The following is a 72089-nucleotide window of genomic DNA, read 5'->3' as shown; positions in this document are numbered from 1 at the left end:
CTGGTGTGAAAGGTGAAAAGGAGTGAAATATCTTTCATGGTCATGACTCTCTGGACTTCTACATCCTTCAGAGATTCACCACATACAGAGTCGTTGCTTCGCATTTTATTATCTCAGCCTTGCACCCATAGAACAGAGATGGCTCAAATTATTTTAGTGGAAAAATAACACTGTCCTCACAAAAAAAGGCAATTTTGCATGAGAAAATTTTCAATTTTGCTCAAAAAATGTTTTGATTTTCTGTCAAGCAAATGGTGCAGACAGCCGCCCAGCTGCTGACTTGGAAAGCTCTATCAGCTGTGTTTCACAGTGGCAAAAAGTCAAATCAACCAAAGCCTGCCAAGGGGGAAGTAAAGGCCACTTCCATCCCCTTTGTTTTCCAGTCTGCTCATCCCCCTCATTTACATATCCAGCAAGGAAGGCTAAGTTCCTCATATGCTTTGTTGGTTTGGGATCTTTAAAATGCAAAGGCTTTCCTTCTGAGGAACCATCAGTCTACAGGCCAGGATGATCACAAGCTGCTTCTGCTGAGTCCTTCAGGCCACATTTACCCTGCTGCAGAAGAAGACCAGGAATGAGTCAGAGGCCAAGCCCACAGGTGGGCTCCAGGCCATCCTGCAGAGAGCTATGCCCTGTGCAGAGCAGGGCTGCAGCAGAAAAGAGCAGGCCACAGCTATGCAGCACATAGTGTGGGAGCCTGTGCTCAAACTATCTTCCTGCTTCTCTTTTACTTAGTAGCACAGCTACACCCTTTGGCACAGACCAAGACCTTGCTTCAGACCATTCCAAGATATGCCTACTGACCAGGGGGATCTTACAGCATCTTCTGAGCCCTCCTTATTCCTTTGGACACTGGAAAAGGTGATGTCTCCCTCTGGGCTCTCATCTTCTGGGAGTTCAGAAGTAGCCTGTTTTTCCCTACTCTTGACAACTAATCCACCTGCTCAGGGAACCATTTAGCTGTCCTGGAAGGCTTCTGTGGGGTGACCCCAGAAATCTGGGATTTGCCAGTGATACCGAAAGCTGTACTCACCAGGAACAAATAGGTCTATCTGGACAGCTATGGTGGGATAAACAACTCTCCTGGAAGTGTCTAAAACTTTGGTCTGTGGAGCCTCCATGAACCAATGAGATGGACACCTTCACAAGGAGCATCTTCCCACCTTTCCACCTCCTCTTTTACAGTAGATTTGGTAATTCAGGCTTTTTCAGGACTTAAGGCCTCATTTAGATGGCTGAAACTGAGGTGGCTCCAATACTAAGCTGCCATCATATCTCTTTACTCTGATTCGTGTTAAAATTCACCCCCTTTTAGATGGACAGCACAAAGCCTATTTATCTCTCCAGGTACGTCAATTCTTACATCTTCTGGTCTTGTTTATGCCTTTACGCGGGATTTAAAAACAGCTCAGAAACTAATCTTCACTGGCACTTGAAAGGCTAAGGATCATTGTGCCCTTCTGATGGCAGTCCATTTTATTTAGTCAGTTAACAGCAGTTGTTACTCTGACATCTATAGTGTTTAAACATTTATTAAGGGATGTGTTTTATCAGCCAGCACAAGAACTTTCTTGGACCCATTCATGCTGCTCAGGTTCCAAGGAAACAAAATTAACAGTTAGTTCAGAAGTGAAAATTTCCATTTGTGAATGCATATCTAGAAAATATTTGAGGACACACATGTATATATACGTATTTCATCATAAACCCACTGCCTACTTTGCATTGACACTTTGTGACTTTCAGCTTCTAACTGAAAGTAACATTTTGGAGAAATAACCCACAGATAACAAAGTAGAGCAGAGTGTGAATGTCTGCACCTTTACTAGGAGAAATTAAATTAATAACAGCTCAATACAACTGAATTTTCAAGGACGGGAAGGCAGGCGATGAATTCCAGCATGTGCTGAGGTTATATCAGATAACAGCATCATTTGAAATTTTACCAGATAACCCATTTCCTGCTTCAGATTTTTATTATGTATTTCAAATGAAGAGGAAATTCTAGGTAGTGCAGCTGCCTTGCTGTGTTATACGACTCCAGTCTGCCAATGGCTGATTTCTCGTGCAGTTTTAGTGCTGTGGATGATGGCTCAGGGTACGATAAGCAGCATAGATCCTGGTTAATGCGTATACTTCCTTTGGTTCTGCAATTGAGGCCAAATCAGATAACACAAATATCTCAATATCTACCCCTTGCTTGCTAAGAAGCAACTGCTAACGCACCGTGCAAAAAAAGATCCCTAAATCTGGTCCCTTTATGGTACATCTCATTTGGGGAACTTGGGTGTTTTGGCATGAGGAGGAGATTGATAGGAAATAAAATTCTGCTTGGATCTTAGAGTATTTAGATTTTAGAGACAAAACAACAGAAGGAGAAAAGGTCTTCCCAGGAAGATTCACTGGAGGAAATAGGGTTAACAACTCCTAAACCTTAGAGATAGAAGGACCCTGAGAGGACACATGTTCTTAGTCCTTTAAGCCAGTGCACTAATTCCGAAGAAGAGAAGGAGAAGATGAATGACCCCCACCTCCCTTGGAGGGATGTGTGCTGTCCTGTCTGTGCTGCAAAGAGGAGAAGCTTTTTAGTGCATAGATACAGAAGTCAAAAAACCCTCATTTGTCTTATCGACTGACCCACTGGGACAAGTTATTTCAGCTCCATGTAAAACACAGATTAGTTTTAATCACAATTATTACAGTGAAGCTGAAGGATTCAGCGGCTATACAGACACAAGGAAGCAGTCCTTAAACCCTGTACCCAAAATGGGCGTTGGTGGAGGCATGTAGAACTCACAGCAGACGCAAACCAAAAAACAAGTTAAGAAAGAGGAAGAGGGACAGGGTATACAGAAAAGGAGGACCTTGAGCTGAGCAGAGGTGAAACAATAGGGTGGCAGAGATGCTGCAAGGAGTAGGATGTGAGCAAGTAGACAGTCAACATAGGGAGAGAAAATGAACAACATAGGGAGAGCAAAAGCCCTGGGCATGCCTTCTCAAGTCTGCTGGCCACAGGGTTTCCCCAGGATACTGAAAGACATGTGTTGTCATGCAAGTCAGAGAGGATTTAGACTCAAGAGGGGTCTCACCCCACCAGGCTGGGGCTGGAGGGAAGGTACTATTTGGGGAAAATGTGGCCCTGTTTTATCTCTCCCTAACAGCCATCCCAGGATTGTTCATCCTTCTTTGCAGACAATAGTCTGGACACTTCTCTTTCCACACACCAGACAGGACGATTCAGAGAAGAAATGCATAACCTGGGTTTTTCTGGGACAGTGGAAGAATGTCAGTGCTCAGCTGTCAGCAAAATTAGTTGCTAAACCCTTGAGTTCAGCTTCAAAAATCTCAGCTAGATCATTCATTGCAGTAGTTATTCTGTATTCAGACACTTTTTGCCAACCGCATTATTTATGATGCTAAATAATGTCCCAGTTACCGTTTGCTATGACACTGAGTTAGGACTCATTGGGAATGTAAAGAATCTGCAGATAGCAACACTTTGTTACACAGAAATCAATGCTTGCAAGAATCAGCACAGATATTTCAAATTGTTGGACGAGTTAGTTTTGGTCAATCGATTCCACAGATGTGGTGAGTCTCTGAGGCTGATTCTCCCACTACTGAGTCTAAAGAACCCACCAGGTATCCTAGTTTTTGATGTATAATTTCCAAGAGCTACCTACTTTGCATGGTATTGTGAGGATGAATAATGTTAAAATGTTTTGTTGATGAATTTAGAAAGCGAAGTTCTAAATTTCTTCTCTGACTTTTGCAAACCCAGATGACTTTCAAGCTTGGAAAAGCAAACCTTCCCCTTACTTATGCAATTTATAGGAATGGACCCAGAAAAGTCTGCTTTGAATGTTCCTGCTCACAAAACTTTAAATTGCTCACAAAACTTTAAATTACTCACAAGCAGCTCAAACCACAAGCAGCATCAGTGTTTGCACCACCAATTATTTTGAGAAGGAAATACATTTCCATCTTCATGAAGCGGAGAAAGATAAAGTGATGTTTTATGAACTTACTCTTATGTGTCAGGCTGGCTTGGTTGATTTTTTGGATAGCACTTAATCACATTGGGTCTTTTCCAGGAAATGATAATTTACAAGCTTTTGAAACTCATACTCCCCCTCTTCACTAGTCAGAAAGTATGACCTAGTTAAAGTTACAGCTTGAAGATGTGACCTAGTTTTACAGGTAGCCTGCACCCATTGAACTCGTTGTAAAATCTGGAAATCTTTACTTCATAAAAAGTCAGCTGAACTGTCTCTTTGAATCATTGTTCCTTTTAATCTGGCCCCTGAAAATTAATGGTATAGCCTAATTTAGAAAGCTCAGGACAAAAAACAATTTAGAGGTATTTGATGTCCAAGATTCAGGTCTTCAAAAACATTTTGCTACCCAGCCCCAATGATAAAAAAAGGCCTGAGGGTTCTTCTGTAGATCCCTGCAAAGGATGGTCATCTGAAGGTCACAGTTTAAGACCACTTCACTACTGAAGACACAGCTGGGTAGCCCAGTGGTTGAGAAGTTTGGGCAGAATGAATGACTGGCACTGCTGACATGGGAACAACCTGGGAGAAACATGGTGGGGAGAGCACAGCTGCCAGTTTCTTCCTTCTCACACAAACTATGCAATTAGGGAGGAAAACATTCCTTGCTTTTCTGGTCTCCCTACTTCACGGCTGGATGTTTGAGCACCTCTAAACACTGGGCAAATACACTGTTTTATAGAAAGCCTGGACTTATTTGTGGCTTTGATGTTAGCACAGCAGTTGGCTTATTTCCTCCAGGGCAGAGCGCATTGGTGTGCTTTCTCTTTACATCTCTACCTGGATTAGGAGGCATTGCTCAAATGGGGGCGGTTCTGAACACGTGCAAAATAGAAAAATTTGCACCCTTAAAAGCAAAGATAGATGGTGAGGGTAGGTCTTTCTACATAGAAATAAATGGTCTGGCAGCTTTTCTGTAAACAGTTTTTCTCTTAAATGCTCTGATTCTAGCAGAGCATGTCACAGTTCTAGCAAAGCCATCAAAACATTAAGGAGTTTGTCCTCACTTGCAGAGATCTCCATGTGGTCTTCCACTACTTTTCCAAACTTTTCACTGCATTAAATAAGATTCTGCCTTAAACACTGTAAATAACTGACAGCACTGCTCATTGTCACATACAAATTGATGAACAAGAAGAGGAATAATATTAGAGAGAAAAGGTTGTGTTGTATAACTAAGGTAGCACTGCTGTAATTAAAATGGAGGTTCCCCTATGTTGAAACTGCACATGATCGATCACATCCATCACATCAATGGCTTGGGAGCAATGAGCCAGACTTTTAACAAACAGCTCACTTCCACAGCAGAAGAAAATACCAAAACATGCAGCACTGAAATTTAGGAATGATGCAGAACTTGAGCCTTCAGAGGCACATACTGAGTTAATTTTTCCCTTAACAAAAAATAATTTCCCTACAAACACAAGTATGGGGGAGTCATGGTAATATGTCATATACTTTGCACAAATATAGAAATGGGTTAGGTGAGAACGGTATTGCAAGGGTTATTTGCACCACCTAAATCTAGGTCACATCATGAAATTCAAAGAAAACTTCCGAGTTTACCAATATATTTTTAGCAAATACCACATTTCCGAGTACACCGGAGTTGATAGTATGAGAAATACCAGTATTTCGTTTAGCCTGGACTTTTCTCACTTTAAAATTAGTGCTGTCGTGAACTTTTGGGTAAAGGTTATATAATGTGAAACAAATACTTAGGAAGGGTTTTGGTCTAGCCCAAACTCAGTTGCCTGTTTCATGGCTGAAGCAGCATGACACTCCCTGTCACCTTCAGTCCTATTTTACTCTCCGTGAGAAGCCGACCGGCGTGTGCTGGTCTTGATGTTCAACCCAAACTACTGACTCCAAACAAAAGACCACGATGAAAGACAGTTGATCAGTAACCGTTGGGCAACATCAACTATAATTACTTCGAGAGGAGGAGCTGGTATTAAACCCATGGTACATTCTTGGTGTTGGTCCTTATTTTAGTGGCTCTTATAGTCTGTTATTTTTTCCTCCCTCTAATGGCCAAGAGGGAGAGGAGATCCTGGCCTGGCAGCGGGAACTTGCTCCAGCAGACTCTTTGGTAACCAGCCCATTCCCATTGTTGATTCAGACTGTCTCGTGTTGGGAACAAACCCACATTCATATACTTTTTCTGTAAGAACTTAAATTACTTTTCATTGAATGTGTCTCCAGCCCATAATGATCATAAAGGCCATCTGTGCTCCTGGGCATTTGGCTTGCAAAAGGAGGACAGCAGATGCTGACTGGACCCTCCTCTGCTGGCCACCTTTCAGTTTTATAAGCATTATCAATACCTGGAAAAAACAACAAAAGTAAAACAAAAGCCTCCATACTCTTAAGGCAGAATTTCTGCTTGCATCTCAGTTTACAGACATTCCACAAGCACCTTGGAAGTTAGGTGTGCCGTATCTCTTCTCCTTCACCAGATTATGGCCTCAAAACTTAGGATGGGGCAACTATAAGCCCTTGTTCCTGTTCCTGGCCTGTTCCTGGCTGGGATGCTCACAAAAGATGGGTCATCCTGGATATTTGGTGAGCAAAGACAGCATTTCCATCACCTATTCATTTGTTGTTGATGCTGTCAAAGTCACTTGGTATCATCCTTTTACATAGGCACAAAAATGCCCAAACATGTTATAATATTTATTCATGACAGATCTCACAGGAAATACAAAAATATGTCACCAATGAGCAAGTATTACTCCCAGGACTATGTTATTCTCAGTTACATGTAGACTGCATATGCTATATTTGAAATAGATAAAACTTGTGGATATATGTAGAAGAAACGCTATTTGCATTGTTGCTTTGTTTTAAATCCCTCTATACTGCACAGAGTGACAAATACCATCATATAAACTCACCTTGAATATTGTGTACAGTTTTGGTCACCAAAATATAAGAAAGATATTAGGCTGCTAGAGAGTATCCAAATGAGGGCAATGAAGATGGTGAAGGGCCTTGAGGGGAAGTCATATGAGGAGCATCTGAGGGCACTTGGTCTGTTCAGCTTGGAGAAGAGGAGACTGAGCAGAGACCTCATTGCAGTTACAACTTTCTCATGAGGGGAAGAGGAGGGGCAGGCACTGATCTCTTCTCTGTGGTGACCAGTGACAGGATCCGAGGGAATGGCCTGAAGTTGAGCCAGGGAAGGTTTAGGCTGGATATTAGAAAAAGGTTCTTCATCCAGAGAGTGGCTGAGCACTGGAACAGGCTCCCCAGGGAAGTGATCACAGCACCAAGCCTGACAGAGTTCAAGAAGCATTCGGACAATAATCTCAGGCACATGGTGTGATTCTTGGGGATGTTCCTGTGAAGGGCTAAGAGTTGGATTTGATGATTCTTGTGGAACCTTTCCAACTCAACATATTCTGTGATTCTGTGATGTATTAAAATAGCTACCTCCTGAAAAGGGCTTAGAAAGAAACTGTATCATATAAAACTATTTATAATAATCTTATTGGTGTCAGCATGAAAACATCCATTCATTTCAAAGTGGGAAGCTAAGCCCTTTCTTACCAGTACAATATTAACAAAGATTAATAAAACTGAATGAATTGTAACAATAAATTTACATATTTGGGAGGAATTTTTCACATTCAGCAAGTCTCACAGAGCAGCTGGGCCAATAGATTTCTCAATTAGCTTTTTTATGTGAGCTTCTTTGTTTCACAATCTCACACATCAGCAAAATTCTGCAAGTGTGCAGATGGCATATATCAGAGGACAAGAGCAAAATTGAGGAAATTTGTTTGGATATTTTCGAATAAATCATGAGACATTTATATCTGGCTCATATTTTTGGGGAAAATGTTTTTTTAATGTGATTTTCAGACAAATTGAAAAAAAATAGCCAGATAACAAAGCAAGAATAGAATAAATAGCTACTAACCCACAGGCAGCAGAATACTGGACTGAAGTCCAACACACTTTGATACTAATCATAATACTACTTTTTATATATAAGACTAATGAGTTTTAAATTAAATTATCTCTTTTTATTCATAATGGTGTAATAGGACTGTTAGATTTGAGAGAAAATGCAGACTCACATAAGTAGTAATCCAATTATACATTTATAGGTGACAATAGGTCGTAAATTCAACAGCTGCTTTCAGGGAATAGTAAACAAAATAAAAATGTTTTCTGCTACCAGATTATTCCCTAATTTATTACTCTCTATTGACAGTAATGGATCAAAAAGAAAAAGGCAGAAGCTTAGTCCTGGACCTTTGCTGCCCACATGGGTTTATTTTAGCTCTCTTTCTGGTCCTGTTTGACCTGCTTGGAGGAGGCCTCTCTGTCAAGCTCTGGGGCATGCAGCACATATGCTCAGTTTCATGTGATAAAAACACAACTTAGTGGGTTGCAAGTCGGTAGGATCTTCTGCTTAAGAGGGAAGCTGGCTTAAGCTTCAAGGCTGTATGCCACTCAGTGCCTTGTAACTCCAGCCCTCTTCCAGTTAGCGGGACAGAAATAACCTAACTATCCATTTCCAGAACTGCAGATGTTTTCCCAGAGCAAAGATCTGAAGCCATGATGAGTGATAAAGCATTACACCAGATGGACCTTGTTTTGTTTAAGATGTGTTACTTCGTGTGTTACTGCACTACAGAAAAAACATTTGGTGATGCTAACATTGCAAAAAGCTACAGGTAAGCAGGGAGCTGATGGAACTTATGTGTAACACAGAAAGGATTATATCTGGGAGATGTTTATGTAAAAAAGAGTAGTCAGTCTGCAAAAGGTTGCTAACTAAAGCAGTGTCATTAGTTATTAGTTCCCAGAGGGCAGAATAAGTACGTACAGGTTATGCCACTTGCCGTACATCAGTTCCCTGGGATCTCAGCAGGGTGGAGAGCTCATGCTGGGGTCAGAGCAGGCACAGCAGTAAACAAGTAACGAGCAACGAAGGTTTGCTCCACTCTGCATTCATAGCCAACATCTGTGGTGAACTGATTTTATCTTTGTTCACGGAAGGTTGTGATTGTGGCATCTGGTGTTCTTTTGTGACACAGTAAAGAAAAAAAATCATTCCAAACATTTCACTCAACCCAATTAACAGGGAAGAGTAGGTTAAAATCCTTCGAATTGGTGGGACATGAGGTAAATATATTGTGTACAAGAGAGTATCTGAACTTCACAAAAAGTTATCATCCATGTGGTCATTTCAGTGCTCTAAAATCCAGCACCTGTGGGGAAGGGGACAGGGGGAGGAGATCCTGTTTGTGAATCCTCCCCTTAAGGAGCTGGGGTCCCCAAAACTGCCCACCTAGCATCATTACGGATGTCTGATAATACAGACTTAGGGAATGAGTGAGTTTGGAACCTACAGGATGAGGAAGGAGCTACGTTATGAAGACATAATAGTACCTGAAATGTGAGCTCAGTAGTCAAGGGAGGATTCTGGCATACTCAAAAGAACAACCAAGAATCTCTAATGTAGTGAATGAATCAAGATCCAGAAGGCTGGAAAAATGAATCTATCATTTTGTGACTTGCAGCATGTAAGGAGCTGAAAGCAATTGTAGTTCCTGCTTGTCTTCTGTCACAGCCAAACATAAATTGATTGGTGTTTGGTGATGTGCAGTCTGGGGAAAAGCAATGTGACTCAAGAGGGCAGGCAGTAAACAGTACATGGCTCAAATGCTGAACAAATGGAAGGAAAATATGCCCTCTCCAAAACTTCATAAAATGGGCTGTGAACAGACAGCAGTAAATCAAAGATACCCAGCCCCTCACCTCCACCCCAGCAAAAATATTTCCTAGGAAACCCAGCTAGAAACCCCAGCACATTCAGGCCTAAGGCTAAAAAAAATGTAGAAAAAAAGAAACATCGAAAGTTGCCAAGAAGTTCTTGAAATCTAATTTAAACAACCTCAAGCTGACACAGGTTTCTCAGCTTTCCATGACTGAGCTTTGCTTTGGAGCTAGTCACAAATGGAAACATTAGGCAAAGGTATGGATCTACAGGGTCGAAACCCAGTGAGCAAAAAAAATAAACAGTTGGCAAAGTCCACAGGTCGTGATCCCAAATACAGCAACCAGGAAATAGTGGACAAGACACCAATACAGAGAGGGAGAAAGAACAAGAAATTGCCTGTGTACATGTGCAAGAGCACTTTCTGGTTTAGGTGTGAGTTTTCTCCAATCACTGCAGCAAAATGCTGCATACAGCCATGTTTGTGAAGTTCTGCTGGAGACTAACTTTGTAACACCAAAATACAAGCATATGATAATTGTTTGGAGCCCTCCAAAGCTGGTACATCAGAGCAAAGGGCAGTATGGACTGCTTCATGTGTCCAAACTGCTGGTTCCTTATTCCTCAACTACTTTTCTTTGTTTCTATCCAGCTCAGTCCTTGCATCAATAGTCAAAAAATATTTCTGACAAACAAAATTCTTGTTCCTTTCCACCTAAAGGCATAGCAAAGACACATAAAAGTGGGCCAAATAAGGGGGAATATATGTAGATCTGATCTAAGGCTGTTGCTACCACCAGGAAAAGGAGATGTAAGTCACTAAGAGTGGGGTGAGCAGGACACGATGGCAGCTGGAAGGAGCCAGAGAAAGGAAGTGGGATAGACAGAAAAAGAAAGTCACTGGCTGGAGTAAGCTTGGAAAGGCGGGGGGAGGAGTACTCAGGTGCCAAAATATGCAGTCATAACCCCATGTATAAAAATTAATTTAGCAAGAACACAGTAAGAATATACAGATGCTTACATGCACACAAATACCTTGAATTGCAAATAAACTATTTCCATGTAAGATTTTTTTAACTTCAATTTTCAGCAAATAATCATCCTGTATCCACAGACCAAAATTATCTTTTGAAGGTTATAAAATAAGAGTCACATGTACTTTTCCTAGCCAAGAACACATGACCTTCTTCTCAAGGTAACTCTCTCCATTAATTGATTCATCCACTCTTTTCCTTAATTGAGTCCTGATGAAGCAATCAAATAAATGAAGCAGATGCAAAAGAACAGACATTTCTGGGGGAAAACTTGGTTTTAGGAAGGTCAGTGGTAGAGCAGGTGGGTTTACTTCATCATCTTAGAATACCTGCCTCAAATGATACAATCGAAGCTTTTCAATCTGTGGCTGTTCTGATATAAAAAGCAAAATCAAACTGTACCTACAGCTCGACGTGTAGCTTCCTGCTTCCTTTTAAATGCATGTAAGAGTAAGAAGAGACTAGGGCAAGACAGGCAGAATAGGACCTCCTATTTGATTTTATCTAGTAGAGAGAGGAGTCAGGGCTTGGCTTCTAATTATTATCCTCACAGTAGCCTATATAGCCCCATCAGGACATTATCACATCCCTCCCACCTGTTCATCAAGCAACTGAACAATCTGCAGCCAGAAGATGGTAAGGGGGGGGGGGGAAACAAACCACAAAAAACACCACCCAAAAACCACCACAACCCCCAAACAATTTAGGCTTCAAAGTTGTCACACAAGGGAAATTTAAAGCCCCATATTGTATTGGGAAATTCAGATGCCTACGCCCCTCCTAATGAGCACAGCTATGCTAAGCTGAGCCTCAAAAGCCCTCTTCTAAGCTCTGGTGGCTTGGGATGCACAGGCAATCAACCAAGCTCAGGGGCTCAACAGACACTACAGGTTCTGAGACCTTCTCCAGCACACACACAGCCCACAGCCAGAGTCATTCAGATGACATTTAGTGCTGGTGGCTTCTCTCTTTCATATAACACTATATGTAGGCAGAGCATTTGCTAAGGTCAGCAACTAAGTCTAACTTTACTTTCAAATCACTTGAATTCCCATCTCTGCCTCCCCAGAGGGTGATGTAACCCCCAGGACAGACACAGAGCAGACATTTTCTCCCAGCCTGTCACTGGACATCTCTATAGTGGAAAAAATGATTGAGTGTGACCCGTAGCTCTTGAAATTAAAAAAAAAAAAAAAGAAAAAGAAGTCCCAGATTCCTCAGTCATTACCGGTTTTGAACTGACAACTCTTTGGCATATAACATAAATGGGAAGTCCTAATTTTCAGCTAAATTCCCAACCCCTAAAGATGTAACCCAACTTGAAAGTGGTGGATGCATGTCTGGAGCCAAATCAAAACTCCATAAAATTAATTGTTAATTGTCTCAAAATAGTTGATTTGTGACTAAGTTTTCTTGAGTGAGTTATACCATACTCAGCCTGCATGTTCTGAAATCTGAATAAAATTACCCAAGCTGCACAAGAAATACAGGTACACAGGAAAATAAAGAAATCACAAAGTTGATTTTTTTCTTAGAAATATATTTTGTAAGAAAACAATATTAACATTAAAAAGAAATGTTTATTATACAGTATAAAATAATTGCTTGGATTCAACTCAGTTACTTACAACAAAAAAAAAAGCCTGAGGATTTGTACAAAGCCCCAGTTCCTACAGACTTGAGTCTTTTGCCTTCTTTGATTCTGACTTAATTAAATATTGGGTTTTCCCCACATCATTCTTAAAGCACACAGACAAGCACTTAAAAAACCTCTCTCATCCCTTCCCCAACAAGTTGCTGTCCCCTGTCAAAATGTGCTCTAAACATCGCCTTAGTATTTGCAGCTCTCCCCTATGGCCCCCATACCCTCCCTCAGATTCCATCCACTGACCTATTTTGCCCAAGCAACTATACAAGCGACAACACACGTTGCAGCTAGCAAGGAGTCTCCTCATATAATCTGTTGGCTAATATGAACAGTGGCCAGCCACTGTTAAAGAATGTATAAATGGCTGAGTTGTTCTCAGCTGTCTATCCTTGTAAAACCTGCAAGAATACCTCTTAACTCTGCCATTCATTTGGCAAATCTGGCAGAAGTGTGCAGAATTTTAAAAGCTACAAGGGGAGACAAGAACAGGCAATGCAATTACATAAGCTTCACTTTTTCAGGAAACTAAGCTAAAAAAAGTCATTATTCAACTGCAGAATTTACCGCTTGCAGATTTTGTTGTAGGAAAATATGCCTGTTCAGTAACTATAAATACTCCTAATACATTTCTGGGGCTTATGTATTAATTTTTTACTTTATTTTACACAATGCCAGCTTTGTAATGTCAATTACCCCCCAGGTTTGAAAGGCACCCAGTGACCAGCATTCTGGTATAATTACTCATGGCATTGGTGTGATTTCACCCCCCCTTTCCAATAATACTGAAAAGTTTAAAAGAAATCTATTAAGTTAAGAAGACCAAAGATATATATTACATTTGCTAATTGCAAACAACCTCTTATAGCTGCATTTTTTCCCATTGGGATCAAAAAGTGCACCAGTTTAACATGTCTGTACATAAAAACAGTTTAAAACATTAAATATACAAACAGCAAGAGATTTTAAATATTTTGTATCAAATACTATAGGACAATATAATTTACATTTTTTTTTAACACAAAACATTACACCTGAAATATAACTTTAGATTTTACAGAATATAAAAATACATAATTTTTGTTTAAAAAATGTCTTTGCAGGTTCTGGCACAATGTAATACTTTAAAGGCACACCGTATTTTGGCAATCTATATTTGCAATTAACTGTGCAACAATAATAAAATGACCTGTAATTAACCCTGTAGAACTGCAAGGCCAGATGATCTCCCTTCTTCCTGGAATGGCCCTTTTTATCAGGCAAAACTTAAGTTGAATTGTTTAGGTGTTCTGCAACTCATTTCTGCCATGGTCTGAGCTCTCCAACCCTGATCCAGCAATGCAAAACCAGGCGTAACTCAGCATGTGAAAAGTCACATCAAATGCAATGGGATTAGTTATACTTTCATAATCTTTGCCATCTCAGGTTCAGAACACTCAACCCCAAGCAAAATGGAGTCCTAAATGCAAGCTGGGAGCCAAGGTCTGCCCTGCCCTATGTTTGCACCAGAACTAATAAGGACAGCACAGGTTAAAAAGTCAGAGCAGAACTTGGAAACAGAAGTTCAATAATATTCATTTTTTTGATTTCAACTACACCAATGTAAAATACATAATGACTACCAAAGCCAGTGGAAACAAATGAAGTAAAACTGCTATAAGACTAAATCAGGGGAACTGTAATTTTGCCCTTCCATGCGTTTGTGGGACTCCCACTGGAGTCAGCACAGGACAAAAACATGTGTTTAGAGATATATGGCTTATACAGATGTAATTGGGTTCCAGAAGATTTTCAGTTCTGTCTTCAAGTTGTTTCTGGACAACTCCAAACTCAAACAATTTTCAGCACACTAAAGAAAGATTCAATCTAAATCCCTAACTTTAAACGCTCCAAAATAAGTTGCTTCTTGTGATGAATCCAGTAGCAATGGGTTTGATACCTGGATACCTATCATTTCACCAGATTTTAATTTAAAAAATCCTCCTACATTTACAGAATAAAAATGAAATTCTGAATTTCCTGACCAGTATTTGGTGCTCCCTCCCTTCATCAACACGTCAGAGCGCCTTATTTTAAGATTTGTCTTAATCATATATACCATCAGCTGAAGCCCTCTTTTAGTCAAGTTTCCTGAAGTTTCATGATGTCTAAAACAGATATTGGCATAAAGGTAGTAAAAGCCATCTTGATTAACAATTAGTTTTCCATCACTGAATGTCATATTCGATAGGTTTGCCTGGCCTTTGTCATGATGCCAGGATGTGAGGTTCACTTTGCGGGTTCCTGAAGAGGAGAGAAAAAAAGAGAGATTTATAAACATTTAACAAACCCCAACATTTAGTAAGCAACCTCTAGGTTTTTACAATCTAAACTAGAGTTCTATAGGGTACAGTGAGTATTAGACAATTAGGATAAAAATTCCTATGAAATTTTCTTTTTTTAATGCACTCCGATATTTGGCTTGTTATTTATAACTGTCTGCCCTCCCACCAGAAATGCCTGCTGGACTGTGGTAAAAAACACTTGCTTGGCCTATAATTTGATTATGCTAAGCAGTCATGCAATAAGCTCTGCTAAGACAGTGCATTCTATGTAAAATTTTATTCAACTAATAGATTGTTGAGATGAATTTGAAATGAAAACCTTGTTATCAGTCTTTAACTTGTAAGTGTTTGCAAGGAATAACTAAAATTCTGAACACAAGTTAAACTGATGATTCCCCAAGGAGAAAGTTTATGAAACCTTCCCATATTTTATGTTCTTGTGACTGTAGTAGTACAAAGGTAAACATTTTCATGTGACAACACCAAAAATGCAGATAAATCAGTACAATTGTGCATTTTTAGTATTACACGCTAAGTTGCCTAGGCTTTACATAGCCCTTCAAATATTTATGACATAACAAACCTTTTCATGAAAAAACAATGTTTAGACTTAACCCAGTGGTTGCATATACCAGAATAAGGCTCTAAAACTTTGTTTAACTCATATCCTAGATATCTAGGATAGTGGTCTCCATCACCATCCTAATTCTTTCATAATTTTACAAATACTTATAGCTGGACAACTATAACTATTCAGGAGGTAAACTTGGATTCTTTAATATCTAGCAGAAGGTCTCAGAAGACAAGCTTGTGGAAGACAGATGTGACTCTGGACACATTGCTCTTTTTTTCTTTTCTTATTTTTATTCATTACAGTATCTGAAGTTTCAAACTAGAAACAATGAGCTGATAATCCATGCTTGGAGGAAAACATTCCCCTTCAAGTTGTCTTAGGATGGAGATCCACAAATTAAGAAGGAAAATGATGATAATATTCTCAGTCTCTCCACAGAACATCATGCATGAGGGAATCAAAATATACACGTAACAGTTACCAAATCTGACTACCAAAAAGGGTGGTTTAAATGAATTATCATATGCAAAGAACCATTACTGAATTCCTTCTAACAGGTACACATAAGCCTTTTCAGTTCTGCCCACATGATGGTGGCCAGGTAAACAGGAGGCTGACCCTTATCTGTTAGGCTGAATCAATACTTTGCAAAGAGAATGAAAAAGAGGTGAGAGATTGGAGATGTTTGGTTAGTCTGCCAGATTAGCACCATCACTGAAAGCTAACTTTGTACATACATACAGGCTGTCTAGACCAAAATACAGCTCCCAGGCACTATCATCAGGGAGCCACATTGCATCATCTCTTGGATGTTTCAAGCTGATGTCATCAGCTTGATGTCAAATAACATCTCAGATGTCATTTCATCTATATCCTACTATGGAGGCTGTGCTGAGAGATGGCCTGGCAGGAGGTCAGAGAGACACTGAGAGAGAAAATTTGAGTCTTCCTTCCAAACCTGGTCACATTTGACACTTCAGATTGTTTTTGGCAGCACAGTGGTAAGACCAGCCTGCAACACCAGCTCAGACAGCATTGCTACTACAGCAAATGTATCATGTAGAGGTTTATCACAGTATTTTCTGCTGAGGAGCGTGCCCTGAAGCACACATCCCACAGTCCCTCCATGTCCCTAGCTTCACCACTATCCCATTATAGCATCCACCTCATTTCACAGCCCATGCCTGCAAAAACAGTAGAATAGGCAACAGTGGGAGAAGAAGATCCTGGCAAAACCCACAGGCACACCCACGCAGAGGAAATAACACTGCCCTGAGAGCTCCATGAGCCTTCCTTATAGGCAAAAGCCACTAACACTCTATTATTCAGTGTAATACATAAGGCATAACACAACAGATGGGAATTGGCCAACTTGCCCTCCTAACCACTAGCAATTTTCAGCACAACAGAATAACTTCATTTGCTCCCTCCCAGAGCAGTGGGTTCACATATGTACCACAGGACTTTACACCTTAGCCTCCCTGTGCATCTAAATGCCTGCTTGGAATGTGCAGCTCCTTATTCTCTCAACATCAAATCAAAACAGTCTAACCCTACCAAACTTTCCATGGCACACAGCAGGGCCCAGTGCCCTCCCCTCCAACCAGTGCTCACAAGCATGCTGGGGTAAAGCCTCAGGTATATTCGATTGGTTCAAAAGATGCCTCTTGTATTTGTCTGTGCAGAAAGCAAGGGTAAGTGGGGACAGGGGAATTTGAGAGAGATGAGCCTTGCCTAACTGCCAAGGGTGAGCAACTTTTGCATGCGAGAGAAATACTTTAACAGCAGTCCAGAACAAAAACCTTCTGGCGTTCTTCCACAAAGACTTAAGCAAAGCACAGGTTCTCAAAGGCAGATCATAAATAGTTGCTCCCCTATGGCTCCAGTGCAGCCAGGTAGAAATTATGCTAGCAAAATTATACAGAGAAGCCATCTTCTGTGCAGTGACTCAAAAAAACCTCTGAAAACTATCAATTAACTGGAAAAGACACCAAGATCTTAAGTCTCTTAGCCTGGAGTTATTCACCTGCAAGAAGTGCTAAGATAGAGGTACCAGACTGCACCTCTGAAGCACTGGGGGTAGCTGAGGCAGTTGTAGAACTTCTTGTGCACAGCATTAAGTCTGAAGAAATACACCCCAAGGAGGTTGGCTACCTTCAAGATGAGGAGGACAGGCTAGAAATCACTGCTTAGATCAGAGGAGAGGCACTTAGATATGGGACAGGAATGTATATCTATGATGGAACAGAAATGCGTGCTGTGACTGCCTGGTGGCACACTGGGTAGTTGCTAAGCAGCTTTTATTTACCTGACAAGTAAATTTTTTAGTTGTCAGTGTTAAGCTGCAATTTTGAAGAAATCTTTAGCAGGAAGGCACAACTTCCTGCTGAAAAGAGGGAAGGGAAAAGAGGGCAAATAGGTGCTACAGTGGCTCATAATTGAGAGATGGGCTCTGGGTGAAGTTTGTTCACACTATTTTGATATTCAAGTAAATGCACGTCATTCACCCATGGTCAGGCAGAGGGACAGGCCAAGAGATGATGGGAGATGACATTATCTGTTTTGAGCAGAGGATTTGCAGAGGTAACTCCTAGAAATCCCTTATTAAAAGGGGATTAAATTATAAAGCATTAAATTATAATGCTATGATTGTATTAGCTGAGGCAGATGGGCATTTTGCCACAATTCAGAGCTCCAGAAGAGGCATGCCACAGCCAGCAACACAGCACAAAGATGCTCTTGTACGAGTTCTGTCATGAAAACTTTAATGGAAGGAGCAAGCAGGTTCTCAGCACTTCTGCTGGTAATACACCCAAATCTGGAGACATCAAAACAATCAGTACCCCAAAACACAGGAAGTGGAGAAAACTGGAGCACATTAGTGCCAAATCAGCAGTCCCCATATCAAACTCTGACACATAACCCAAGCCATGGGCTAATCAGAAATGCTGCAGTACAGTATCTTCTTACTGTGAAACAATTTCCTTTGGAATCATGAAAAAAATAGCACAAGGTAAGTCAAGTCGACACAGAAGGAAACGGTAGGGGAGATAATGAGTAAGATAGTCTTCCAGACATAGAAAAAAGCATTATTTAAAAATTCAAAATAATACACAGCCTTTCTGAAAAATAAAGACAAATAAAAACAGTGTCTTGTGTATTTGTGAGCATGAACTAAGACTACTACAAATGAGTTCAATAAAATTAGTTAGCCCTGTTTTGATAATTTGTTTGCATTGTAGTAATGTTCAGGTATAAATAAAGCCTGAAGAGAGGACCAAAGCACTGTTTGCTCTGAAAAACTCTTTTGGAGGCAAAGGGCAGCTAAGTTGAACTTGTAGCTGCAAATAGCTCAGAATACTACAGTTTCCTTAGACAGCTAAAGGTATTATTTCACACCTCAAATGATATATTTAACATTTATATTTATTTCTGTTTGTGATTTTCTCCTTTAAACGGTGACTATTTCTGTAATCAATTTATAAACCAAAATTCACTGTTTTCATTTAAAACCTAGGTAGCATTTATAGTGAGCTCTGGTAAAAACCAACCAGCAAGCATCCAGCTCTAACCTAAGGCAGCAAACCTAAAAAATACACAGAGCAAGCCAAACCACTACAGCTTCTGCCACCAAATGATGGGTGGGGACACCAAGATTTGGGAAGGGTTATTTTCCCCCCTCCCTCACACTATCCCCCAGCTGCAAAAGTCCATTTGAGGTTTGATATTATTGTGAACCAGCTCAAAGGAAAATGTTCTCTCATAGACACTGTTCAGTGCCCCTTCATGAAGGCTGTTCAGTAGCAAACTACTTAAAATCTTGTTTGACAGTGAAGACTTTTTTTTTCTGACTCTGGTTATTCTGGGTCAGAGTGATGACAGTAGAGAACCTTAAAATACTAAGAGAAGATCTGTCCAGGCTCATGGATGGCAGAAAACAATTTAGAAGAGTTTCAGACATGGAGGGTAAAGAATCAGGGGAAGAAAATAAATATTGCCATTTGCAGTCAGAGAAAACAAGATGGGAGAGGAAAATCTCCTGCTGACCTTTATGCAAATTTTTCTTTCTTTATGCCTGTCACTAACCTCTATGCTACCCAGCCAAGTGGGTACTGCCTCATACCAGTAAGCATAATACTAAAGTGCCTCACCACCAGTAGGTTCAGGGTTCCAGCTATCTGTAAGGATGCAGCCCCTCACTGTTACAATGCCCAAGAGGACCGCAGAAGCTGCGCTCATGATTAACATCCTGGCAATGCTCTTCCAAAAGAGGCAAAGCCATATGTGCCAGATTAGAAGAGAGTATGTCCAGCTCATAATATTGGTAAGGAGTAGATCCGCTCCAAGGAGAAACAAAGCTTGCTGTCACAGGCAATGTGTTTCTGAGAATTCCTGCAGCCCGTGCTTTTGAAAAAAAAAAAAAAAAAAGTGAAGAGAACAAGAAAGAGCAACATCTCCCTTTCCATTACCCATAGATGTGCTGTATCACTCCCTTGAAGGTTAAAGCAGTAATGCACAACAGTAAAAATTATCAGCAGCTAGTCTGGATAAAAACACAGTTTACAGCAATATCCAGGTAAAGAGAAAATAAACTCCCCACAGGAAAAGGTGGATTTCACAGACTGTGACACTGACACACTCCACTTCTGCAGACGTAAGTCATCTGTCTCTACAGTCAGCAAATTAATTGAAACCTTCCAAAGACAAAATGCTAAGACAAGTTTACTGATACTGAATCTTCTACTATGGACCTATGGTAAAAGTAGGTCAAAGCCAAAATCTGACTAAAATAGAAGCTTGTCAGGAGGCATTTGAGCTAACAAGAAAGCTTTTGGAAGTTCTAACTGCCATCTGACAAGCTGTTGAAGCTCTCTGCTTATAAAGCTCTGGATCTTGGCAATGCCAATGCACTTGAAAGAATCCTATCCCTCCAGGCAAGAAGCTGTACAGAATTGCTTTGTCTTTAAATAGAGCAAGAGCAAGGTATTACTATGCAGGCTGCTAAAATCTCAGATTTCAAGTCTCAACACAGCATTCCCCTTTGGTTTGGTTATATAAAACAGAAGAGCAATGTGCACAGCTTAATTAACAAGGAGTTCAGCTCTGCAGAATGTATAAGTCTTCAGAGAAAGAACACAGTGATCAATGCACCCTCCCAACTTAAGATCCTCCATCTGATAGCTTCAGAAAAAACTGTGGTTTATTTCTACCACACCAATTGTTGTGTTGAGAATACAGAGAGAAAAATCTCAACTGACAGTGCTCCAGGGCAAAAAATAAAACCATTCTAACATATCTTAAAATTGTAGGACTGCATCTTTTCCTCTGGAGAGTGTTCCAAGGCAGACTCGTGTCTTGTTCCCGGATATTGTAGTAGCAAGGATATTCCCAAAGCCATCTGAATAGCTCTGTGTAGAAAATAAGAGCTTTGGCAATATAAAAGAATGCCATCCTCTTACCACAGGGGCAGATAAAAGCCACAAGAACATTTTTTTCCCCCTACTCAATTGCTCAAAAATGTACAATGCTATGACTTTTATCTTGCTACCACTGGACTAGATGGATGCACAACAGACCCTTCCGAAGCTTTGGCACGTTGGAATGTCATGAGGGCCCTGGAGTCTTATGTGAAAAAGTCTACACCAGTCCTGCAACATAAAAGTGAATGGAATATGATAAAACCTTTCCAACGTGCCATCAGCAGAAGGAAACAAACTCAGTCCTGCGTTATCAGAGTGCAACATACCCACAGAGGGCAGTGAACCAGCAGGCAAGTTATAATAATACCATTGGGACTGCAATTCTAGATTTTCCACACCTCCAAATGAAAGGTGTGCTTCCTTTATGGCAAATTCTTTCACTGATGGGCACCTGATAGGTGTGTGCACTGTGGACTCATATAAGAATTTCAGCTTCCAGATCCACCCTGAAGACAAATGCTGTGTCACCCAGTACAAATCCCATTACACTTCAGCACTCAAAAGGAGTGTTGCTGCTAAGGGTTGAATAGGTGGACACAACACATGCTTGAATTTTACAACAGAAAACAATACATTTATTCAGCTGACAACAGGACAAAAAAATCCCTGACTTTGACTCAATAGAAGGGAAACATCTTCCAAACTGTATGATCTGTATTCTGGCCGATCTTTGTGCTGGTTTATACACATATGCAGACAAGGATATATGAACACATCTGTGTTTATGTGTGTATACCTATGGATGAAGTCCAGTGTGAATGAAAAACTCTGGATGGGCCCTACAGGCCAAAGAAAATGAGAAACTTCAGAGGAGAGCATTCAACACAAGATCTTCCTTCCTCACCTGATGACAGCACAAAGGGCCAGGCCAAGCCCTCAAAAGTTAATCATGAAAACTGTAATTTGAAATGACATTCAGCACATGACTAATACAAAGGGGAGCCATCCTCCTTTTAACATTGCCCCTGTTGCTTCTGAAATCCTTTAATGCATCCAATTTATTCTTGCTATCAAAAGCCATTTCTGAAATCCCAGTCTGTTGCTGGTTTTGCTGAACTATTTTCATATCTTTATTCACTGTTTAATGCATTTATAGTAGTATTGCAAGTATTCACTTAAAACTGAACTTACCAGATGGAATATTCTTATCATCAATAATGAGATGGGCAAATGGCTGCTTCTCAGGTTTGTTTCTCTTGTACAGTTCAATTCCTAATGCCTCCATTGCAGCTAGAGATAAAAGAATTGCATTATCCCACAAAGACACGTTTAGTGGAACTAAAATACTTCTTATTCATAAAGCAGCACCTACCTTTTTCTGGTCTTGGTGACGTTCTTCCCATGACACGCTGGACTTCCTAAAATGAGAAAGAGCCATGGCTTTGATGTTTTCTTGGTTTTGTAATATTGTTTAGTTTGCACACTTACAATACTCTGTGCATATATCTCAGGATATTGTTCCACCTACATTATATTCAGATGCCTGGGATATGCATAATGTAAATATGAGAATGAGTAATATGAACACACACAGTTTAGCTGCTGCAATCAAATTACTTCCTCTGGCCAATCTTCTGATACAGGTGGATAGGAACAACGGTGTGTACGATCATTGCATTATTCACTGAAGTAGTGGTGACAGGAAATTTACAACCTTTCCTACTTACAGCACTTGGATTATTTCTCCAAGTATAATGGAACAATGACTAACAAGAAGGCATCACATCAAACTATGGAGTTTATGAACTGATATAATTACTTGGTGTCCAAAAGTAATGAAAGAGACAGTTCTACATAGGAATTAGTGTGCAATCACTCTAACAACTAAGGAAAGTAAGCTCTGAATTTCATTTGTGATGAGGTAAATGAAAATCTCCATTCTTCACACTTGACCGCTAACAGGGAAAGTTGCAGGACTGCAAGGCTCTACAGTCAAGGTTCACTTCTAACAAGGGATTCAGGAACTGAAGGATTAAGCATCTTCCCCATCTGGACTGGGCCAAATGGACTGGGTACCATAATTCAATGCAATTCTTCAAAACTACAGATGAATTTTAACATGAATGAAACCCATGTTACACAAACCCAAGAACAGCACAAATTGCAGACATCAGGCACCACAAAAAACTTTGGTTTAAATAATCCACACCTGTCTTCCTCTCAAGAAAAAGATACGAACAGCAGTTTTCAAAAATCTAAGCAGCCTGTTCTTCTTACAAGCATGGACTGAGTCTTGGTAATATTAAGTTCAATCCTCAGTTCTGTCCCCTTTTTCTCCGTGACTCCCCATATGTTTTCGAAAAAACAGGGGTAATATCTTTGTTATTCAGAATACCTCCTATCATGGAGCCATCAAGAAGATGTTTAGTAAAAAGGAACCTTTGCTGATGATAGCAAGTCATGTCCTCTTTGAAACCTAAGAGTGGTCCTTGTCTCATCTTTATATAATGCATACTGTTGTTTGCCTGATTCAATCCATGATTATGCAATATGTCTCAGATTTGGTCAGATCAGCAATGTTACACTGTGCTCTCAATCACTGCAGTGTTTTAGAATTTGAAATCCTGCTTTAAAAACACCTGAAGTCCTGCTTTTATGTAATTTTGCAACCACAGTGAAGTCTATAATGCCTTAGCCAGTGCATTTATTACTCTCACTTTCCCCTTTCAGTAGGTATTTAAATGTTAAACCAAAACGAAAAGCCACAGCAGTATGGAAGTTGTATTATGACTATCAAAGCATAATACTTCAGCAGAGATATGCTGATTTTGTAGATAAGAATCACGAAGATGCTTTTTGCAGTAGAGACAAGAAGAGATGCAGTAGAATCACAATTTCAGAAGTAAAACTCGTATTCACCTCCCTTACTTACATTCACTTTAATTCTCTGATCTTCCTACTTCAATGGCAGTTCTAGGAGCATGAAAATGAGGTTTAATTCTAGGAGCTGCACACCACCATCAGCCGCTAACCACACTTAAGTAGAAAATAGGAAGGTGACAAGAAATTACAAGTACCAGGTACTGTGAAAGATGGCAAAAGACTCTGAAGAGAACAAGACGTAAGGTAAGAAGAGCCTGGGCGACAGACAACATTCGGAGATTACTGCAACACACCTATCTCCAACCCCTTCCTTTGAAGAGGAAACTTCTTTGTTTTCTTGCTTTCTTAATGGAAACTTCTCAAATGTCAAGTTTGCTTTCATATCCTTTCCTTCTGGGGCATGTGATAATGTTCTTGCCTGGAGAGTCTACTGGGCATATCCAAAAAGAACTATGTACACTTTAATCTCCTATTATCTAAACTGGCACAAAAAAAAAAAATCCCATGGTTGGTAGCTGCTCAGCCTTTGAAATCCTTGAACTGGTCAATTGCTATTCTACTTTTAATTTAAATTTTTCCTAGGAGCATAGAGTTCTGCTTCTGCACATTTCCAAAGATGCTCTAGCTTAAGCAGTGAGAGATCCTGAAGCCTGATTCAGCTCATCTTCCTTGTGGAAAGGCTCTGACTCATGAAATGCGGTCTGAGCTTCTTTCTAACTGTTGGTGGTGCTGTTTCTCTGCAGCATCACCACTTGGTAAGCAGAACAGCTACCCAGGTAGACTTGGGTCCACAACTCTCCTTGTCCTGATGGTCTCAAACCTGCTTTCCTGTTTCCTAGGAGCATGTCTCTCCGACAGGAACACTCTCCTGTACTCCTCTTGAAGCTATGCTAGTATGCAATTAGGAATGAAGGTATCATTATATCAAAAAGGAAATTATAAGCATTAGCTCACCACTAACACATTGAGAAGAGTTGGAGGCTGGCTTATGTTCTCTGACTCTTCTGTGTGCTTGTCACTGGATTAGAAGTGGCAAGACTGTGGCCTGAAAACAGAAATCCTCCATTAGTTCTCTAAGCTCTGGACTAGTGTCAAGTTCTTTACTTGATTCTGGCCAGCCTCATAAAATTTTGATATTCCTTTCTGTTATGTTGCCCAGGCTTCCAAAAGGGAGATGAAATAAATGAACTAGTCCCTAAAAAACAGATATGGAGTTGTGAGTTTCCTCATGAAGAATAAGTAGTTCAACACTTCTTGATTTTTTACTTCATGTTTCTACAGTTCCGAGGTGCTGATACACAAACTACCTTAGAAAAGCATTTTACCGCATACTTCTTTCTGACCCTGAAGGAAATTTTTCACTGAGTATCTGAAGAAATCCAGATGTCTAAAGATAGTCTCTTAATGGGATTATAAAAAGTCCCCTGGTATTCATACTGCATTTTTTAGCACCTGAACGTCTTTGAGCATCTCATATTTAATCACAATGTAGACTCCCATTAAGGAAGCAGAAACAGCTCAACAGAACCTGTGACTAAGAAACTGCTATAATGGCACCAGAACTACTGACAAAATATTACCAGAGACTTCTCCTAAGGCTGCTGCCCACAGAACTGTGATACCAAGCTGCTCAGTTATTTTTAGCAAAACTGTACACAAAAGTCACACCACTCTGTTAGTCTTATGATAAGCTACTCTTGTACACCTTTGTGTAATTTGCCCACCGTCAACCAAATCAACCCTGCTGACCTGCTTCCCACATTCCAGCCTCCTTCATACAGTCACTGTTCAAACAACAGACAAGCAGTTAGTCACAAAAATGAAAAATATGTCTTCCCTTCAACCAAAAATTTTAAGATGCCATTAAAAAGCTCTGAAATGTTCACATTTTAAAGCTAAAAATCATGCTTTAAGTGTCTGGAAAGTTGGGAACTGGTCTTTTCCTAATCCATAGCAGGTTGCAGGTTTTACCCTTAGCATCTCAGCATGTTCAAAGCAAAAATAACTCTTGCTCTACAAGTTATATCCAATGTTGAGGATGCAGAGACAAGGCTACACTTAAAAACCCTTTCACAAATATCACGTGTTCATCTCCTTTGGCTTTTACAATATCTCAGTATCTACTTTGAGCAGCTATAAGGAGCCTTTTGAGACCAACAAGAAGTCCATTGGACATTCATGTACTTTTTTATCTGTGATCTTAAAGCTTCTTTATGCACCTTTTTCTTTTACTACCCAAGTGCTTTAAGTACAGCTAAGTACCAGGAAGAAGCATCTGATTCTCTTGCCGGAAATTCAGCAATATGAAGAATGTTAATCAGGAAGGAAGTGAAATAGAAAGTACATGAACCAATACTCATCAGACTACAGTTTGGAGACCAGCAACACAACCTCTACCCAAATAAGTAGTCTATTGCTTGCAGAAAAAAAAAGGCATGTAAGAATGTAGGATGGAAACAGTGAAATTTTAATAACTTACAGTAATCACTTGTGAAACCTTTACTTGGTCCATAACTTTGTGCACTTTAAATGTCTGCTAAGTATATAGATATCTTCATAAGTGCTGCCCTGGAGGTCTAGCAAAGCACTCTGTTGCCATGTGGGTAGACTAGCTTATGCCTGAACTCCCCAAGCTGCTGGAAGCTGGGAGTATTGCCAAGAAAAGTAACTTATGGATTGACCAAAGATATGTTTGTAGTCCTTTCTACTTCATGCTCACAACAGACTTCATAAGGACTGTGGTTAGTGCATCTGGACTGCCAAAAGGTTTTTAGGGTTGCATGGAAAAAAAATTAAGCAGACAGGCTAAGAAAGTATACTATTTGTCTGTTTGAAAGTTTATATGCAATATTGAAAATGTGCTTTCTACTTAGTAAGCTGCTCCTTAAGCAGGATTTTTATCCTGGAATATGTTAAGGAATTGGTGATTAGATTTTGATTAAAAGAAAAATCTTTAATTATTATTTTTTCAGGAGACTAATATTTCTAGACCTGACCTTGCAGCCCTACTACACTGGCTTTCCTAAGAGCACTTTCATTTTCAACATCAAATCCTGCTTTAGATTTAAGTACTAGGTCTACAGGTGTGCAAAGAAAATAGATGAGAACTGGTGCACTGAGCTAGAAGCTGTAACCAAACCATAAACCTGAGCAAAAGCAAGTTGTCTATTTTCATTTCCTGAACAGCATGATTTGCAAAAGACAATATATTTTAAAAATCACAAAAGATAAATGGTATTTTAAAGTGTTCCGTTTTAGTCACTGAACATGCTGCCAGTTCAAACAAGGATACTGGTTCTTAAAATACACATAGGTTAAATTCTCCTTCAGGAAAGTGAAGAAAGCACAGATAACAAGAATTCTGTTTAAAGTCACATTTGCTGCATTCCCACATACAAAAGACTAGCACAACTGCAAGTAAGCTTTGGCTGCATCTCTGCTCTTCATTGCAGCTGGGCGAATGAAAGGCAGAGTTTACAGATCATGATAAAGTATAATTCTGCCTTGACACTGTTACTTTCACTTCTCTGATATACTGAAAAGATGCAAACATAGCCTCAGGCAATCATTTTCCTATCTATTTTTTTTCTCTGTCATTGATATAAGATGACAAAGCATCTAGAACACTGCTGCAGCTGCTTAATACATTCTGTTACACTCAAAGAAACTCAGAGTCTACTTTGGCAAAGGAAATTTTATTGTTCTCAAACTAATGGTCAACAGTCAGAAAAGTTATCCCTACTCACTATTTATCCTGGCCACGGACATTGCAGCATTTAACTTCCATCCAGACTGGCAGGATATGCAGCCTCAACTAAAGCCAATGCCTTTGTTGAGTAACCAGCAGTAAATGACCAGAATATAGGGCTTCCCATTGACTTACAGTAACAGACTCCTTACTCTGTCATGGGAGTCACATGAAAAAGCAGTCTAGTACCAGCACGCAGCACAGATGTAGGTATAGCACCAGAGTCTCTATAAAATGCAGGAGGAAAGAACTAATTCTACAGACTTAAACCCTTTGTCTGCCTCTTAAGCTTTTAAAGGAGGTGGCTAGCAAAACGGACAAGATATGGGCTCCTATGTTTCTTTGTTTTGTTCTCAAAAAGATCTGTCACTGAGGGTTCTCTGTTAAAAGCAAACATTACATCAGCACAATTAAAATGCTATAAATTTAATTCAAGTACAGTTCACTCTAAAGTGTCTGTGAGTTCGGCTCAAATCTAAAGTAGTACCCTTAATCAAAAACTGCCACTTATATGCAGATGTGAAGCAGTAAAGTTGCAATGGACCTGATAAGCCAGGAAAATCAATCCATAGCAGACATTCATCTGTTAAACAGCCCATAATTAAACTCTAAAGCCGTCATGAAGACAAAAAGAGATCAAAGGCAGTAACTGCAGAAAGAGGGGATTGTGACATATATCCCACTTGCCTAGGCTTCCTCAGTAGGGCTGACTTCTTTAGTTGACCACTTTTGTTATTCGTTTTATTCGTAAGACTGCTCAGTTGTCATGCTATGGCAAAGTAGGTCTTCTGCCAGTGTAAGAACGATCTGTATAGAACAGAGAACTGGAAAAGGGAGGAAAAAAAATAGGGAATATTATCCCTCATTTGGGGCTGCAGAAAGAGTAAGAAATGAGCAAATGCAAGCAAATGCTATCTTTTTTGTCCTTCAGACAATATTTTGCTTGCTGATGTTCTTCACTTAGGAGAATCTTGTCAGAAACACTCAGGAAGACTGCGTTGAAAAAAAGTGTGTAACTGTTGGGTTTTATGCACATCCAAAGTGTTGGCAAACATATACAAATATTAGCATAAATGACTACCATTCAGGCCCATCCAAAAGTCAGAATGGCTAACCAATTAACTGCAATCAGTTTTCTCAGTAAAACTTCAAGTCTTCCTTTCTTAAAAAAGATAAGAGAAATAAAACATGTTTGAATACAGAATTGCTTAGCCACTACCAGATTCATGAGTAAACACAATACGATCTTGGATGAAACATCAGGTGTTATTTGAACACCAGAAAATAATTTATAGAACTTACCTCTGAATACAGACGTTGGAAGAAGTTCAACAGGACCATGAAAGAAAGGAACACAAAGTCTGTACCACTTACCTTCTGCACAGCCCTTTGGAGAGCCTGTTTCATATTTCTACATGATTCTGGCATTAACTTCATTTCTTGACTTTCAAAGGATGCATCATGTAAATCTGCACTTTCTTGATGACCAAAAAGTGTTCTGACACAGTGTGCGTGTTCTTTTGAAATTCTAGTAGGGTCCATCTGAAACAAAAACATAAGCACAACTACAGTTCTAAGTGTCAGGGACATTTTTCAACCATCTAGAAGTTTGGCACCTGGCTAAGTTTATTGTCTAAATTTTCTTCATAAACAATGAAGAGAGAAGAAGTTCCCAACACTGAGGTTTATTTCATTCAACAAACATGTGAGACAGAATACATGACTTTCAAAAGTTAAAGATAAACCCCACTCTTATGGTAAAATCAATTATGCTGAATTTTTCAACCACTCAGTGCAATATCGCAGTTATTTTAACAGGAAACAAAGTCATCCTACCTTTAAGAGCTATTGTTTGTAAAATGGCAAGTAGAGAAACTTGGGGAAAGTACGTACAACACCTAGCACATCATTTTCAAGAGGAGAAACAGAAGTTTTCTCTGAAAATATATCACTGAAGCTATCAGCCAGCCATCACAGAAACTCTTTTGTGGGTGTACTGGTTGTGGCTGGGATAGAGTTAATTTTCTTCACAGTAGCTGGTATAGGGCTGTATTTTGGATTTGTGCTGAAAACAGTGTTGATAACAGATGTTTTTGTTACTGCTGAGCAGTGCTGACACAGAGTCACGGCCTTTTCTGACTCTCACCGTACCAACCAGTCACTGGACTGGGGGTGCACATGGAGCTGGGAGTGGACAGTCTGGAACAGTTGACCCCAACTGACCAAAGGGGTATTCCATACCATATAGCATATAAAGCTGGGGTAAGAAGAAAGAAGAGGATGACACTTGAAATGAGGGCATTTGTCTTCCCAAGTCATCATTTTGTGTGACGGAGCCCTGCTTTTCTGGAGATGGCTGAACACCTGTCTGTCTATGGGAAGTGGTGAATGGATTCCTTGTTCTGCTTTCCTTGTGTATGCAGCTTTTGCTTTACCTATTAAACTTTCTTTATCTCCACCCATGAGTTTTCTCACTTTTACTCTTACAATTCTCGCCCCAGCCCCACCAGGGGAGTGAGTGAGTGGCTGCATGGGGTTTAGCTGCTGACTAGGATAAAGCCATGACAGTCGTAAGAGGTATTGCTACGTGAAACAGTCACTAAGACAGCAAAAGTCAGAAAGATCAAAAGATGATTAAACTGCATTGCAAAACACCTTTCCTTCATTGGAACAAGATTGATTAGCTTAGAGTATCTGCAAGACATTTTTAGCAGCCTTTATGACTGAAACAAGTATGCTTTAAAATCCTGAATTCTTTCAGTTAGATAAATTGGAAGGATATTCCAAGAATGAGGACTGTACCTTGGCAGAGTTTAATTGCATAAATACTATTTAAACCATTTCACCCTCTCTTCGCATACTCCATATCCTTTACAGTGAAGAGATATTAACCACTATCTTTCAGAGATGGCCTAAGACTCTCAACAGTTGTTCTAAAGTTGTACTTATTCCACTTTTACTTCAGGTTTGAAATAGGGTTTATGTCCCCAAACTCTTGTCTAAGTTCTCTAACTGTATCAGCTGGCCTGTTAAAGAACATTTACCTTTCTGATTAGGTGGAAGAAACAATTTTGTCCAAGAATTTCAACAGGTAATACATTATTTGTAATCCCAATGCAGGAATACCAAGACTTTATGGATAGTGCCTGACATTGTTCAGTTTCCTTTAACATTGTGCTGAACAAAACAGAACATCAAAAGGAAGTTTTGCAGAACACAGAGCAGCCACAGTGAATCAAACATGTTATATCACTTGTTCACAGGAACATAAATTTGACTCCCTAACCCCAAAAAATAACCAAGTTAAAAAGCATAAGGTTAGGATTACAGAGCTGAATTTATGTCAGCCAGGCAGCCATCCAACAGGCACATAAAGCAGAGAAACATTTGTTGCACAGACAGCAGCACCAAATGCTGCCATTCTTCTGCTGAAGTCTCCAGATGGAAGTTGTTTGCCTCATTCATTCAGACCAATGCCAGCCCCTGTGACCTCGTTTATCTGTCCTAGCCACCCCTGCAGCTTTGGAATGAAACAGGTCATAAAAGGTTCACCTGAAGATCAGAATATGCCACAGCTTTGAGCAAAGGGGTAGCAATGAGTTACAGAATGGCTTACAGGCAGTAACATCCTCCTGTGATGGCCTGACACAGCTAAGCCCAAAAGAAAATCTGCGTACAGCCATTGCAGCTCTATGAATTAAGCGCTAAAAACTACACTTATACCTTCTGAAGTCAGCTGGTGCAGTGCAGATTCATTAACTGCTTAAGCAGATCTAAACCAGCACCTCTGTGCTCTCACCACCTTCACCACAGAATTTAATTCCTGAATTTCAGTCTCCTCTTCTAAATTAATAAACAGGGATGAAATTTTACTAACCTAATTTCCTGAAATATTAGCACCTCAAAAACAACTCACTCCAGGTATCAGACAAGCATCAGAGCCAGTACAGGAATAGGCATAGGAATGAAATAGCAGGAAGGCAGTACTAGCTTTAAACAACTGTAAAACTGCAACCTAAAAGCATCTCTCACAGTATGTTCCACTAGTATTCAGAATTCAGAAAATCAACTGTAAACTAAAATAAATAAATAAATAAGAAGCACAAAATGTTTACCAATAGCTGCTAGAAGGTAGTTAATGCAGAATGACTTGGGTTGGAAGATACCTTTGGAGTCCAGTCTCCTTCTTGAAGCAGGACCAACTTGTAACTTAAGTCAGGTGGGTTAAGGCCTTGTCTAGATGAACTTTGGGGAATTTCCATCAATGGAGACTTTCAACCTCTCTGGGCAAACTATCCTAAAACTTCACCACTTCTAGTGTGTAAAAACCCCTGGGTTTGATGCCCAGCTACAGTTCTCCTTGCTGCAATTTATGATTGTGCCTCTTGTTTTTGCTGAGCACTTCTGAAGAGCCTGTCTTCAGGCAGCTAAAAACAGTGATTAGCTTCCCTCACTTCAGTCTCTTCTTTGTTAGGTTCAAAGAATACAGTTCTCCATTCTTTTATATATCACGGTCCCTACCTATCACTGTGGTCTTCTGCTGGACTCGTTCCAGTTTGTTGATATGCCTCTGATATGGTACTGAGGGACTCAAAATAGGACCCATTATTTCAGATGTAACCTCTCATGTTGGCATTGTTAGAGACCTGAGGGAATTAGGGTCCCCAGCAGGATCTGGGCACCTGAGCCTTTTCCCCTCCACACAGATCACAGGATAGAAGATAGAAAGCTACAGAAAATAACTGCCAGTAGATACTAATTTTTATCAGTAATTCTACTAGTCAGACTACTGTCCCAGTTTTGGATTTATGAAAACATGCAAAGCACAAAAGCAGACAAGAAAACTAGGTTTTACAGCCCAAAGCTCATGCAATTTGTAAAGGCCTGAGCATCTACCATGACAAATCATGCCAGCATAGACTTATAGCTATCACCCACCAACAATCACTCAAATGTGTCACACAACACTGTGCCAGAATAGTAACACCAGATTGTACAATCACTTGCTCAGATTATAGTTTATCTGCTGAAGGCCTAAGACAGAAAGCCAGCATCTCTGCACCTATAGGTAAAAGACTGAAAGCTCAATGGAAACACTGTAACTGATTTCTTCAGCAATTTAGAGCTGTGCAGCCCATCCTGACAAAAAGTACAAGTCTCTACAGATCTACTGTTTGATAAGGTGACGCTCTGATCTTGGGACTAGCTAACCTACCTGTTGCCCTTAACTTTTTCAAAGAATACACAGTCTTCACCTCATTTAACTACGAAAATTAGCTCGCTTGTCTGAAAAGGCATTCTCAGAAATTCTTCATCTTGTATCTTTACAAAGAATGTGTTCTGAACTGCCATGGCAGCAAACAAGCATTACCAAGCACTGAGATCAAAATTGTGGGCACAAAGTGATGCAAAGAAAAACTTTCAAGGACATGTTTTGAGAAGAACTTTTAAAGAACGAGAAAATTATGAAATACCAGAATGATCTACAGGAAGCACTTTGTAACTTGCAGGGCAGAGACCTTCAGCATAAAGTCCTAAAGATCTAACACCTGGAAGAAACATCAAGATGAAAACAAAAATAATGGAAAAAGCTTTATAACATGTGAAGTACCCTAAATGCCCTGAAGGAATGAAACTATTTAAAGAGTATCTAGCTTATTTTTTTCTATCCATTGTGTCTGACCTTGAAGTCAGACCAGACTGTTCAGTGCCACTTGATTCTCATCATCTCTCATAATTCTAGTTGCATTTCTGTACTCTTTTCACCTGATTCAGGGCAGACAAAATGAACTCCAGCATAATGGGTGAGATCAAATGAAATTACAGAATTAAGAACGAATTTTCTTCTGTAAAAAGATTCAGTCTGGCTTTAAAAGATACAATACATACCAGCCACCTTTACTATTCAATTTTGAATCAATTATGCAATGTTACAATATCACACTAAACACTTATTCCTTTAACATTTATACCTGTAGTTATTTTCAAAACTTAAGCCACTTTCCAGACTATCAAATATCACTTTGCACTCCATGATCTTTCTTAAGCACCAAAAGGGGGTTCCTCTAGGCTTCCAAAAAAATGCTAATTAACCACAATCAAGCTGTTTTTTCTGTTAGCCACTGCTTTACAATGCTCACAGAACTTGAAGTCTTGAAAGGCAATTGTCTAAAAACATACAGAATGAAATCAGAATGAAATGACAAAAAAAATCTGACTTCTAGGTCCCCATTATTCCAACTCTTCAATATGGTAGAGCACTTAACATTTGTATAGCCTTTTTTTAAATGGGAAAAATGTATACTCTTGGAGTTCTATGTTTAACTATGGGAGTTAGACACCCAGCCCCCACATTTGGATCTGAGAACTTCTAAGTTGTTCCACTGCCCTCCAGTTCAGTCAGTGTTAGACAAAATTCCTACTCTTTTATGATGTAAGTGCACTAAGAAAATGGGTCAGAAATAAAAGCTTAATAGCTAATCCTTTGGAGATATACTTCAGCATTTACCAGCGGAAGTTAAATAAAACACTTTGCTCTCTCATCTTATGCTGTGCATGAGTCTCTATTGAGTGATGATTTCCAGCTACTCTGAGTATTTAACTAAATTTTCATCGCATTCTAACTAAATTTTCATGGCATTTTTAGAGATAACGAGCAAATATTCCTCATAAAGTATAAGCAAAATAAATGCTCCAGACCAATAAAATCTGATATTGTTTAATTTCTTGGATTCAGTACACTGCACAGGATAGGCCAAAAAGCAAAGTCAGAACATCCTAGTGTTTTTACATTTCAGAACACTATTATGAGAATAAGGGTAAAATTCAATTTTTTGCTTTTTTCTTCATTTTTCAACATACCAGCTCATTGTTTCACTAGCATTGCACTGCATTATTTCTTGTCCACAAACGTGTTTACCCATGAAAACCTGGTGTCAGTCTTCATTATGTGTCTTGTGAAATTCCAAATGCTCAAACCACAAAATAAACAAAACTAAGGAAAAACCAAAACCTCAACTATTGTCTTAGCTTATATTGTGTCATGATCCTGCCCAAATGATTTTATGCAAATACAGACAAAATGTGTATGGTAAAACTGAGTCAGAGTTTATTCAGACTCTTAGGTAGGGTTTTAGAGAGCTCACAAAATGTATAATTTTTTAATATCAGCCTAAACAGTCAAGTATTTCTAATTCACATTTGGCTAATTCACCAATCAAACTATTCAAATCTTTTGATGTACAGCTTCTACTACTAACTTCTCATCATTTTAACAAAATAAACCAAAAAATTTAAGTTCTCTTATTAAAGTACAAATTCAGATAGCTGAAATTTGCACTGAAAAGGCCAAACTGAGATAGCTTAATTCAACCAAACGTGACAGAAATCTCTTCAAAAGAAAGAGGTCCAATCATGTCCAGTATAAATTAAACAATCTCTAAGAGTGTGAAATCAGAATCATGTTTTGCGGGACCTACTATATTTTTTCATCTATCTTATTTCATAATTAGAAATGGTGAACAAATACGGATTATTATATCTTAATATTGTGAATTACGTACTTACTTCAAAGGTATACCTATTAATCTATTTTCTCCATTACAAAGTTTTCAGGCAATGACTTCAGTCAAGCCTACATTGAGCTAGATCACCTCTTTTAGATGTTTTGGAAATTCAAGTTTACAAAGGACTCTATTCAACAGTATTACTCCAAATCTGCAGGAACAAGAAACCAGCAAGAGAATTAAGCTGCCAAACGCAGAATTATTGCTGGATGATTCAATTTTTTAAATCAAGGAAGCAGAAGAAAAATAGTCCTTTTTAGCCTTTGTTAGGCATGTGTGAAGCACTAGCATGCATTTATCAAAAAGAGTCCTTAATAAGGGGCTTAATAACTTTGATTAGTTGTTTTGATTGGAATGGCTCTCTAGGACACTAATCAATGTACAGCTGTGCATCTCTGAACTATGTTTTGACAAGAATGTCTTTTCAAGTTCATGAACATCTGAAGTGAAAAACATTCCCTGTCAGAAGTTGAAGTACACATTTATTTAAACTGTGAAGCAAACAAACAGCTTTAAGATTTTACAATGAGTCCCAGAAATTAAATGTCACTCTTCTGAAGTATACAGGTTATGATTAACTAAGTACTGTATTTCTGTTCCATTTTATTTTTGTAAAAATGGGAAACACAAAGCCATTGTTGGTAAGAAAATAAGAAATGGTCTGCCTAATAAATGATCAGCAGTGCTACTGTATATTTGATAGTCATTCATCTGTTTGAGTGGGTATACCCTGGTGCAACATCTGTTTTCAGAGTGCACTTTGTTAAGAAATCCAGCCTGCTACATCAAGATCAAGCATCTCTACCTAGAAAGTAAACTGAAAGAAACAGGTTTCCACTCTCTGCTGACTTCAAATGAAAAGTACTCGCAACAGAAGTGTCACTTCCATGAAGGCAGTAAGACCCACACTAACAGAACTAATTAGCATCCGACAATAAAGCCAAGCAGAAATCTAACACCTAGCCCTGAGAAGTAACTAGCTGGCAGCTCCCCACTTCCTCTGAGAGGGCTCAGCCTTACGGGGTAAGAGATGCAGCACCGAGAGAATCCAGGCAGCCGAGCTATTTCCAAGAAGCAGGCTCCTCCTCTCTCCGAAACCCTAACCGCTCATCACCTTATCTCCCCCCACAGCGAGACCTCCCCGTGCTCCTTTCTGCACGCATCGCTGCCTCTTCTGAAGTATCCCCTGTCGGGCTTGCGGCCCGGCAGGTGAGAAGCGGCTCTCTCCCAGATTCCCAGAAATAACCAGAATCCCAGAAAAAGCTCCTGAGCTGCAGCGGGCACTCTGGCCGATGCCCGCGAGCACACTGATCCCGCTCCTCCGCGGTGCCTCTCTGCAGCCTGAGAGACAAACCATCCCAAATGGTGTCGCGTGGTGACCTTTTCTTTCTTTAAAGACACTTCTGCTGATGAAACATTCATGGCAGCCAAAGACCTCAACCATGTCAAACTCCTCTCCAGTGGAAAACTGAAAGTCGATCATTAAAAACCAAAGCCCTGCAAGACTTCAGGTGAAGGATCATTATTAAGCTGTTTCCCGAGTCGGGCACCCCTCATATCCACTGAGAATCCCTGTACCCCAACATGCATCTGCAACCCACAGCACCATCTAGAACACCTTGGGCTGAGCATCTCCAGTGACCAGGGGACACCACAGGCGGGGCAGGGCACTGGGAATCCATCAGCCCGACCTCCCTCAAAGCTGGACCAACTTCAGAGGTAGATAAATATGTTCTCCGACTTTTTTTTTTTTTTAATTAACCGCCTCAATCGCACCGACACGAGGGCCTTCCCCTCTTCTGAAAGGTGCGAGGCGGTCGCACTTCCCACGGCGCGAAGCGTCCGCGCCGGCCCCCGGCACCCTCTCCCGCCGCCGCCCGTGGGCGCCGGTGGAGGCGCCGCTTACCTGAGCTCGGAAGTAGAGGAAGAGGGCGACGCTGCAGACCACCTGCCCCAGCCCCAGGAGGACGAGGGCGGCCAGGAGGGAGCGGGAGGCGGGCGGCGGGTGCGGGTGTGCCGGCAGCGGCGGCGGCGGCGGAGGCGGCGGGGCGCTCTCGTGGGCGGCGCCGCTGCCCAGCTCCTCCGAGCCGCGCAAGTACTTGGTGTAGTCTCGGCTGGCGCGCCGCATCGCAGCTCCGCTCCGCTCCGCTCCGCTCCGCTCCGCTGGCTCCACAAACGACTTCACGGAGCTCCCCAGGGCCGGCAAACAACTCTGCAGCCCCGGCCAGGCACCTCTTATAAACTAGGCGGCCAATCAGCCCCGGGCGGCGCGCCCCTGCTGCCCTCCTCCTGCTCCCGCCCGCCGTCGCCACGCACATCACCGCCGCCCCCTCCTCGCCTCCCCTCCCCGAGCACCGACCGGCCCCTGCCGGCCCGGGTCGGGCCGGGTCTGTCACGCCCCTGCCCCCGGACTCCCTGTCCCCCCCGCCGTCGCAGTCGGCGCTGCTCCTCCCCTTCTCCATGAATGAGCAGCGCAGGCAGACCTGCCTCCGCCGGCTCCTGCCCCCTCCTCACCCTTGCCCCACGCGGGTTTGCACCGCACCCAGGCAGCGCCGCCAGCTGAGGCCTCTCTGAGCCCCTAGTTGCATCTGGAAGGTCCTTTTTCCTCTAAATTCCCAGGTACCTGGAATCAGCATGCACCTCGAGTGGGTCTCATCAGTCATCCCCTGGCCCCTTTGCCCTCAGGGCCTGTCAACTCCTCCATCTCACTCCCCCTTCACTCAGGCCAGGCTAAAATGAGCGCAAAAGGTGTTGACTTGCACTGTCCAAAAGAGGCACCTCTAGTTCACAGTTTTGTGAAAGGAATGGGGTAAAGAAACGGCAGAGGTGTGCTGGTGCCTGGCTGCTGGTGAAACCAGCTCAGAGCCTCCCCATCTCCCCACATGCAGCCAGTCTCCTACAGATGCATTTCTGAACCCTTGATTAGGAACATCTTACGGCACTTCCCATGTCTCAGCTTGCGTTCTGTAGCAAAACCTCTTCTTCATAAAGCCACGCTACAGTTTGTAGGCACTTTCTTTCTTATGGTCCTCTGGGGGTTCCATTTAAGCCAAGTGTCACCTTCGTATACTTACTCATTTAAAGTTTGCCTATTTCTAGTCCTTCCTGCCTCCAAGTAGGCTTTCCTCCATCCAGACTTTGACTCATCAGTTCATCTATACTTTGGGATTTACTATCTCTTCGGTAGATAGAGTTTATGTGCCTCACAAGTTCACTTTGTGGAAAACATTCTCTTAATTCCTATGAAAGTGCTTGTTGCAATGGCAGTGCAGGTGTATTAGGTCTGCAGCCCTGTAAAATTCAGTAGGGAGATGGTCCAAACACAAAAGCAAGTGAGTTGAAGTATGGCTAAGTCTTTAAAGAACATGGGAGAATGACACAGATCTATCTTGTAGGTCATTTGTCTGTAGAAAAAGGTCTAATTTTATTCTGGATACATAACAGAATATCCTGTTTAGGTCTGCCTAATCTGAGAAGATTATAAACTTTACCTCTCAAAGAATTTGGCTGAACCAGACAAAATTATGTGCTCCAACAAATTAAAGGACACTAAAACTCACCAAACCACCATGCAACAAATTACTATCAAAACAAGCTGATATCATTTAGCACTGGACCCAAATAGTGCAATGGCAATTCCTTCACCAACAATGAGACATCTGAGAAATGATGATGACAGCACCTGCATACCAACATCACCCACCAGGAAGTCATGGAGAAATACCCCAACCTTGAATAGCTCCCCATATATCTTCTTTCTCAATGCTTACTTTTATGCTCGGAAACATTGGGAGCATTGTGGTCTGTAGTCCAATTAGAGGAATTGTTCCTGTAAGTGTGTCTCAACTTTTCTGAAAACAAAATGAAGGTAAAATAGCCACCATCACCTGTAAAATAACCATGAAAATAATCTCACATTATAATGAGCTGGGCATTCCTAAATCAATTTTACATTCTTTCAGAAATAATTTTTTGGAAGATACAACTGGGGTTTTTAAGAGTCTATATAGTTTTTAAAATCCAGTCATCAATTAGTTATTAAACAAGGAGATAGGATAAAGGAGAAGTTAGGATAATATCAGTGATGTTAGCAGGTGATTTTTTTTATGCTTTTATATGAGAAGGAACTCAAAAAAGACATCTGCTCTTTTCACCATAGAGTTTGTATTTCTTCCTAATTAAGAAGGAAAAAATTGTGTTAACTCTTGCCACCTTAAGGTGCTCTTCTAGATTCTTGCGGAAAGAAACCAAAGGAGACTTTCACTGAAGGGCTATGACACCATCTTTAAATATTTTGTGAAAACAACTTTCTCCAGACAAACATGCTTCCTCCACGATCACTGCTTCATAAACTATCTTCTTACTGGCACCGTCTTTAGTATTACCATCACAATGCTACACCAGGGAAGCATTACGCCTGACCCAATGCCTGAGTGATATCAGCCTTCTAACTGGCATCTTATATATGCCAGTCTATTGACATTTAATAATTTAATAGTCAAGCCCACCTATTTCATCTTCATCCACAACAATTTCATCCTCACAAAATTACAGAAGCAACTAAGTACTTGTATCCAAGTGCCAGGATATCAGGCTCTTCAGGAGACACCTCGAGTACAAGATTAATCTTCCCACCAAACCAACATGGGTTCCTAGGATACACTAGGGTACATAAATGACATCTGTTCTGAAAACTTGGATTCCCTTATTGATTTCTACCACAAATTCAGCAACCAGAATTGTCCAGCAAACTCTCTCTGGAAAACTTACATCAGCATCAACTTTCTAGACACCAAGGTCAACACAAAAAATAGCAACTGTCAAACTACCATATGCAGAAAATCCACAGACCAACACATCTCCTTCCACAAACCATCAGCTATCCAAAACACACTAGAAAAACTGATATAGCCCACAGACATCACCTCATTTGCTCTGAGGAAAACATTCATGACACACCCTCACAAAGCTACAGATGGTGCTTATCCAACAGTGACATTCCACTAGGATAATATATTTGAAGAAGCCACCTAAACCTTATCCAAACTTACTACAATACAGAGAGATAATCCCCTACTGTGTATCGTATACCACAACATGCAAGAAACGTATACTGAAAATGTTAACAAGTTGTAGCTTACCTTGGAAGAAAATCATACCTTGAAATTATTTTTCCTAGAAACACCCCTCCTTCCCTTCAAACCACACTTATTATCATTAGCTCCATCACTGAAAGCAAATTTTGGCAGACCAGTAGATAGTGGCTAGAGCCGGATAGCTCAAGAAAATTATCCAAATATTGCTAGGCCCTCATGATAAACATCTGCTACAACAGAACCACCGAAATATACAGATCCTACATATAAGCATCCTGAAATCTCATAGGCATCATGCAATGCATTCGCTGCTCTTAGGGATCTCTGTGGGTGAAACCGAACAATCACCGTGTGCTACCTAATTAGGAAAGAACAGCAACACCCAGTTACACATTGGAAAATTATATTCGCAAAACAACTCGCCCGTCTCTAAGCTTGCAGTACTGACTCTGCAAGACCAAACAAGGGCCAGAGAACCAAAATGTGCAACTCTATCAGATACGAGATTCCATATCAGATTAATTTGAGAAAGACTTCTGAGTTTCCTCACTTCTCAAGTCATGCTGATCTTTGATGGGAATTACTGTTTCCTTTGCTCATTCAGCTTCTGTCACACCACTTACACTTTTAACAGGGTTGGGATCACCCTCTGCTTCCAAAGTAGAAAACACTTTTCTCTCAAATGTCTGACCGATTAAAACAATTAATTGCAATTCAAAGCAATTTGTATTTTCTCTATGCTTTGGACCCAAAGAATACTTGATCTACATGAAAATGAATCTGCTTTATCTAATATCTCCTTTACACAATTGTCTATGTTGGCCTAATAAAAGATATTTTCTTCTAAAAAAACGTGGCATTCTTTGGATTGTGTGAGGAATAATAACATATATAAAAGTTCCCATGAACTAAGTCCTGGCTCTATAAATGGTAAAGGGTGGGCTTTCATTAGAACCTCGTTGTGATTCTGTGCTTGCAGATAATGTCACTGTAGATGCAAGTAACTACTACATAATGTGAACTCTTGGCCCCTGAGCAGAACACAGCTTTTTGCTATGGTCTACAAAATACTTGTGTTACAGGAGATGATCACAAATATCCTACTTGTGATAAGAGTGCATAGGTGCTGGTATTTTTTTCATCATTTTGCTTTGAAGCAAAACAGGAAACTGTGTTTACATAAAAAGGCTGTGTTGAAAGTAGTTCCCATTGCAACGTTGATTCTCATTGCAGAATTGAAAGTCTTGAAAAATCTGAAAATGTCAAAGAGCAACAAGCCTGCAGGTCAAAGTAAAAAATCAGGGGAAAAAAATCCTTTTTTTTTTTTTTTGTTTTAGTTTTTTCTCTTTCAAAATAGGAGAACAAAAAGTTCTTCTCCTGATCTTCATTTCAAATAAGACAGTGGTTTTTACCTTGAGACAGATTATGCAGCTGAAATATCCCATATTGATAAAGCAGTTGAACACGTTTTTATTCTTACACCGGTAAGATTTTATTCCTGTGAACAAATGTTTGTAACTAATACTGTCTGGTATTACTATTGGTTGGAATATTGTCCGTAAAATTACTTCATCAGCAAAAGGTTGTTTTGGACCTGACAAAAATGTTTGAGATGTATTAATTTTGAGCATATTTTAGACAGTAGGGTTTCCAAGGAACAGCACAGACTCTTTAGGGGATGTAAGGAGAATCCTGTACTGAAATTCTGATCTACCGAATGTGAATACGGATGTTTTGATGCAAGCAGTGAAAATAGGCAGAGGCGTTTTCCATGCATGTTAGGAGGAAATGAAATTCTGCAATCTTCAAAATTGTCATGAGTTGGACTTAAACATTTTTTTCACTTTCACATGCTATATAGTGATTATTATAAGTAAATATGTCAGTGTAATGAGAAGGATGACAAAATATGACCAATAACACAGAACGCCTCACTGAAAATTTAGGCTTTAATTTAAAATACTATTCTAGATAAGGCTGGGAAACAGCAACTGATGTACCAGGAAATAATTACTGTATTTTAAAACAGTGGAAATATGCATTAAAATGTCATTTAAATTTTCCAGCAAATTGCCATTCTGCTTCTTTCTAGTCTAGTGGGTATGACAAAGGTCAAAACAATGACACTGATATTGAAATCTCAACAGAAATAATTAGTATAAATTAAAGTCTTTTATGTTTATGTATAAACTCTTAAATTAAGGTAATAGAAGTAGCTTTTTTCCCCTGTTCAGGAAAAAATTACTTGAAATGAAATTGTAGGGGTGTTCTTACATTGTTTTAGGACTGAAGACAGCAATAGGGTGTTGGGGGAAATACTGGACAATATGTAAGAGAACAGTTTGTGCCTCTCTGGATTTGGTAAAACCAAAAAAAAAAGCCCTACATTGCTTGTCAGTAGTTAAAGCCCTCAGAGCCTCTTAAAAAGCTCAAAGAAATTGGTGAATACATTTTTCAGGACTTTGATATGTGTTGGATCAGGTTTCTCCAGTAAGAAAGCTTGGACTTACCTTGTATAGATTTGCACAATTTATTTCTGTATTGTACAGCTTTCACACGTTAGTATTACATGACCTTGAGGCCTCTTTTTCAGGACAGGGACTTTCTCTATATTTCTTAAAACCAGATATGCTGAAACATTTCTGAATATAAAATATTTCTTTAGCATCACTTGACTGTCATAGCACATTTCTTTGTAGTGCCTAAGTTTCAAGCGTCCTCAGCCAGACAAACTCCATGACCAAGTTATAGGTGACATGTGGAGCTGTGAGACTCCTGAGATGGAGTCAAAAGGCAAGTGGGAGTCCATCCTAGTGATTATAATCCATCCCAGGAGCACAGGCAGTGAAGCACTTTGATCATAGGGGTCTGATATTGGATAAAGTCACTCTGGTCAAACTATACATTACAAGTGTTTCAATTTTATTTTTCCAAATAAAACAGAGCAAAACAACTTATAGTACAATCAACTTATTAAAGTATTGCAGAAACAATATTTTTTATTAAATGACATTGTCAGAATTAGTTTAACACTTTCTATCTAATTTCACCGAGTGGCCTTTCCTTCTCCATAACTTTATGTTGAAATACAAGTATCCCTAAGTTTTTGTTAAGACCATCTGTCTAATTTTAAATATTTCCATTTACAACTAGGAACTGTATAACTTTACCTTTTTTGGCCATCTTCCAAGCTGCTACTACACATTTACTGCTTTCAGCACTACCTAGAAATGGTGGAATTGCTCTGATGCCAAGGAGGAACCTGTTGATGTTATTACTGATCAGATTTAGTTAGGGTATATGCAATTGAAAGCAAACCATTTGTTGATGGCTTCTGTGCTGCAGAACAGTTTTTTCATACAGGAGGATAAGACCAGTACTGAATCAGAGGGAGATCCATCTAGCTCACATTTGTCTGTGTGGGTGGCAGCTGCTGCAGAATAGGAGTAGCCGTATCCAGCTGTGGAAAGCAGTGTGGCTAGCCCAAGCCTTGCTCTTTGGAAACCAGACTGCAGTTGCCTGGAGTCTGTCCTTCACAGGGTCAGTTTTGTTAATTAAGTGGAGTCTGGAGCTTCAGCCACCATGCTGGAATTTCTGGGTCTGAGACCCTTGAATTGTCTGGAAAAGTGGTTCAGGCCAAAAAAAAAAAAATCCCAACCCAGGATTATGCCCTAGCACCTGCAGTTCACCATCCACAGTGACAGGGAGTAGAACAATTGCATGCTCATTCAATATCCAGGCTCTCTTGCTGCCCAAGAAACCAATAGCCGCAAAATCAATAGTGAGTAAACCCAGCTAAGACAAGAGAATAATGTTCTGATTTCAGAATTAGGAGAGGCCAACAGTCCATGCATGGGAAAAAAATAAAAGAAAGGGCAAGCATGTAATTAGACTTCCCAGTACACTCCAGCAGCTTGTGGCTCAGAGCTGCCCTGTGGTGGTATTTTTTGTGTTTAAGTCTGAGCTTGAAGCTGTCTGAGGATTCTGATGGTGTGTGTACATGTGATGGAGGCTTGGTGGGAGCTGTCTTGAATGGGGAAGGAACAAAAAGATATGACACAAAAAGAAAAGGCATAACACAGCAGTGATTACAACAAAGAATATGAGTCAGAAGCTGTCAGACATGCCCAGCAGTGCTTGTGGCTCACAAGAGGGGACACAGAGTATCAGATGATGTAGCAAATATCCCTTAAAGGGGATATTGAACAGAGAAGACCTGGAAACATGAAGTACTGATGAAGACCCATGGGAACAAAGACTGAAACACTTGGAGGTCAACACAGTAGAGAAACTCCTTCTTAAAAGAAGTGACGTACCTAAATCATAGGAAGGCTTGGGTTGGAAGGAACCTTAAAGATCATCTAGTACTAAGTACAAAGGGATATTGGAAAGAAAGTTGATTGAGATAAATTAACTGTCCACTTGATGTAGACAAATCTTCATCTTACAAAGGGGACAGGGAATTCCAGGCCATATGGGAGGAGGAAAGTGGATGTCCTTTTGGAAGAGAAAAGGCAATGCCTCTACCCTTCCCATTAAAGCTTTGACAATGCTCTCATCAAATCCCATCAAATTTCACAAACTACTTTATTCCCACTCATCTCTCTGGCACTGGTCATGTCAGTTGGTGCCCTCTGAGTGCTGGATGGGGCTTGGCACAGAACAGCCATTGAGGAAGAGATGCTGGGCTCTCCCACAGTCACTCCACAGGATGTGGGAGACTTGCCTTCACATTCCTCTTTTTGCTAGTGTGTTTCAAGCCCACAAATATTCCAGAATCCCTAAGAAGAAATCCTAACCACATATCTGTTTGCTGGCTGAAGGATGGGCTCTCCCAGTTTGCACAGAAGTTTTAGGAATTTGGAAGAGGAAGGAAATGGGGAAAAGAAGAATATGAGGGAGATGGGTGGTGTATGGATGTGTTCCCATAAAAAGCAAAATCTGCCTTAGAGATAATATCTATCTATCTGGAACATCTGTCTTCATCTCTCACTTCCTCTTTTCTCCACATATTTTGGTGGTTAAAACGTGGGGCAAGAGCATCTGGATTCAATTCTGCCTCCATGAAGGAAGGCATAGAAGAATGTCCCACGTCCCTGGAAAGTAGTACGATCATCTGCTCTTCTGACGTGAGAGCAAACGCATTTGCGTAAGCCCACCTGTCAGAGCTGTTCCACATTGCTCAGAATAACTAGAAGGAAAACAAATTGGGGTTTTCTGATTTAGTAGGATGCAGAAAGGATGCTCAATGCAAAAAAGAGACAGCAGGAATTAGAGAAAGGTTTTGTGTGGATTATGATGTGATGTTGAATGTATATCCTGAAAGCAGCAATGCAGGGCTGAGGTGTTTCCTGCTCAGCACCAGTCCTTGGGGGTTTCATTCCAAGTACCTGCTATGGAGAACAGGCCACAGACCCAGCTCAGGACAGTGTCCCAATGCTTTGGTAAGGATAGCATGAAGTTTGGAGTCACAGTGCTCAACATGGCAGCCCAGTGCACTGCAAGTGATCAAAGCCTGCATAGTAGCTGAATTTTTTCCTCCTTTATCACCTTATTTGATCCTGCAGCCAGTGCCACTTAACAGTTCAAATAAAGACTGTGGTAAAAGCTGCCCAGGAGCATTATAAAGCAGAGACAGGTTTTACAGTATGAGGCCTCCTAACATAGCATAGTCACTATAGCATAGTCAATAGCAAAGAAATGCACTTGTACTTTTTAACTTTTTATGTATTATCACTTATCAATAGGTCTGTAGTACTAAAATTTGTATAACTCCTTCAACAAGTGCACCAGGACTGGACAGAATCAGCAAGGGTTTCAGGAAATATTCAAGTAGAAAGCAACTCCCTCAGCATCATTTAGCTTGGAGACTGAAGAAATAGGATAGTTTCTTCACAAATAAATACTTGCAGATGATTACACCCTATTCTGCTTCATCATACGAAAACATAATAAAAGAACAAACTGAAACAGAACACTGCTGTTTATTCTGCCACACTTTTGAAGATCTCAGTTCTAATTACATATCATAAAATACTTTGATGCCTCATATAAAGACAAAGTGTGAAAATAATACTTTGCTAGTTGAGAACTTTCTACTAATTATAGTTTGAAATGTTTGCATTTGCTTTATTTTCTCAAAGGCAATTGCCAGCAAGCTGGTAAAATTGGGTGAGACTCAAAATACAGTGCTCTTGTTCCAGATTTTTATGACAGGGTGACAGGGTTTAAGTCCCAATGAGAGCTTGCAACTGTCCCATTCTCGTTCCCACATTGAAGAAAGATTTCTATCTGGAAGCAGGACAAAGAAATACTACCAGAATATCAGAGGATTGAAAAGATTTCAAAGTCAAGGCTAAAGCGGCATAATTACTAGCCACAAATACATTAGAAATATGAGGGTGGAAAGGGATCTTATTTAAAGTAGAGGTCTACAGACAAAAAAATGAACATAAGTTGTCAAGGATTATTTAAGCAGGAAATCAGAAGAAGGCTTTCATAGAATCATAGAGTATCTTAGGTTCAAAAAGACCATTAAGATCATCAAGTTCAACCATTAACCTGTCACTGCCAAATCCTCCACTAAGCCATGTCCTTAAGCACCATGAGAACATGTCTTTTCAATACCTTCAGGAATGATGACTCAAACATTCCCTGGGCAGCCTGTTCCAATGCTTGACGATCCTTTTGGTGAAGAAATTTTTCCTAATATCTAATCTAAACCTCCCCTGGTGCAATTTGAGGCCACCTCCTCTTGTCCTATCGTTAGTTGCTTCAGAGAAGAGGCCAACACCCACTTCTCTACAGCCTCCTTTCAGGTGGTTGTAGAGAGTGATAAAGTCACCCAGGGCCTCCTTTTCTCCAGGCTAAACACCTAAAGCTCCCTCAGCCATTCCTCTTAAGGCTTGTGCTTCAGACTCTTCACCAGCTTCACAGCTCTTTTTTTACCCATTTAAGGAGTCATATTCTGGAATAACCAATCATTTAGAGTAGATGAAGCACAGAACTTCTCTAGAAACCACACTAGATAGATTTTATCTGAGAAAGGGATTATTTAAGAGTTTTATAAGTCTTGCAATGGAAGGAGTCTACTTCAAAAGGCCTTTTCCAGTCCTTCTTCTGCTTTTGGATATGAAGAAGTTTTGAATACTAAGGGCAAGATACTCCTTTGCTTGCACAAGATGCATGTACCTTGAAGCACAGGGGAATTATGTGGTTTCTAGCTTAGGGGAACAGAATATGTGGATCTATAAAATAAGGCTGTTTCTCATGCAGTTTTAAAATCATAATAGAAAAGAGTTTTATTGGACAAAGGCTCATCATTTAGGCATTTTTATCAACATGAATGGAGAGGTTTAGTGAATGAAACTGCAATGCAAGATCGTCATTCTAAGTTCTATGTGGCCTTCTTGTCTCGGAGACCAATACCTATTCTGCCTGCCAGCAGAAAACTGAATCTCATAAAGAAAAGGAAAGATTTCAAACTCTTGCAATAAAATGGACACCACCGGTAGAAAGACCTCCAGATTAATAATTTTGTAAATTGAGAAATTAATCTGGAAAGAGCACAGGGAGAATTCTGCTCCATACAAATGCTCTGGCATTGCAGCTAACATGCACTGCATGTCCTTAGACTGTATTTGCAGGTGACAGTATTGTCTCCCTCTTTTACAGAACAACATCTTTCCCTGGCAGAAAGTCAACAGCTTAGCCAGCTCAGTGCTTTTGGCTTATTTTTGGTCTCCAGACATCTTTGAATTAAAAAAAAAAAAAAGGCAAACAAAGCAAAGCAACAAACAACATTTGGCCCAAGGTACATTTCTAGTTACAAGACTCACCATTAATTAAATGGCAGTTTTTCAATCCTGTCACCACACTTATGGACAGCAGAGTTCAAGAAGTTCATGAACTGGTTCCCCACAGTTATCTTGAACATGAACTCACTGTTTAGTCAATGGCTTATAAAAACAAGGCTGGACAGCTGGTCTCTGTGTTACTTACCACAGTCTCAGGGCTGGGACAGAGGAAATTTAGGGAATATTTCCAAATACAGTCTGCCAGATTATTCAAATCTACAATACATCCAATAGATATTAAATATTATTTGCTCTGGAACTTAACGTACACTGTAATATGATCCCTGTTTTATGGAGTGTGAAGGCTGACATTTGAAATTAGTGCTATTTCAAAGCCTGGTGTCTGGTTGCTACATCTGGCTGTGTCATGTAGTCTGGGGAAGTGCCCTACCACAAGGACTTGAGCCGCAGAGGATGGTGAGACAGATGAAGCTAGATAATCTTTTTTATGTCCATAAAAAAGGGTCAGGGTCAGTCTTTCAACACCAAGAAGAACTAAGACAAATAAACAGAAATGGGACACACTGTAATTAATGGCTCCAGAACACAATAAATCCAAACAGCTTCTTATTTTCTGTCCATGGCTCTCTTCAGATTAGTATGAAAGTTTAGAGGGAAAACAGGATCTTCCCTCTTAACTATTGATTTGGAACTTTCTGAAAGAACCACTTTCAAACTAAATATGCATGTAGACAAAGCACTCCCCACACATAGCATCTCTGCCTGTATGTATGCATGTCTGTGCCAGTATGTCATTTGAGAGGGTTCTTCCTCTCCCAGTGTTTCCTCATTCTAAGAAAACACCATGTTCTCACGTTATGACTGTGAAAGAGCTTTTCAAAAATGTTGCCACGTGGACTAAGATACCAAATACAATTTGTTCCTACCCAGTTTTTTATGGATTCTCTGGTGATCCAAGCCGATTTTCATTTTAAAGTCCTTAAATATTAGCCTTGAAGCAGAGATGGCTGCAAAGATTATTTTCAGCACAGATTAGCAGATTCACAAAGACTTCACCATTGCTCTGTGACATGACAAGCTTTGCCTTATGAAAACTAAAGATTGAGCCAATGAGTTGACAAACACAATTTATTAGTATTATCCCTGGCCCCAAACATGTGTGCACACACACACACATACACACACATGTGAAAACTATAGTTGGGACTCAGCAATCACTTTTATCTTCCCGATGGTAAGATTCTGAATCTTACCTTATTCCATGCCGGTCACATTTAAGTTTTTTGAGTACAAAATACACTGATTTCAACAAAATATTTCTGTTTAGAGTCAGAGACTGCCTCCTTCTCTTTTATACCCCACCTCCAGCATCCCGAGGCATCATCTCTCCTCCTTTTTGGCTTTGGCACTGGAGAAAGAAAGGAGGAAAAGCTGGAAAGGGGGAGGAGGGACAAAGTGAAATTCCCAGGAAAGGCCGTGTTGCTTGTGCAAGCTTCATGTCCCGACGCCTGTTCAGATCAAGCCTGCAGTCCTGCACACTAACTGCCAAACATATACTGTGTGATTTGAAAAAAAAGATTCTGGTTAAACATCATTCCTTAAGGCTGGCTCTTTGGTAGTATCTTCTTAACAACTGATTTTGAAGCAGTTTATCTCATTTTATTATTAAAATTCAGGCAACACCTCTTCATGAGATGTGTTAAATTCCCCCCTCCCCCCACCCCCACCATTTTGTTTTTTTTTTTAATTTATTATGAATAGCTCCACTCATGTGGATTGTCAGTATGCCAGCCTTTGTTGCAAATAGTATGCTGTCCTTCTGTGCCCTGGGCCCCCTGGTTGGTCTGGGAAATGCAGTGTGCTAGGCGTTTCTGGCCTCCTTTGGGGTTAGGTATGATGGTCTCCATTGTGCGTAAGCAAGTGGTTTCAATCCTTAATTGCAATGGGGAAGTGGTCAGACAACATACAGTCCTGGCGGAATAATGGCAAAATGTCTTGGAAGAAAACCAGAAAATAACAAATATGTTACATACGAAGTGAATATGTATTTCTAACATAACCTGGAATATATGTAACATACAGGAAAGTAAAATACAAATATTTTTGATGGTTCTTCTTTGAAACTGGTGCATTATCTCATGCTATTACCTTATTCCTCTTTACAGAAATTAAAGAAGTGGTCTAAACATTTTCTTCTTACATCACAATTACACAAATCCAAATGCTTATTATGAAGAAATGGATGTGGGTTTTGACTATAATTATGAATTGAAAGTGAGCTGTCAGTCATCAGTAATGAAGCATCAAGTTATAGGATTTTGCTGTGTTTTCTCTAGGAAAGAAAATTACTTCATCACAGCAGAACACTAATACCTCACTCTAGACAGCTCACCTCTTCGAAAGAGACAGGAAATCTTTCACAATATCATTTTGGTAACTTACTACATCCTTCTGAGATATCCTCCACTTTAGAGAGGATTAAACAGAGACATAGAAAAAACTTAGTAGCTCTAAGTCTCTCTATAATTCAACATGACAGCTGGGAATTATTTCCAGGAATCGTGTTTCCAGTGCTTTCTTACAATCACTTTAGTGATTCTTTCAAAAATATATTAGCCAGGATAAAATCCAGCTCACACTCCCAATCTTGTCTGTGAAGCTGATTATCTGAATAAACACCAGCCATCATGTACATCCCTGAAGGAAAAAAAACAAACAAAAAAACCCAAACAAACCCAAACCCAAAACCCCACACCTAAACAAATAAGGAACAATCTCTCATCTGAGAGTGTCGAAGTGGGCTATTTGGACTTCCAGCTCTCACTGCTACTTTCAGAGAAGGCTGCACACTACTTACAGTCAGACACGCTTTTTTTTACAGGTATGGATGCATTCTCCCACCTGCTGACCTTACTTTGTATCCATGACATCTTAACACTACAGACATGAAGATGCCAGGACATTGTGTATATAAGGTGATACAGGTAAAAAAAACACTGAAGATGCTGGTGGCCATTTCTCAGCTGGAGCTCCTGTCTCTCCCATAAATTGCCAAATGTGTTTCTAACTACATCAGTATCATTGTACTCACCTAACAGACAGGGAAGTTGAAACATGGTCACTTGAGGATGGTCTGAAGACCAGTTCAACTCTGTCAAGTTGCTGGGAAATTAAATGAAAAGAGTTTTCCACTGCCAAATCCATAGATATCCCATTTGGCAGTGCTGCCTTCTCTCAGACCATGTAATTGTTTGAGAGCCAGGCCAATGCTACCTCAATACAATGCATCAGAAATATGTATACAGATACTAACAAAGCATCAAGGCACCACCCTCTGAAGTGAAACACAGCAGCTTTGTCCTCATCCCACAACTCTCACACCTGCTTTTCTGGCCTTTACAGAGTGAAACTCAGAAACACACATAAAAAATTGTGCATCCATGAACTGCACCTCTGGTTTTAGGTTGTAGGCTTTCCTGGCTATCTAATAAATCCTCCATCTTGTTCAATAAAGGTCCAAACCTCTCTCTGATTTTATGTGAGAAATACACAGATAAAAGTAACCCAGGCCAAAATAAAATATTACTTGGAAGATAATAATTTAAGACTCTTTTTGACAGTAGAAATTATTGCTTTATTGTCTTGGAATGTATGCACAAAAAAGGCACAAATGTTGTAGCTTAATTCAGCAAGAAATGAGTTTACATCACCTGAGAAGTAGTGACAGTAATTCTTACAGAGCAGGTCACAGTCTCATCCTAAATAATTTCTGTCTTGAGAAAAAGGGGAGTTGGCTTCTGATGTTCATGGTACCGTGGAGTCATCTTGCTCTACCAGAAATGCACGTATACCCGAGCTTCTCCAAAACACGTTTTACTCTAAATCCACCTTGATTCTAGTGGAGGTGTGGGGATCTTTATAGCAAAAATATTTATAGCACCTTGTGTTGCTATCTGTTGCCTGTTTAGCTGTGACATCGTGAACAGCATGTCTTGATATACCCAGCATTACTCCAGCTACTCCAAGAGAAGGCAAAACCTGAAAAGGAGCTTTCCTTAGTCAGTCTGGAGCTGGGTAAAAAATTCCTCCACACTTCCCTCAAGACAACACCTTTAAGATACTATAAAACCTGGCATGTTTGTAAACTGCTACTTCAGGGATGGTTTGGACCTATTTCCCAGTTTCTATATGCATCTAAATTTCATAATTCACGTGAAATTCACTAGCTTGTTTGAAGCTCAGTCACCATCATGTGGGGAGAGAGGAAATATCAATTTATAGGTCATTAAACCTTTATCTGCCAGTCCAAATGCCTTTGCTGATGTTGAAGAGCTTGCACTCAGAGGCTGTGCTCAGCTTGACCAGAGAATGGCAAGTGAATGGACTGTAATTGCAGCTGCTGCTGTTTTGGCTACATGTTGTAAGGAAAAAAAAAAAGAAGAGAGAGAATAGAGGCGAGGAGGGGATTCATTACTTCAGTTATATTTCTGAATTAAAAATACAATATTTTTATGAAAATGAGGATTCTCCTAGGAAAAAAACCCACCTATATATTGTGGAGAGAAAAAAGAGAGGTTCTACTAGGACACTGTTTCAGTTGTTTATAATTAGAGCCCTTTTTTCTCTTCTCACTTGGGACTGACCAAGTATTGCACATAAAAATATCTTGGGGAAATGTCACTGCCATTTTTCAGTATATTAGAATGGTTTCAGATGGCTAGAGAAAACTGCTAAGACATTTTCCACCCGAGATGACATTCAGAGCTCTGAAGCCCAAGTGAAAAGTGTAAATTGGTTTGTGCAGTTTCCATTTGCTCTTTTCATTTGCTTGCAATACACCATTTTCAGTATTAGACCTCGATACCAGGGGAGTTAGTTATCACAAAACAAGCATAGCTCTCCATTCTGGTAAGAGTTTCCCAAAGGTCAAGTGTTGTTCACTCTAAAACTGTGTTAAAATTTAAGTTTCAGGTATGGTTTTTAGAGGTTGCACTACATCATCTATATAGGAGTCATTATTGGTTGAATTTGGGGGTCGATTAAGCTTAAAATTAACCTGAAAGTGGTTCTACAAGATACGATCAACATACTAAACAAAACAAAACAAACAAAAAACAAATAAAACCCTCAAACCAACAAACAAGATGGAGTGCACAATTCATTTTCCCTAATACATTTAAAATTAGTGGCATTTATCATAGAAATTAACCAAATCTGGTTTTTACTAGCATATAATATCTATCTGACAAAATGAAGAATATCCATCTGCCAATATGAGGAAATATTACTGGAAAGAAACCCTGAAGGAACAAAAGTAAAGACAGCAGTACCATGTTTTATTGTTGTAGTTCTTTGTAACTCAATTTTCTGTTCTGTAATAAACTGCCTAACCTCTTACAAGATTAAGCTTATTTTCATCACTAACCTTGTCCAGTAAAAGTGAAAGTAATGTAGCAGATGCAGGTTAGTCTGTTCCCACAGTAACAGGTCATCTACTTACCGGGTAAATTTGCATAGTATCAATGAGCCTGCAACCCAGCATGAATCGCAATACAGCTGCAGGAGTCAGTTTAAAGACAGCTGACAGCAGACAGGAATTGTGTGAAGGAAAGTTCCCATTTTCCAACCACAAGCCAGAAGGCAAAGAAGGGATGGCGGGAAGACAACTGATTACCTAAAATGCCCAGACGTAGCTTTTCTTCTATATCTCACCTTGAGCTTGCTGATTTATAAGGCAGCAAGGAGAAATCAGCTTTGTCTACAGCACAACAAAGGTCTGAAGAGTAACACACGAAGTCTAGGCTGCAATTCTCTGGATCTCAGTGTGAAGTCACTGCCAAGTCAGGTACCTGCAGTAGGGATCTGTGCATCAGTAACATCTCCTTTGAGATGAATATGAAGTCATAGTTTGGTCATCTTAGGTAACAGTTAGCTTAAATCATACCTCATTCTCTTGAGCTCAGAAACTATGGTAATTGCAACGCCAAAATAAGGCAGCTATGCCAAGAAATCTGAATACGATCCAAAGTCACCAATACCAATTTTGTAATCCAATTTTAGATGTGTTGCAATGATTACCAAAGAATTCAAGAGAACAGAAGTGAGAAAGGTCAAGAGAGAGAAAGTAACCAGGGTCATTGAGATTTTTCACAAAGCAGTATCCTTGTGACTTATTCCCAAATTTGAAAGTGTGTTTGGATTTGTTTTCTCACCTAGGTAGATTCCAAAGGTTGTTTTTCCTATCTCTACTCTTGCTCTACACTTTTTGTTATAATATTCAGATCTAGCTTCTTATCAGTTAGTATATCTTTCATTCTCTGGGTTGAAATTGTTGATATTGGATAAGCAAACTTAAGGACAATTAAAAAAAAAATCCAAAACCAGTCAAAACCATTTATTTTGGACATGGTTAATGAGATATTAGCAGCTGGCAGACAAGAAGTCATTCTGAACTACAGATGTTTCAGTATCTGGCTTTAAAGGGATTTTCCCTGCAATTATGTTACACTACCCACAAACTCAGTTTCTCCCTTAGTTCAAATGGCAGAAGCCCATGTACTGGATTGAAATGTTCCAGTACTTCAAATTCACATTGCACAATGCTGCTGAGCACTGGGAACTCTATCTTTTCATTTTACATTTTTAAAAATCTAGGAAGGAGACACACAAATCTGTTAAGAGCATATAAAAGATTGCAAAAGAAGTTTGGAAACATGGCACTTGTATATACACATTAAAGTATTTTCTGTATATATCGAATCATGTGCAATTTTCATCATTATTTTCTGGTAAGACTTATTTGGAGATATTATTTTGGGCAAGGCTTCAAAAGATAGAGTGTTGTACAGAACCAGACAAACTCTCTCTCTAGAGTTTCAAGCAGTTCAAGACCAGCTCCCACAATGAAACTATACTGTGTGACCCCATGGAAGTGGGCAGAAATGTACCTCCACAATTTTTTCAGTCCTCTGGAACTCAGCTGTCCACCCATTCCTTTTCATAGTGAGATAGCAGATCTCTGAATATCTCCTGGCTGTGACTCCTTGAAGTCCTGTTCCCTGTTCCCTTCCCTTCCTTTCCTTTCCCTTGTTCAGTGTCACATATGAATTTGATGACAAATTCAGGAGGTTGCGATGACAAATTCAGGAAGTTGCAATGACAAATTAAAATACGTTTTCATTATCAGTGGCTTATTTCTTTATTTAAATGGCTGCAAGTCCCTTACTCTTTTAATATTTTCTGTTACATTTTACTTAAAACCAAACAGAAAGATAGGCTATAGTGATATCAATTTTCCTAAAGTGCAATTTCTGTCTCAATATATATTGTCCACAAATGTTATCAGATCTCAAGAAAAGAGAGATTAATGGCAAAGGAGAATATGTATTCCCGTGGCCAGAGGGGTAGGGATAAAAGATGGAGTGGGGAAAGGAAGACAAGGTTTGAGAATGAGAGTGATGACATCTGTTTTCTCAGATGAAAAGTTATTTTCCTTTGAGAATACTTAACATATTTATCTTTTAAGGGAGGAAAAAGAATTCCCACTAGATACACTGAAAATTTGACAAAGGTCTGAGAAAGAGGATCTTCTCAGGCTTTGTCTGTAGGTGGGTAAAGTCATAATAGCTCTGTTTTTCTTGGTTTTCTTTACATGAGAAAAACTGAGTAAGAATGCCTTACTATGCATAATTCTGAGGATATTCATTTTTTGAGTTCTTTTTACACTGCATCTCTGTCAACTGAAAGGTCAATTTAGTTATTTTTCCCTCCCTCAGATCCTATACCAAGGGAAAAAAACAACACCAAAACATGTAGACAGGTCTTTCAGATTTCAATGAAAATAACAGATGTTACCCATCTTCCACCCAGAGAGAGGATGACATCGCCAGAGTGACTGAGATTTTCCTTCCATCAGACAGAGCTTTATCTCAGGCAGAGTCAGGCAGTACTTTGCTTAGCAGAAGCAACTGTCGTGATTCACTGTAGAACATCCTCTACATTGGGACTGAAAGGAAACCTTTGATCTAACTGCATCTAGCAAGTTATCATGTAGATGATGGAGCATATTGACGGCAAAAATGACTGGGCTCAGCATTTGTTTTTTTGACATGGTGCATGCAGAAACTTAAGTTTCATATTGTTTTGGTCAAATGTAGGTTTTACATTCCCTTTATATTGCCTGATCAGTGCACTGGGAAGACCACCAACCTTTTGGTTGAGCTCTAGAAGAGACTCTTATTTCCCAATTTATTTAAATTCATGGTATGAAATCACTGCAACAAAATGACAAAAGCCATAGAGTTTACATACAAACTAAAACCTCTTCTCCAGTGACTTAGATGCAATTATAATATTATACTTAGCAAACAAATATTTTTTAGCAAGGACTTAGTTTCTCCCTTAAACCGGTGAATAGCTAGGAAAGCTTCGCTTCACTTCACGTGTGCAATACAACAGTGATTTCAAATTCAGCTATTTTCAAACTGACTGAAATTAAGCTCTGGCTCAAACTTCAGAGCACAACACAGTAAACCTGATCTCTCTCTTCCTCTGTGTATAGCAGATTGGGTAAGCTGGAAACAATCATGGGTTTCCTTAGTCCATCATCACAAGTCCCATTGGTCAGATGTGAAGATCATAAAACTACATAGGGCAGAGAAGCTGACAATGGGCTCATCCATCACATGGGACTGTGAAATAGATGGGACACCTGAGTTTAGGCAGGTCATGCTGGGAGCCTGGGGTACTTTTGACAGCTCTAGTACCCCCTTACATGAAGCCACCCATTGCAGAAGATATATTTTATGAGAACATTTCAGCTAGAGGTTGGGAAGGACACGTACTGACTTTTCAGTGATACTCAGTATAACTGTCTGAAGGTCGAGAGTAATGAATTACATAAGAGCCATAAGAGATATACAGTTTTAACAACTAACTGGGGGTAGAGCTCTCTATAAAAAAAAATATCTCTCTAATTGAAGGTGCATGACATGCTTGAAAATGAGTTCAATATTATCAAAACCAAAGTGTGGCTACATCAAACAGTGGTAGGCGGCAATAGAAAACCCAAGACTAGTCATAAGTAAGGTTGTTTGTCTGTGTTAAAAGGCGCCATCACCATTAATTTTTTCTGCAGCTGATGGCTTTCTGACAGCCTTCGCAGGGTCCTAGCCATGAAGTGCACCTTTGGATCCTGGGGGGTGCACAGTGCTGTTACTTCCTTTCCCGGGCAGGGCATCTCCCAGCAGAACTAGCATTTCAGTTCCTGAACAGCTTTTACTAATTGAGTTCTGCACATAAGTGTGTGGTATTAAGGGATAATGTTGTGGCTTTTTACATTGTCTGCAAGTATGCAGAGCTGCTGTGCATTACTGGAGCTTCTCAAGAGACCTGTTAACTGCTTTTTAATATTTCAACCTCTGACCTGCATGTTAATGTGGTGTTATAATTGGAAAAGTCGCTTTCCCTTACTCAGCAGTTTTCCTCCATGTGTGTGTTCCAAAACTAACTTGCTGACTTTATTGACACACATAGTAAGTTTATGGCTTCTCTTCTTGCTGGATACAGTTATTGCCAAGTCCCAGGCAAACAATCTTCAGTCTTGATGGAAATACATAAGACAGAAAAGCATAAAGTCTGACTTTTTTTTTTAATCCAGGTCTGGGGTTGCTAAGTTGTCAGGTAACAAAACAAGAAGATAATTTGGGAATGCATCATTTCAGTAGAAAAAAATGTTGATCCAGCTCAGCAAAAACAACAAAACAACAGTGTAAGAGCTGTGGCTATGGGAGAAGGTGTATAGCAAGGCACACACTGCATTACCATCTGCAAGTACATTATCTGGCCCTGAATCTACTCTGATGAATGTCATACCTGAATAGCTACTATTACGGCAACGTGTAATTTTTAAGCATGCCATGCTTACCTACAGTGGTAAGAACCACAAATGACTCTTCTGAGTTTCATTTCCTCTGTGTAGTCATGGATTTTCCAAGCAAGATCAGCACCTTTCTGTGTAGCCCAATCAAGCAGACCTAAAATCTCACAACAAAGATTGGCATTGTGAGCTCCCTCAAATTCAGCTTCCCTTTGTCCCAATATTGATTTGTTGTGTTGTTTCTAATCAGCGAGTGAGTACTCCGACTCACTTTGTCCACACAAAAATGAGCATCATAATCCTACACTGTGAACAGACAAGTGCTGCAGCATGATCATGAGTAGTATCGCTTCTTGTGTTAAAACGTTGCCAGGGTAGCCAAGATAGCCATATTACCTTCCCACTGTACAGTTTTGACAAGGATAAAAGAAAATACTATGATGTCCTGTGGGAAAGTGGATGACCTCATATGTGAAGGAGTGAAGTGTTAATCAGTCATTGCATTTTCTTAACGAGGAACCGCATTAACTGTGTCATTTTGTATTATTGCTTGAAGGGTTGGGAAACTATGTTACATTCATTCAGCTCTGCTCCTGCGTGTAGTGAATATTCTGTGCAACTGTATATCTTACCATAAGGAATAAATCTGTTGCAAAAATGCTGTGATTGATTGTGAGTGGTCTTATTAACTAGAGACATTTCCAAATGGCAATGTTTGCTTCGACAAACCATGAGAAATGGAAGTACCAGCAAAAAACAGTAATACCAAACTCACAGCAGCAGGTGCTGACTTTGGAACAGTTGTCTTTTCATTTTTAGAATCTGTCACTACTATACCAATGTTCAGTACATATACCAGGAGATTCAATCTCCTTTTTTCCTTTTTTTCTTTTTTTCTTTCTTTTTGATAAAGTGAAATAACATAATACTTTTGAATGCATATGAATAGAACAAGAAATATTTTGTGAGGAAAATGTATATAATAAAACTTTAGAAAAAGTTAAAAGTCTGGTAGGCTTTTTAAAGAATATAATTTTGTTCTAGGAGCTATTTTTATGTTAACCATTTTTGTTAGCACAGCAAAAAAAAAGGACAAACAAAAGATTTTTATGCTATTCTTGATGCACCATTTGTCCTGCTCCAGCATAAAAAGAATTATTTTAATCACTCAAAGATGAAAGGTTTTGGATCTCAATGCATCTGGGTATCAGATGGATATGTCTACTGCTTCCAAACTGTTGTGCAGCAAAAGGGAACAGCACATTTCTGTCCTCTTTCTGCACCTGTGAAGAGCTGGGATTGCTGCAAAGCCAGGTAGCACAGAAGTTAAATAATTTGGAGAGATCCTCTGCCAGGATGCTGGCTCAACACCTGCTCCAATTCTGCTCTGGCACTGAGCGGAGACTACCAGTCAGAGGGATCCTTTCCACCCTGCAAAGATAGCTCTGCTGCAAGGAGGTCTGGCTACCATGTTCCCCTGAAGATTGAAAGCATAGGCTTGCTGCCAGGAGGAAAAGGCTGGGGAAAGCTGATGACTTTGGGGACATTGTCAGGTCAGGAGCACCACTAAAATGCCCTGCTGGCTGCAGCCCACTGCCAGGTGAGGACTTTCATGAGGGGATGGATGATAGTGAAGAATAGCATTTTCCCACTTCCCAGTATTGTGTTTCCAGCTAAGGGAAGTCATCATTAAGTAGCTAGATGTTTCATGTCTCCAGAAATATCCTGTAGGCCCAGGAATATCTTGCCTTCTCCTCATCTAGAAGTTAAGGATACCCACACACACTTGAGCATGGTCATTCAGGGAAATCAGGTCGCTCTTGGGACTTTGTCATATGGCTTTGCTGCCTCTTTTTTTTCCCCTGCACCAGACAGAAATCTCTGAGTTACTGCAACCATTGTATGTTGGCTTTGTGCCTTGTTTGTTTGTTGTTTTTTCCCAAAACCTTGGTCCCCTCTTTCCAGGAGACAGTGCTGTGGTCCCTTGATGGTTTCACAATGACCCTGATGAAGGCATCAGATGTGCCAATTGCTCAATTAAACTTGTGGGTATGCCAACAGGAAAGGGACCAGCCTACCCTACTGAGTCTTGGGTGTACTGTAGGCAGGAGGGTTTGGTGTCATGGTTTATAGGACAGTGCAGTTTCAGCCAGGCAGGGGTGAACACATGTCCTTTCAGCACAAAGACAGGCAGAAATTTTGTTGGCTTCCCTGTCCATTTACCTGCCACTGAGTATAACCTAAGAAGTGGGAAACAAAGCCAAGCGTTGATCTTTTGGTACTGAGACCTGGGTGTCTAGGAGCCTGGACTGGGTTTTGTTTTCTCAGCAGTTAGCTGCTTCTGTGAAAGGATGCTCTGAATAAGAAGTCATACTCTATATTTTTAGATATTTAGCTTGGCATGCTCCAAACTGCTCCTAAGCTAAATAATGAAGATGTTCTAACAGAGATGTTGTGCATTCAGAGAGAAAATTAATTAAGAAAAAAACAATCTCTTTAAAAATACCGCAACACAATACTGCAATGATGCAGGAAATACTTACATTTACTGTATTACCAAACAAGTGGAAAGAGAAGTATAGAGGAGGCTAAACCCATCTATTTGTTATCTCACATATTGTTTGGAAAAAGAAAAAAATCTTCCCATTTGGGTATGTGTAATCTCAGAAGCTCTAAGCCTCAGGCACAGACAAGAAATGTATATATATATATAAATCACAAACTAGGACAAATTCAGTTGTCATTTTCACTTTCTCTCACTGTTTGGAAGATTAGCTGGCTAAGCAAAATACTTCTGTATCTCTGGGTAACAAAGCAAGATTTGACTGTTCTTCAGGGTTGTGGGTATTCACTGTTGATTTTACTGACACATTCTTGTACACTTTTTGGGGGAAACTGTCTTACTGTGTGATGGGCAGAAAGGGTTAAGAACCCACTGCTGTTGTGTGTGATAATATTTTTTTTCTCCATTTCATTTTCTCTGTAGAGCAAAGTAGTTCTGCTTTCGCTTGTTAATGAACTGAACACTGCCATCTTGTGGAAGTTTTTTAGCAAGCAAAATTACTCTTTAATATATAATATTAAATATATATATTAATATGTAAATATAATATTAAATATTTCAAAGAGCAGGAATAAAAGGTACCCATGAAGATCTTGCCAACCACTCCTTTCCACCGCCATTACAATGCCTCTTTTTACATCTGTGGTCTTTGCATGTGTCAACCTAAAAATTCAATTAATGAAATTGAATTAGAAGTGTAATATAGTTTTTAAATCTGACCTGTATATCTTTGAATCTTCCTTCCTATGGTTTGGGGGGGGTTTTTTGTGGTTTGGGGTTTTGGGGTTTTTTTTATGTAGATTGAATAGTGTCATGTGAAATTCACAATCTGGGACTTCGACATTTCTCTGCACAATTTTGAGACCACTTTCATAGACCATGTGCTCAAAATCCAGTAACAATTTTTTGAGTCATAGGCTCATAGTGGAGGGGTGATTCTGTGAAAATATCCTGGATCCAAACCTAACAGTTCTTTCTGAGAGGTACTAATTGAAAGGCTGTTCTTTGAATTCAATTTTAGGCAACAGCTGTGAGACAGTATAATTTGAAACACTCCAAGGTGAAACAGGAGCCCAAGATACTTCAGTCTCAAGACTGCTTATTAGCATGATTCTCCAGTACAGGAAGAGATATTAATACAGTCTCCTTTCATGAAAATCATTGCACAAAACATAAACTTAAAAAGAGATAGTTTCTCCTGTTGTCTAATGAGTTACTTTTTACACAGGCAGATAGTGATAGGACAAGAGGGAATGGTTTTAAATTATAGGGAGAGAGATTCAAATTAGGTACTAGGAAGAAATTCTTTACCCAGAGGGTGGTGAGGCACTGGCACAGGTTGGCTGAAGAGGTTGTGGATGCCCCATCCCTGGATGTGTTCAAGGCCAGGTTGGATGGGGCCTTTGAGCCTGATCTAGTGGGTGGTATTCCTGACAATATCAGAGAGGTTGAAACTAAGTGATCTTTAAGGTCCCTTCCAAACCAAACCATTCTATGATTCCATGAGTTTAGAGAAACACTTTAAGGAGAATTGTCAGTATAAGAAAATCAAGGCATACCTACACATCAGTGCTGTTAGAGTGGTCAAAGTACATTACAGTGTCAAGAAAACCAATCATCCACACATGTTAGAGTTTCTTTTCTCCAACAGGCATTGACAATGCAAGTACGTCTACAGCAATGTAGGTAAAAGTATGGCAAGAATGAGTATTGATGAGAATCCACTCCTGCAAACCATAATTTAAAAAAAAATTGATAATTCAGTAACATATCACAGAAATACTCTTTAAACATAAAGTACAGAACAACTGGAAACTTAAGCTGCCCTAAATGGCTTTGATTTGGTGACATTAACAGTGCGATCTTTAGCAAAGCCATCAAGGACAAGTCTCTTATCTACCACAACATTTTTGCTTTGCAGCATATTAAAATCCACTGTGAGAGTTACCCAGCTGAAATGCCATGGAAGAAAGTTTAAGAGCTATCCCAGCCTGTTGCAACCACATCTTGAAGCTGCCTGGGTCATCCCTGGCTTAGAACTGGCAAGAAGTAGAGTCCCACCCAGCATCTTGCAGCTCCCAACTCCTCCTCACTAGTGGCTCAAGAGACAATTTTATCCCTGGATAACTGTAAGCCAAGAAGCTACCATGCAGCCCACATTTCCATAGCACTGAGACATGGGCTAAGAGCGATTCAAAATGGGAAGGCAAAGCCACCTCTGACTGGTGCTTCAGGTGATGTCTAGACCACACAAGGCACCAGTGCCATTGGCTTAAAAACCTGGTCGTTACCCACAGCCTGGAATAGCAATGGTGTTGTCCAGGACAACATTTCTTGCCTCCTGCCGGGAATAAAGTGTGTGTCACTTGATGATGAGGGACTTTTCCTGTGACTCAATGCCTGAGGCAAAAGTTTCAGTGACCAAAGTCCCCTGCTTACAATCCCTCAGTCCAAGAACAGTGCCCTCACACCTGCCTTCCACAAATTTTGGGCTGTGCTTAGGCTTGTGGTGAATGCTACACATCCCAGACCAGCTCTATGGGCCAAGGAGAAGACACTCAGCCTTGAGCCAAAAGAGAGAAAGATGGAGGGAGCTCCCTATGTCCACCAAGCAATCCTGCTCCCAAAGTCTCTGGAGAAAGAGAAGATATATGTGGCTGTATGATCGAAGTATGTGCATATATATTTATTTTTTTAGATAGATAGATCGATCGATCGATCGATCAATCGATAGATAGATAGATAGATAGCAAGAAAATCAGCCCTGAAGAAATTGCTGCAGGGCTTGGGCAGTACCAGAGGTTCTATAGCATAAATGTGCAATGCGTGTGGGCTTTAACTGCAATGTGAATATGTGCAACTGCCTGCTGTGTTGACATACACAGATCTCTCCAGTTTGGGAGGGGCTCCTGGAAAAAGTTCTTGGAAGCAACCTGAAAAAACACACTGACATGACCACAGGAGGACTGCTTCTGCTCCATTGGCCCTCCAGTTCTTCCCACTGCCCCAGAAATCCCCCATGACCAGTGGAAACATTTTACATGATGCACATGCTAGCATATAGGTACCAGGACATATGGAGGGGAGTGAAATTTAGTATGGCAACAGATTTGTTATATGTCCATTAGTTAGTCTTGGTGCTTTTTAAAACATTTTTTCTCCATCTATAAAATGGACTTAATGATAACATGGTTTGGTTTGGGCTTTTTTCAAAGAACATAGAAAGCCACAGCTTAGAAGTACTGCATGTAACAGCTTAAAACTATTAAGAGTGTCTTCATGGCTCTGCTCAATAAAGCAGAAATAAATTGCTTAGCTAGAAAGAATTACAAATAGTTTTATTAACATTTGCAAAGTATTTTGAGGGTCTAACATGGAGAGTGGAAATACATATTGTATAAACATGCTTTTATTAAATGACTGCTCTTCTCTGGGAAATTACATGGGAGTGGTTTTTCCATATTTGTTGTGACTCAGTGATTTCAGGTAAAATATGCGCTTCATAAGTTAAAAAAAAAAGGAGAACTCTTAAGTATCAGCTCTGTCAACACATATGAGGAGTCAAAAGCCCAGCCATGTTTTGCCTGACTTGTTAATTAACACCAGCAGCGGAGATGTTACGCACTGAATGCTCCTTGCCATTGGATTCCATCCTATTCCACAGGATTTCATCTGCGGATGTATTCCGCCTGTAGATGAAGAGCTGAGACACTGTCAGTCATTGCTTATTTCACAGTGCTACTAATGGACATGGAGCACAAAAGCCTTCAGCTCTCCCTCCCCATTTGGTTGTGGTTTAGCAGAGTTTCCACATGTTAAAATTGTTAAACATTTCTTTTAATTAATAAAGGCGACAATGTCTAAATTCACATTGAGAATAGGTATGTTGGGTAAGAAATACTGTTTTCACACAGTCATTCTAAAGAATGCATTTTGAACGACTGAATTACACAATTATTTTTTGTCAAAATACTGAAAAGTATTCAACTTCTCCCTGCCCGAACAACCTGTCAAATGTCACTTCTTTTTCAGTGCGGCTTCTAACCAGTGATGTTTAGCACAGATAATTATGCCTCTTCAAATGTAAAGTAGTTAAGTTTTGTAAAGCATGATGCATGAAGCAGTTTTACCAGCTGTTTTCCCAAGTATGAATTTCTGAGCTAGACTGATACATTGTGATCCTGGTGCAGGACTTCTAGTGGTTTCATGAAAAGCATCAGGAGGGGAAAACATTGTTGTATTGTATTTCGACTGTGTTTGGATTATGGTCCATGTGGGCTCCAGCACCCCCAGAAGCAAGCTGAAGCTGGCCTTGTGGCCATCAACACTGCTCTGAATATGGCTTATGGAAAAGTTCCATTTAGTTTTACACTTGCAATAACATTATGCTTTGTATGTTATTTTTTTGTTAGCTGAAAAGCATATGTTTTGACTTTTCCCATCAATGTAAGAGCAATGACTTGTATTTTAAGTCATGAGACAGAAAAGAAATAACAAAGTCAAGGCATTCTTTCCAAACTGCTGCACCTACCTATGAAACATTTTTACAAGCTTTTTTGCTAATTTGCATAATTGATTTTTGCTATTTTTTTTACTCAGTTTTGCTAATTTTCATCACTCAATTTTTCTCCGAAATAACAATTTGTGAGGACACCTTCAAAACACAGAAGCAAATTTTCTCTATGAGGGTATTTAATTCTGCAATTCTAGTTAAAAAGTGCTGACATACATAAAATGCATCAAACATATTACCCTCTTCACTGGTCCATAGAAAATCTAATAAAATCAAGAGGAGAGAAAACTTTTTTGCAAGGTGTTCTGATAGTGGAAGACTGGATTTCATAGTTTATATGGATTTATTACACCTAGTTGATTACCTATGAATTGATTAAAACTAACTCATGTCAGATTTTACATTAGTGACCAACAGCCATCACTCTTCAGACCTTGCCAGCTGATGCACAACAAGAAGAAATTTCCTCGTATGAGATCAGCTGTGAAGTTAAAACTACTCAAACTAGTAAGGTATAAAGACCTGGCACTAGGGATAAAAGCTGTCTTGTTGGACTTCAGATATTGTCCATCCAATAAGTATTAAAAAAATATAAAAAGCGGACTTTATTTTCTAATACCAACATCATGGTTTTTGAAAAGCAACCACTCTAAAATGAAACAGCTGTGGATTTTACTAGCAGACCCATCAACTACTCATCTCTTTGAACTGACTTCTACTCTGACTGTAAAAGCAAGCTCCTCCATGATGCTTAAACATTAATAAACCTTGGCAAGATGATGAAAAAACCTCACAAGATTTCTAATGGATCTAGTTCTGTAAGTATACTTATTTTACTGTCAAGTAAACTGTTGATGTGAACAGAAGGATTTTTAAGCATGAACTTTAGTTAATGAGAACCACAATTAAAAAAAATCTCCTAAACCAATGCTTATGTACTGATACACACTGGGACCCAGCCTGCCTTTTTGAAACCACACTGGGTGACAGCTCAATCTTCTGAATGTTTCCACAGGCATTTTTCTCTCCTTGCTGACTGCAGGGAGAATTCCCTGTTAGGAAGGAATATTTTACCAAGCATGTAAAGCTTAGGTCTCTGCTAAGCTAGGTAGAATAGATCCCATATAAACACACAAAATGGACATAAAGAAAAAAAAAGCTGTTTACTCATGTAAATTTACTCTGGGTGTTGTGCTGAGTAAGTATGCCCACCTGAAAGCTGACCCTACTGACCTTCATAGCTTGAGTGAGATCCTCAGTATTTCTTAGAGTGAAGCCCCTGCTAGATGACACCCTGAGCTGAGGGACTGTCCCCATCTCAAAGCTGACAGTTTCATAACATCCATCTTCATAATGTGGATTTACACCTGATGAGAAGATGGTTATATGTCAGAATGAGAACACTGTGTCGGTGAACTTTGCCTTCTATTTTGTAGGATGCAAAATTCGCCCATGCTGGTTATTGGAGGCAGAGCAAGAATTAAATAAGCCATGGGGACAATCCAGCTCACAGCAGGCACCACAGTTGTATCTAGCTGTGTCTGGGAACACAGGAGCATGGGCACATATAACCATCCACATCCCTTGGACTGAGCTGACATCAGCTCAGCCTCACAAGTGGACTTGGTGCCTGACGTGCAGATGAGTCAGTTTAGAAATCATTAACTGATCTTCTCCTAAACTACCACTGAAGATATTGAAGGTATCATCACATTCAGCAGAACAGACACTGAAAAAAAAATGATACTGGAAAAGACAGAGCACTACTTTCACATAGCAGCAAGAAACTTTTTTCAGAGAAACCGTTCATTTCCAGAACAATGTTCACTCAAAGTTTTATCCTCAGTGAGTATTCTTGAATTTTTTTCACAGGCTGCATGTAGATAATACCTCTGTCTTAGTGACACACCATACTACACGCAGAGGAGTCAGACACAGCAGTGATTATCTTGTGGACAATCCCTTGTTTCTCTGGGAAATGTTTCAGAGATGAAGTAACAGTAACCACATTGAAAAAAAAGTCAAACAAACAGTACAGTATTATGGCAACTGATTACATCTTGTCCAAAAAAAGTTAAGGTTTCTGCTCTGTCTTCTTTTTTTTTTTTTTTCAACTTGCACACGTATTTTTTCCCAATCTCTGTCCTTCCTCCCACAACACCTCCCCCAAAGTCTTCCTGCTGAGATTTGTATCCAAAGCAAAATAGCTAAATTAACTGCTTAGTACTCTTCCCAGAGGAGACCCAAACACGCCAGTTTCAAGGCTGCTAGTCAAGTAGTGCATTTGACTGTGAAATTAAATATGGCCCTGGAGATTTCTTTTATGGTCACACAGAGGAGTAGTGTAAATTTCAATTTACAATACACAATATTCACAACAAGATGATCACAAAGTTAGAAGTTAATGCAAATTAATGTTCATCCAAGTAAAAAAAGGTAGTCATGCCCACGTAATGATCACTTATCATTCCTGTTACTTCACAGATTGATCCAATTCCTAAACAAATCATTTTAGGCTACCCCAAAAATTAAATTGCACCAAGAATCAAATCATGCTTGGAAATAGCCAAGTACGTATAAAGTTCAAGGCTAGATACCGTGCACCACCACTGTACCTGGCTTTAAGTACACATTTGTATCTAAATGGATTTAGATCTCCTGGAATTTACACACAAATATATAAATAAGCATTTACCCTAAAACTATTTGGGCTGGGAAAGGAAAAGCTCTAATTTAGAATACAATATGAAGGATGTCCCTCTGGAAGCTACATTTCTTTAAAGTCAGGAGAGTCCTGGTTAAATGCTTCCACCAATTGCAAGACAGCATGGCATGAAACAAGAATCCATTTTTTTTAACAGAGCAAATCAAACCAGAATGCAAATAGAGCTAAACTATGCTGGAAACCATAAACTCTGGGATGACCGTGAAACACCAGTGTCACAAGTTGCCACTGAATTACACCATGTGTTGACTGTGCTAGCTTCAGTTTCTGGAAGGGCTGAAGGTACAGTTTTATGGCAGGAGTGCTGCCTAAACTCCAGCTCTTGGTATCTGACTCAAAAGCAGACAAAGCCTTCGAGCCTTCTACCCACACTGGCTAAAAAAAGTTATTTGAGCCACTGCCACAAGGGTGACCAGCCACCACCAGCTTCCCTCCATCTGGTAGTGCTAGGACATTGCCAGATCAAGCCAGAGCTTGTATCCTCATTCCTATCATGAGGCATAAGGAAAGGGAAAGGGAAAGGGAAAGGGAAAGGGAAAAGGAAGAAAGAAGAGGCAAGACAAGAAATAAAAGAGAAAAACTAAAAATAGCTATCCTTTTAGTTAATCCCTTTTGAATGTCACCAACTTTTTTTTAAAAAATAATAAATTATTTTAATACTTTCTGTCATCTATGTTTAAATCAAATTTCACTTAGAGCAGCAGATTTCTGTATTACTAATATTTTGCTACAGGGCTGGCCACTAAACCAAGGGCTGCTTTCCAGTAGACCCCTCACTCTGCCACAAATTGCACAACAATACAAGAAAACATAAATAATGCATCTGGAAATACATGACATATTTAAAACCTGCAATCAAAGAGAGCCCAACAGGGAGCAAAGAACACTGGTACAGTCTCTACGGCATTTATATAGCATGGACCTTTTGCCCCTGAACACAATCTGCCTGGTACATCCTGGAAAACCTCACTGGGCCAGCACTTCATTCCTGATTGTCCTCGGCACAGATCCAGGTTTCACCATGCTGGCTTCAGCCAAATAGATTACTGAGGGAATGAGGGAAGATGGATAAATTCATCCATCGGTCTGAAGGGCAAAAACATCTGCTGGAGTCGTGGAGTTGTTGGTTGGCTGAGTTCACATAAAGGAAGTCCCACTGGGAGTCAGTACCCAGCTCTTTTGAGTTTTGAGGGTTGCCCTCAGAGACCGCAGCGTTTTGCTACCTAGGGGCAGCAGAATGTCAAACTGACCAAGAAATCTTTCAGCCTATTAGCACAGTATGACACAGACAAAATGCTCTTTATGAATATCAAATAGGTATTAAAATCAGGGGTTTTTTTTAAGAAATTCTCTAGACTGCACACAGCCCAAAAGCTGAGCTCACTCCACTGAATTAAAGGTTTCAGATGTGCAAGGATTTGTAGTGCATCCACTTGGGAAGGTGTGAATGTGGTACCAAAGTGATAGGCAGCTGTACAAAGGCTGAGGACAATTAAAATGTAGCAGCTTTTCTTTTGGAGCAACAGGACCCAAACAGCCTGAATATCAAGATTAAATTGGAGGACAGTTTCTGAGTTAGTCAATTTTAGGAGGCAGTTTCTTATCCTTGATGCTTGGTAACTATTCATGTGGTGATGTTTTGTAACAGTGTAATGCCAGATTCATGCACATGATTCGTTTAATCAGCTTTTGGAATCAAGGGATGTTACTGAAACGAATGTTACTCCTAGTCCACAAAATTCAGGATTAAATAAATCTTAGAAACACCCTAATTTTCAACTCCTAGATAAACCTAATCTTAAAACCCAATATGTTAAATAAGTAAATTAATAATCCAAAAGCTGCAGACTGAGATCCTGTATCAAACTTTTCAACTGAATTTAGCCTCTCTCTCTCTCTGATGACTAAGGAGTTGAAATAAGTGTTGTCCTTGTGGTATCAGTAAAATTTCCTAGCAGTCTGCTGTGTCTGAGTCATCACAAACACTAGGCAATAGAGGAATAAAAACTGTTTCCCTTCATTTTTTTGCTTCTCATATTTGAGCAGGAGGCATAGAACATTTTAGAGACCATTTCCTGGTTCAAAGCCCATTAAAATCAGTGGGAGCCTTTCTGCTGAATTACTTAGTTTTGTATCAGAGCCACCACTCTTTAACACAATAAACAGTGAAGTTTAAAAGTTACCTCCTTCCATTACTAATCTCAAAGTATAGAGATGTTTTATAACAGTTATCTTTATAACTGGAGTTTGTGGATCCCATTAATCTGGTCACTATGGGAAATACATATATAGGTATGAGGTTAGAGCCTTATGCTCTAAAAATATTAACACATTTTCAACTGAAAATTATGTCTTTGGCACTCATATAGATGTTGCATGCTTTAAACACAGGGAGGAGTTAATGTACATTTTAGATGTGCATCATAGACTCTTTTAAATCTTTGACTGCTATTGCCTGATTTTGACATCCTTCACTAGTGGGTTTATTAGTTATAGATCACAAGTTACAGAAATGTCAAAACTATGTTTCCTGGGCCTTGCACTTGACTAGCTATGAAACACTTGGAAATCTTCAGCATATCTTGTCAGTGAAACTTGAACCCCTAAACAAAGAGACTGAAAAGCAGGAGCTCAGGGTTTTGGACTATCAAACACACACCATCTCTCTCCACCTGAATTTCCACTTCTGACTATGACAGAAATTAAAATTGTGTTAAATGTACTGTGACATCTTTCAAATGTTTTTACAGGAAATCATTTGTGATTAAAAGATTGAATTTTCTGTCATATCTTAGATTAAAGGTCAGAATTGATTAGAAGAGGACTTCTGTTCACATACGTGTTCTCATCAAAACTTCACTTTCAGGCTGTGACATAGGCAGCTAGACTGACTTGCACAGAGTTTTAGAAGAACAGCAACGAATTCTTATTACATATTTATTTAATTGGGGAGAGAGAAGATAGGAGATATGATCTTGCCCCTTGTAAATTTACTATTTAGTTAACAAATATATGGAGAAACAATCCTTTTTTAGTAAAGTTCTAGCTAAATATTTAACAGTGAGTTATTAATTCAACAACAATTTTTAAGTTACTATCCATTTTATTTCTGTAAAATGTCTCCTAAGAATTATAGTGTTGAATACTGAAATATTTATTGAAGCAACACTATGTTTTCCCTGGGTAACAACTCAGTAATGACTTCAGCATATAATTCATACTATTTAAGTCATATGCAGCATCCATATTTTAAGCAGTCAGTTGCTTTAAATTGTATCAACACTGTGTTGTATAAGCTTGTGGCAGAAATAGAAGCAGCTTTTGTTTGAAGCTACTATTTAAATTTTCACCAGAGAAAGAGAAAGTAGTAATTTATCCATGGAAATAAGATGTTTCTGAATATTACAAAATAACCATTATTTATGGTTAACTGCATCCAGAACCTTTCCTAAACTTGATATGAACTTCTACAGTGCTTCCAAAGAATGTTTTTAGTCAATCTCTTATGACATCTATAGCCATAATCTGGGGAAAGTAGAGTAACTGGATACCAGTATTTAGTACCAGTAGGATGTACTTTGTCGCTCACTATTTATCAATTATGTTTATAATGTCCAAGTAACCAATGAGTGCAACAAAGACACTGATTGCATTCTTGAGAAATGAGCCTTTTATATTGTAATGCTGAACTGCTGAGCTTACAGGCAGACAGATAAAGAATCAAATGAAGATTAAAAAAAAGCTTTATTATATTGAGACTACAATGTGATGTAAGAAACCCTGTGCAAGTCAAAAACATGAAAAAGTCAGTATCAATGTTGCTTTTTCACTTGTTGAAAGAAGACAGACTGAATTTTCATTCTATCAAAACCAAAGTAAAAATCTTATTTAGTTCAGGATGAGAATCTGAACACAAATTAACTGATTTTTAGGTCTATGGGGATTTGTGGTTACAATATTTATGGCATTCCCATCTGTTAATAGGAGTAGACATTATTTTGACTCTGTGCATGTGTGTCATTTTTCTCATCCTAGTTTAAAAATAAAAGTAAATCCAGATGCTCTTGAAAGTTAGAAGTTAAAGATACAAGAAAAAATAATGTTCCTGAAAAAAAACCCAGAACCCAAACAAACCCAAGGTGTTACATCAGGCTTTCATTTTTAACATGACCATGATTTCATCACTCCTTGGTTGGCTAGACAGATCACTAACGTTTTTGGTAATTAACACTGTTTTTGTCACTTTGTTAAATTGTTTGCAAATCTATATTTACATAATTGCTTCTCCAAACTGCAACAGAATCTGGAACAGGCATGCGTCATGGAACAAGATGTTTTTAGACCCACTTGTTGTCAAACCTCTCAAATTGTAGAGACATAGGAGGTTTTACCTTTATTATCTTAATTAACTGGCCCATGTTGTGTTGGGGCTTTTTACAAGCTTGAAAACAAGTAGCTTCTGTTTCCTGGTAACCAATCTTTAACTTTAGAACTGGTACACACATTGCAAAAGAGA

At 39.7% G+C, this 72089-nt stretch overlaps 1 protein-coding gene across 2 annotated transcripts; it reads right to left on the bottom strand.

Moving 5' to 3' along the window:
• Positions 1–12431: 12431 nt before the first annotated feature.
• On the bottom strand, positions 12432–57923 carry TNFSF11 (TNF superfamily member 11). 2 transcript variants are annotated; one of them, XM_027675201.1, is made up of 5 exons: positions 36889–37110; positions 28792–28959; positions 22159–22204; positions 21978–22076; positions 12432–14751 (listed from the first exon to the last, which is right to left on the bottom strand). In XM_027675201.1, the coding sequence occupies exons 1-5, from the start codon at positions 37108–37110 to the stop codon at positions 14330–14332; spliced, it is 957 nt and encodes a 318-aa protein (XP_027531002.1). In that variant the 3' UTR covers positions 12432–14329. The 2 variants fall into 2 exon arrangements, with proteins under 2 accessions (XP_027531002.1, XP_027531003.1); XM_027675202.1 differs by lacking the exon at positions 36889–37110 and adding an exon at positions 57821–57923 and having other exon boundaries at positions 14330–14751.
• Positions 57924–72089: the final 14166 nt, after the last annotated feature.

Source organism: Neopelma chrysocephalum, unplaced genomic scaffold (genome assembly GCF_003984885.1).
Source record: "Neopelma chrysocephalum unplaced genomic scaffold, ASM398488v2 Primary Assembly neopelma1_25, whole genome shotgun sequence".
Lineage (NCBI taxonomy): Eukaryota > Metazoa > Chordata > Aves > Passeriformes > Pipridae > Neopelma > Neopelma chrysocephalum.
This window is presented reverse-complemented; position numbering and strand designations above follow the sequence as displayed.

Coding starts and splice junctions, on each gene's coding strand:
- TNFSF11 (XM_027675201.1), bottom strand. CDS start 37,110: ATGCGGCGCGCCAGCCGAGACTACACCAAGTACTTGCGCGGCTCGGAG. Junction 22,077..22,158: donor GTCACCAAGACCAGAAAAAG/GTAGGTGCTGCT, acceptor TTTTATCTCTAG/CTGCAATGGAGGCATTAGGA. Junction 14,752..21,977: donor TGATAAGAATATTCCATCTG/GTAAGTTCAGTT, acceptor TCTCCTCTTCAG/GAACCCGCAAAGTGAACCTC.